Consider the following 72089-nt stretch of genomic DNA (forward strand, 5'->3'; position numbering starts at 1 on the left):
GTGAGGGATATGTGAGAGGTCAATCTGAAGCCAGCTGTTACATTGATCGTTTTTCAGTACAAACCAAGGAATGCAGTCAGTTGCCACATTGCCAGCTGATGTGGGATAAAGTTTAACATTACAGCTTGCCCTGTCACTTGTGAATATCCTGGACTATATTATACAAGTTACTTTGTGAGTTATTTTCCTATGACCTCAATGTAATTTCATCAAATTCCTGTGCTCGCCTATGCAACTAAGGAGTTAACAATTTAAGATAAGCATCCCTCTGGGTGGAGACAATGGCATAGTGGTAACACCAGTGGACTAATAATCCAGACGTCTGTACAAAGGCTCTGGGGGCTTGGGTTCAAATGGCAGCTGGTGGAATTTAATTTCAGTTAAATAAAAAATCTTGAATTGAAATTAGCCAGTGCTGACCATGAAAGTAAAAAACCTTCTGGTTCACTAATCCGCATTAGGGGAAGAAATCTGCTGTCCTTACCTTGTCTGGCTAACATGTCACTCCAGATCCACAGCAATGTGGCTGACTCTTAACTCCCCTTTGAAAGGGTCTAGCAGTCGACTCAGTTCAAGGACAATTAGGGATGGGCAACAAATGCTGGCTTTGAGAGTGACGCCTGCTTGCTATGAAAGGAACAAAAATGTTAATGCCTTTGCTAACAGACCCAGCCACAGGAATTCGATCTGAAAATGATAAAACCTCATTCGTAATTTCCAGACTTATGTTTACTGTCTTTTTTCTGAACTTTAAGTATCAGTCAAAAGTTTATCAGTCAAAGGGTAATGGAGTGTGAACTAAGTGTCCAGGAATAGGCATTGAAATGAGGAGTATAATTTTTTTCTATATTTTATTGTTTCTATGTTTGTGTATAAATAGATTCCAAAAATAGATTAGTATCTGGAGAGAGAATTCTAATGATGAAGTTGGTTCAAGAGATTGACCTATGCAGGAGGTCAGTCATCTCAGCTCCAGGACATCATTGCAGGAGTTCCTCAGGGTAGTGTCCTGGGCCCAACCATCTTCATCAATGACCTTCCTTCCATCATAAGGTCAGAAGTGAGGATGTTCGCTGATGATTGCACAATGTTCAGCACCATTCGCGATTCCTCAGTTACTGAAGCAGTCCATGTCCAAATGCAGCAAGACCTGGACAAGATCCAAGCTTGGGCTGACAAGTGGCAAGTAACATTTGCACCACACAAGTGTCAGGCAATGACCATCTCCAACAAGAGAGAATCTAACCATTGCCCTTTGATGTTCAATGGCATTACCATCACTGAATCCCCCACTATCAACATCCTGGTGGTTACCATTGACCAGAAACTGAACTGGACCAGGCATATAAATACTGTAGCTACAAGAGCAGGTCAGAGGTTAGGAATCCTGCGACAAGTAACTCACCTCCTGGCTCCCCAAAGCCTGTCGACCACTACCATCTAGAAGGGCAAGGGAAGTGGATAAATGGGAGCACCACCAGCTAGATGTTCCCCTTCAAGTCACTTACCATCCTGACTTGGAAATATATCACTGTTCCTTCATTGTCACTAGGTCAAAATCCTGGAATTCCCTTCCTAACAGCACTGTGGGTGCACCTACACCACATGGGCTGCAGCAGTTCAAGAATGAATCTCACCACCACCTTCTCAAGGGCAAGTAGGGATGGGCAATAAATGCTGGCCCAGCCAGTGAAGCCCACATCCCATGAATGGGAAAAAAAAGGGACCATGGGACAATAATTTGGTAATTCCACTGAGACAGTGTTTTACGAACATATTGGCCTTAAAATTGATACCAAAATAACAGTTTGTGTACGTAACAGGAGCTTCAGATGAGGGCAGATGTGTTATTTGATAAGAAATCAAATGATGCCTTTGGTGAAAGGCTGCTCCTCCACTTGCTTCACAAAAAATGGCTTCTCCTTGTCTATTCCCCATTTAAATCCCTTGAATTGTGTGAAATTCCTCTATATATATATTAGATATAAAGTTAAATTGCTACAGAAAGTTGTCATTTCTGTCAAAGTACCGCTTTAATGATTTGATAAGTTTATTACTGTCAGTATGGCATTGAAAATTAACCATTGTAAGTGTGGAGTCTCACTCCCTCAGATTTTAATTGTAAGAATTTTTTTTAAAGTTTCTGTTTTTCTTTCTGACACTTTTCTATTTTGTAATCTAATATTTATTTCCCTTAACTTTGCTATTTCTCTTTCTGAACCTGATTTGACATTGAATCTAATTTTTTAAATGATGCTCCCTTCTCAATCTTTACACTGTTTGGGCAGAATTTTACTTGTGGGTTTTCAGGCAGGAGGCCTGTAAAATTCTCCAGGTGGCCTTCCCATCACCTACCTGTTTTCCCTCGACCTGTCTGCAATTTTACGAGGACCATTGAGACCGAGGGTGGCCCACTCAGAGACCCCAACTGAGGGTGTATTGGCCACTTAAGGACGGCTTCCTGCCTTGAGGCTGGCTGGAGGAGGTGGGGGTGCCCATCAGGTAAGCCTGCTTGTTGCTTGGGTGGGAGTGGTGAGGGAACGTCTCCATCTCTGACCCACTTTCCAGATCAGATGCCATTCCCAGGGTCTGCCCCAACTTTGCATTGAACGATGAAGGAATGGGCTTAGCCAAGGCTCACCTGTGAACCAGGGCATTACCATCCCACCTCCAGGTTGCTCAACCAATCAGAGTGGGTGGACAGGATGGCAAGTCTATGCCATAAGTCTATGCTGTCAAAGAAAGGATTTCTAATTAAAGGGACCACAAAATGGGTATAATGGTTCACCAACATTTATATTATTAAGGCTGCAACAACCAAAGGAATATGGAGGACACCTGAGAAGGGTCCTGTCCAGGTCTAAACCAGATGTCCTACTGCAGGATCTGAGGCACTACATTGAGGTGAGACCTGCCAAAGATGGAAAGGAGGAGAACAGCCTTTCCAAGAGACAGGCACGGATGGAAGTGGCCAAGGAAGCGAGGCGTGTGGTTCCTCCAACATGGAGACAGATCACCAAGAGGATCCAGGACCTCAGTCGGTATTAGCAGATGAGTTGCCAAACACTGTCAGGAGCCAAGCCCCAGGCTCTGACTTTCCCAGCATTCTCCTATACAGCACACCTCTGGTCAACAGCCCTTGCAGTTCTATTCATTCTTCTCTCTGCAGGTAACTCCTCAAATCCCTGTCTAAACAGCCAACACTCAGACACATCCTCATCCTATTGCCCTCTCACACCCGTGCCTCACAATCACCCTCCACCAATGTTGTCCTTCCCTCCATACGAACCAATATGAACAGTTACACCTCTCTGTTTTCTCTCCACAACAGAGACACAGAGGAAAGGTGGGGGTGGGTCGTGTGGTGGGGGTGAGGGAACTGTATGATCCTCCAGTGACAGTCACCTTGACAGCCACTGGCAATGGTTACCCACCTGTTTCAATGGGAAGGAGCTCTTGGTCCAGGAGGCTGCAGATGTCAGTGACCTGCTGTGAGGGTCTGAGTCCCCTGAGGCACTGGTGCTGAGACATGTCAAGAAAGCTGATCCTCTGCCTGTAGACCCTGTGTTGGTTTCTCCTTTTTCTAGCTGGATCTCAGCGTCCATCCCCTCTATCCCAGCAGGGACATGTGGGTGACAGGAGGGCAGCTGGAGCTGCTGCTGTTGCTTCTGCTGTGGCTTCTCCTCTTTCCTCTCATCAAAGGTGCAAGGCGCAGTGGCATAAGCTGCCCCCACACTGTAGTGAAGGCTGGGGGCAGGGAAGTGCAGCTGAAGGTGAATGACGTCCTAGACAAAATGAAGCACCTTCCAAGAAGGTGGGAACCACCCAGCAAGTGCTGAAAGCACACCCTGAGAGAAGAAGTGCTTTGAACAGCAGCTTCTCGCCTGGCCATGCCTCGTTCACTGAGCAAAGCCTTCGCAGCCTGTCAGTTTTACTCTAAAAGCTCCTCCTGCTGTGTGCTTGTCTCAAGTTGCAGCCAGATCTTGAAATAGATGCAAGATCAGAACAGTTCTTAGCAGCTTTCTAAGTGCCTTAATTACTTCCTTAACAGATCAAATTTGCCCTCAATTCACCTCGATGTTGGGATCCTGACTGGCATCAACTTCAAATGATTTAACACCCTGCATGCAAACCTGCCTTTCCTTGCCCTGGAAAATTCCCCCCACTGTGTCCCGTGCTGGTCCTCTTACTCGTTAGGAAATATAGAGGGCGGAACTTTCCATAAGTGAAACTAAGTGGGGTGGCGGGCGGTTTTGGCAACGCCCACCCCGCCAACCGTAATGGCGGCTTGGAGCCTCATTAATTATGCAAAGGTGTGTATCACCTGGCGGGTTGGGAGTTGGTTCACGCGGCCGCCATCAGCTGGTGGGTTCGCAGGTCCAGGCGCCATTTTTAAAGGCCAGTCCGACAATAATCTCACTCTCTCCAGCCCACCAGAGATGTCTGGCAGCTGGAAGAGGAAGACTGAGAGGAAGAACTAGGCAGCACCCCACTTCACGCACCAGGCTCTTCGGGCCTTGATCAGAGGGCTGGAGGCACCCAGGCAAGTGCTCTATCCCAGGGTTGGCTGCAGGAATCGTAGCAGCCTCACGCCTCTGGCCTGGGAGACTGTAGCAGAGCAGGTCAGCATGGGTGGCACCCACGCCCAATGTGCCACCCAGTGAATCAAGAGAATGAAAGATCTCATCCACTCCACCATGGTAAGTCACCCTTCAACTCCCTCCAATATCAAACTCTCATCATGACATCATGCACTCAAATGGCTTACTCTCTTCAGTGATCCCACACAACCATTAGCAGGGGGCACATATCAACATCGTTCTCTCACTGAGACTTTCACATCACCACCATCCCATCTGCTGTGTTGCTCACACTCCATCCTCTGGCATTTCTGGGGAGGGCTCAGCACACACAGGGGACATGCATCTCACCCAACCTCTGCTCCATCCCTTCTCACACATGCCTTTCTTTCTTCTTCATAAAAGCCAACCTGGGGCACAACAGGCATGAGAGAGCGCAGACTGGGGGAGGAACATCCGACATCATTGCCCTCACTGAGTTTGAGGAGGCCGCAGCTGAGCTGGCTGGAGAGGACAGGGATCGCTCCTGTGGGGAATGGGGGATTGGCTTCTCCCACCCACTCAGTACGAATCACAGATCCATCACCTCATCAAATTCTGACAATCTCAGTGAGTCATATGCAGTCTTACCTAGCTCATGCTCATTAGCCGAAACTCTATTTCCCATTTTCTCTGCACCAGCAGATCGAGGACCCCAAGCCAGTCCAGCACCATCAGTGCAAGACCCCAGACTTCATCCGAGGAGGAAGCTGTGGAAGAACCGTTCACATACACCCCCACCGGCTCAGAGACACACAGGTCGATGAGGCACAGATGCAGATTAGACTCAGATTCACTTTCTGGGGAACACCTCACTGACACATCCCCACAGCCCTCAGAGGCAGGGACAGCCAAGGTCTCCAGCACTCGAAGGGCTGCTGGAGACCAGCCACCCGCTCAGTCTGAGTCAGATGATGAACCTGTCAGCAATTAACAGGCACGTCTCCCACATCTTCCTTCCTCCATGTGTAATCATGCTCATACTGACCCTCAGCAACCTCTTCAGATTCCTGGGCCTCTGGATCTTCATCCTCTGATGAGCTCTCACCCTCCTCCAGGTCATCCTCAGGCAGGGGCTCACCTCTTTGCATAGCCAGATTGTGAAGGGTGCAACACACTGCGATGATAACGGCAACCCTGTTGGGAGTATATTGGGGTGAGTTACCTGCATTGTCCAAGCATCTGAAACACATCTTCAGAAGCCTTATGGTCTGCTCTATAAGGGAGCTGTGGTAAAGTGGAGTGCTATGTACCTTTAAGAGAATGTAGTTAACTGACCATGTGACCGTATCGACCAATCGCTAAAAAGTATGGGCTACTTTGGTAATTGTAAATCTAGAGCTGGAGGTGATTGAAGAAGCACACATTGTGTTATTGCACTGTTCTTAGTTCCAACAAACTACCAGTGTTTGTTCAGTTAATCGGTCTCTCTGCCTATATTGTTTCAAGCACCAACTAATGTGGTAATATCAAGAGCGCAGCTAGCATTTGCCAGACAAAGCGAACTTGATAACCAAAAATTTAAAAGGAGCGTGTGGAGCATTGAGCAGCAATGTACCTCTCCTCAGAAAGACTCTCAGGGCGATGCACTGGTGTCATCAGTCAGCATTTCAGTGGGTTCCCCATATCCCCAAGCAGCCATCCCTGCAGCTGGAGTGGTCCCTCGAAAATCTCATGCACTTGGGGGTAACTGAGGATGTAGGAGCCATGGCAGCTCCCAGTTTACCATGAACAAACATGCAGCACGTGCTTCCGGTGATCACACACCAGTTGTACATTGATGGAACGATAGCCCTTGCGGTTTATAAATATTAGGGCCTGTTGCCATGGAACCCGTATAACCACATGGGTGCAGATTATTGCACTCTGGGCTCTTGGGAAGCCTGAGATGACGGCCAAGCCAGTGAATCTCACAGCCTGGCTACCTTCATCCAGAGCAAACCTGACATAATGATGGGCTTTCCTGTAAAGGGCATCTGTGACCTCCTTTATGCATCATTGTGTTGTGAACTGAGAGACAAAGCACAGGTCGCCTGCTCATCCTTGGAAAAAACCAGAGGCCAAGACATTGTGCGCTGCGGTCACCTTCAAAGCCACTGGCAGGCGATGGTCTCCAACTCCACATGGCATCAGGTCTTCAAGAAGAATGTGGCATATGTGATGTACCAGAGCTCAGGACAAGCACAGCTGTGCACGGCATTTCACTCATTTGTAAATAGGAGACCCTTAGACGATAAACCTTAGGTCTGGCTTGTCGTCCCCATTGTCTGGATCTCTCCCGATGAGCCTCCTGCTCTTGCTGTGGCTCCACTTGGCTATGTCCCTCCTTCTCCTCCACCATTGCATTAGGGCCCTGACAAAGGCAGCACTGAGCCCTGGGTCCAGATTGGCTTTTGCCTTCCTTCTGAAAGGAAGCATTGAAGACATTAATGATTCAAGGGCAAGAAAGCAAAACTCAGGATAATATGTTTGGAGATTGTAAGGGTCTGTACTTTTACCAGCCCTAATTGCTTGGTGGCTGATGCTGCCTTGTCTCTGAGACACGAGCACGCACATCAAGGTGACCAAGATGTTATCGCAGGTGTAACATCTTGAGCCCTGCGTGGGATGCTAAAGTTTCAGTGAGATGAACAACCCAACCTAGCTCTGTGCTTCATTCTGATGTGGCATATTAATGACCAATCAGTTGCTCATGGTCATTGAGTGGATGCCCTTTGGCCCATTAGGAGTGTGACATCTGGTGAACACGTGACAGGCCTCCATTGATGGAATGCCATATATGATACAGCTGTGCCTCCTTCACTGTTGCCTGCATTCCCAAATTCTACATCCCTGTGTGTTACTCCTGAGATGCAGTGACTGCGATGTGTAGCCGCTGAGCTCTGAGTAGCCCTTTAACAGGGTTAATGAAGCCATCGGCTTTAAGTGGCTTTCTTCGCATGGCCGGCAGCATGACAGAATCCATGAGGAAAGGCATCATCACCCTTATCTACAAGCACAAGGGGGAAAGGGAGGAAATTAGGAATTGGCAACCCATTTCACTGTTGAATGTGGACTATAAGATTCTGTCCAAAGTCATCACCAATAGGGTCAAGTCCACTCTGAAACTGGTGATCCATCCTGACCAGACCTGCGCTGTGCCGGGCAGAAAGATCTCTGACAGCCTTGCGCTACTCAGGGATACGATTGCCTATGTGCAGGACAGGGGTGTGGACACCTGCCTCAACAGCCTGGATCAGGAGAAGGCCTTTGACAGAATATCGCACACCTACATGGTGGATGTGCTCTCCAAAATGGGGTTTGGGAAGGGAATCTGCAACTGGATCCAAATGCTCTACACTAACATCAGTAGCACAGTCTCGATCAATGGGTTGGAATCAGATAGCTTTCCTATTAAATCTGGAGTCAGGCAGGGCTGCCCTCTCTCCCCTGTCCTGTTTGTGTGTTGCATAGAACCTTTTGCTGAGTTCATCAGGCAGGATCCAGGCATAAGAGGAGTGACGATCCCAGGCAGTGGAGGCACTCAGATCAAAGACTCCCTGTACATGGATGATGTCGCTGTCTTCTGCTCAGATCTGCTGTCGGTGCACAGACTGATCCCCATCTGTGACCAGTTCAGACTGACCTCGGGAGCCAAGGTAATTCATGGGAAGAGTGAGGCCATATTCTTTGGGAACTGGGCTGACCGCTGCTTTGTCCCCTTCACCGTCAGGGCTGACGGCCTGAAGGTGCTGGGGATATGGTTCAGAGGAACCGGGGCATGCGTTAGAAACTGGAAGGAGCGGGTGTCTATGATGCAAAGAAAATTGGGCATGTGGGAGCAATGCTCCCTCTCCATTGCAGGTAAGAACCTGGTCATCAGGTGTGAGGCACTCTTGCTGTTGCTGTACGTGGCGCAGGTCTGGCCCATTCCAGACTCCTGTGCGATGGCAATCACCCAAGCCATCTTTTGCTTTATCTGGAGGTCGAAAATGGATCGTGTCCACAGGGACGCGATGTACAAGCCTCTAGATAAGGGGGGGAAAAAGATGCCCAACATCGCCCTCATCCTGATGGCCATCTTTGTGTGTGGCTGCATCAAGCTGTGCGTAGACCCTCGGCACGCAAGCGGCAAGTATCACCACGTTCTGAGGTTCTACCTGTCTCCAGTGTTGCGAAGGATGGGTCTGGTCATGCTGCCGCAGAATGCTCCAAGTAGTTGGACAGTGCCATACCACCTATCCCTAATGGAAAAATTTATGCACAAATTGACCACAAGTCCATCAGGCAGTGGTCAGCATGTAACGTCTTGGAGGCCCTGTGGGAAAAGGAGATGGTGGATCCTGTCTGATGGTTCCCTGAGCAGACTGTCAAAGTCATGTGGCAAAATGCCTCATCACCAGAACTTTCCAACAAGCACCGAGATGTAGCTTGGCTGGTGGTGAGAAAGGCCCTCCCCATCAGATCCTTCCTACATGCCAGGAGTCTCACCCCCTCTGCATGTTGCCCTCGAGGTGGCTGTAGTGGGGATGAGACCATTTGTTTAACTCCTTGTGGAAGGTGCCTTTGCAAAGAAGGTCTGGAGAGGGATGCAGTGGTTTCTGTCGAGGTTCATCCCGAGCAGTTCTGTGACACAGGACTCTGTGCTCTACTGGCTGTTCCCAGGGACATACACTGAGACAAACATCAACTGCAGCAGGAGGATCATCAACTCAGTGAAATATGCTCTTTGGTCTGGCCAAAACTTGTTGGTCTTCCAGCACAAAGAGTTGTCCCCGACCAAGTGTTGCAGACTGGCACAGTCCACGGTCCAGGACTACGTGCTGAGGGACACACTAAAGTTTGGGGCAGCCGCCGCAAAGACACAATGGGGAATGGTAGCTGTCTAAGATCTTTCTGCCATAGGGCACCGAGGGGCTGGGAACTGTATAGAGCCCTTGGGCTGTACAGCTCACAATGAATGTATGCATTGAATACTAATTGTATTATAAATGTATTGAAGCACCTCAGAGTGCAGCATGATGTATGTTGATAACCCCAATACCATTGCACTGTCTGACTGACTGTAATGACCATATTGAAATGACTGTAATATTCATTGATTGTATTGACGCACCTCATGATCCATGTATAAAAGTTGAACCTGATTGCACTTTTTGTGATGGCGATTTAGAAATGTTTTGTTATGTCCTTCCAGATATTTTATGAATAAAGTATATTTTTCAACAAAAAAAAATTACTCCTTTCTTTCTAAGCAGACTCCTGTTCATTCCTGTGGCAACAAAAGGTTAGAGGGTGACCCCAGAAAGGCCCACCTCGTGTTTGCCCTTCCCTCTCACAGCCATTCCACTGCCTTCCCTCCCAGTTGCCCCCGTTGTGTTCGTCAACCTGACTCTCGCCTCACAGCCCACTCCTGGTTGAAGTGCTGGTCTCTGAAAGTGGATGAGTGCCACAGCACAGTGGTGTCCCCTGGGACAATGAAAGCAAAGAGAAGGAGCAGTTCAACCCTACAGTCCCAACAGAATGGCATTCGTTGTAACAATACCGGAGCAGCGCTATGGCAAGTATTTTCCACACATCTCAAACTTACAAGCGAACGGAGGTCCGACTTGCGCACACCATCTTTTCTCGAATGAGTTTCAGGCTGACGTAACTTCCCGCTGGTGTGACGGAAGATTGGAAGGCGTGGCAAGATTCTGGCAAGCAGCTGTTTCAATGAGCATCCATGACTTGCTAATGAATGCAAATGGCGATCGTGCCACTAGTCGGCAGGATAACCGATCCGTCAAGCCTGCCGCTGGATTCTTCTCTCCGGCCCACCACAAAACCTGTCATGGGCAGGATGAGAGAATTCCGGCCAGAGGATCTGAAAAAGGGTTCAGAAGAATGCCATTATATATTCACAGGCAATGAGCTACTTCTGAAGTGTGAAGTTAAAAATAGAAAATGTTAGAAAAACTCAGCAGGTCTGACAGCATCTGTGGAGAGAGAAACAGAGCTGACATTTCAAGCCCGTATGACTCTATTTCAGAGCTTCAGAGTTTCTCACTCCACAGATGCTGCCAGACCCGCTGAGCTTTTCCAGCTTTTTCTGATTTTAATTCAGATTTCCAGCATCCGCAGCAATTTGATTTTATCTTTTTACTTTTGAAGTGTAGTCACTGTTGCAATGCAGGAAAGACGGCAGCCAATTTACACACAGCAAGCTCCCACAAAACAGCAAAGCGATAACAAGCAGATAACCTGTTATTGCAATGTTGGTTGAAGGATAAATATTGGCCAGGACAGTATGGATAACTCCCCTGTTCTTCTTTGAAATAGTGTCATGGGATTGTTTACATCCCCCTGACAGAACAGTCAGGGCCTCAGTCTAATGTCCCATTTGAAAGGCATGACCTCTGACAGTGCAGCACTCCCTCAATGCTGCACTGCAGTTCAGCCTTGATTGTTGTGCTCAAGTTCTGGAGTTGGACTTGACCCCACTGAGAGGAACCCTCCTGACTTAGAAGTGAGTGCTACCAACTGAGTCATGGCTGACAAAGAGGAATTGAACCAATATCTGGAGGAAGCTGATATTGGGTGATGTTCCTCCTATTATCTCCTAGAACCTGTTTTTGAATGTTGGTGGAGTGTCAGAGAGGGATTTCCCCAGAGCTGTCTGCTCCCATGAATTGGTTAGCTTTTTAAAAACATTTGCATTTGTTTGCCTGTCCTGGGGAATGACTTGGTTCTTGTGGATGCTCAGCATGAAGGGCCATACTGCTTAACTGCAACTTGGCTGAATGGGACAAATTCCATGGGTAAGCGGGCCATGCTCTGTTCATCTGTTCATACGTTTGAACAATACAATTAAATATTAGAATGATGCATGCAGACTGAATTTCAAATGCAAACTCCATACAGTTTGATAAGCAAAATATTTTTATTTATAGAAGAGGATATTTTAATAATTACAAACATAAATGGAAAAACAATACATGTTTAGCATCTTTAAAATCTAAAAAAATAATGACAGTGCATAGACCATCAAAGCAGAGCATGACTTCACTCATCCTGTGTTATGGTCTACATGATGAACTTGTTAGTACCAATCAACATTGACAAAATCGTTCTCAAATCATGAATTCATCTCCTGTAATTTTATTAAAGCAGGAAGTTCATTGCACAATGTTTTCTTTAATAAGACAAACTGCATATTTAGCTCATTTCCCTGAGATAAGGGTCAATTTTCTGATGTGTGGGTAATCATAGGGATATCCTACATTCACTATTTTCAGCAAATGCTAAAAGCTTCTAAAAGGTGTAGAATAGGATATTGCTAGAAACTGTGATCAGATGTAACATTACTTTGAGGTTCACATTGTTGCTGACACCCTGGTTTTTAACTAACAGTGGGGGTAGCTGGTAGTGAGTCAGGGCGCTCACATGCTGCTGTGAAGACTGAGAACAATGAAGTGCAGATCAAGATAAGTAAGGTCCAAGGAAAGTGAAATGACTCCCAAAGAGCTGGAAATCACGTGTAAATCAGTGAAGGTGGACTCTCAGAAGAAGCCCTCAGAACACAAGCCTTTCACATAGACAGGCAAGCAGTTGTGCAGCTTCACTCTTCAAAGACTTTCCAACCTGTCAATTTCACCCACTAAGTTCCCATTGGGCCCTGGGCTTGTTGAACCTGGCGAGTTTCAGACAGGTTGGGAAACAGTTTTCCCAACTGGAATTTTCAGCAAAGTCTGAATTCATTCTACATTAGCATATTCAAGTTAGAGACTCAACATTTCCACGGGATTTTCTGCATGCCTCTGAACACACCCCGGTAAAAGCCAGAAACAAATGGGATAATGTCAGGTTTCCAACATGTCAGCATTTTTGGGAGAACCCTCTGCCCACATCCAAACCTGCCTCCCCTTTCCAGGTAAAATTCTGCCCATAGTGACCTGAGGGAACTTCCCAATCACTATTTTTTAAAGTGCAATGTGTTTTCACGATAGTCTTTTTCCAATTACAGTGGATATTTTTCCAGAATCAGTGCAAGAAATGCAGATCAAAACCATCCAAAGTGACATTTACATTCAATGGATACTCAAAAAACTGGACAGATACAAAATTAAACAAAACTCTAGACATGCTCCTCATTTGCAAAAATTCCTTCTGGTACAAACATCAAAAACATATAAATAATAAAACACTTGGCAAATGTTGACCAGTCCTCCAGAAGGACGTGAGACACCTGAGAATTTAAGCATTTTGCAGACTCAAGGCCCTAAAGCTTATTTTGTGCTTTAGCCCCATCTATTCCAGGAATCGTGGTATAATGCTATCTGTGAGCAGTGTATGAGGTATGATGGCATATTCAGGTGTGTAAATGTGGTATACCTGCTGGAATTAGCACAGTTCATAACCCATTTCCATCTTCTACACCACATAGTCTCTCAGAGTAACAAAATTCTTTAAGGTGATCAGTGCTCCAAAAGTAACAGAATTACATATGATAAATGACAAATGGTAAGAGAATGTCTCCAAGTACAATTTCCATAAACTGTTCCTTCACTAACATTAGGTTTGAAATCTTCCTTCAAATGTTTCAGGGCAGTAGGAAATGTAACACAAGGACAAGGCATTGGCCCATGCTAAAACCTATTTAAACTCCTTACATTGGGCTATCTGCAGATATCTTCAGTTAACATTCAGCATTGTAGTTGTTAAGATTTCTTCATTGTTGCTGAATGTTTGAATGCACAAAAGGGATAAACAAGAAGGTATGATTCTTGCAAGGATTGCACAGAACTACTGGATATTCATATCAATTGTGAAATTGTCCCCATTTTCATTATTGATACCATGAATAAAATCTGACATAGTATCCTATTCACAGATCAATCTGTTTAGAAACAAATATATGAAACTGAATGAGACCAGAAATCTATCATTTTTCTCCTTTAGTACATGTATTATATATATTAGATTTCTTTCCAGTATTATATCTCTTCTCTGAGCTTTTGATATTGCTAAAGTTTTCTTTCAAAAGCTGCATAACCCCTGAGGGAATGATTTGTCCATGGGGAAGGTTTTATGCAACGCACTATATGTTTTTATAGTTGAACTTCTGGCGCAAGTTCGAACCATCCATGAAATACTGCCCAGAATGTCTCTTCGTACAAAACATCGCCAGTCCTATTGCCAGGATTAAGAGCAGTCCCCCACCTAGTAAACATCCCAACACTATCACAGCAACTTTGAATCCAGAATTATCTGATGGAGTCTGCACCGTGGGAACAGTCTGAGACGTGCTTGGAGCCAGAGTCGTTACTTGTGCTGCACCTGAAACAGGATAAGGTGGGACGTGAAAAAAATACTGTAGTAATTCAGCTGAGCTGTCAATGTTATAAATACAAAATAAAAACTACAAGATGCAGTGACCATACGAGACCACAGTGTGTTAGAGACAAGTTAACATAGATGAGTACTATGTACTCTACAGGGTAACACATGCAATATCACATATGGATTAATTGTTCTGTAAAAAAAATGAATAGAGCGGAGATTGCTTTTACACATAAGATGACACAAAGATAAAAGAATGTTGCAGAGAGGGCAGAGAATGAGACTGTGCTACTGGAGAGAACACATTTTACACATAGATTTGCCAGGAGGTGAAATAACACTAACACTGATGCTAGGAGGGCCAATTTGCACCATATTTGAAATGAGAGGTTTCATATGATGCTGTGGTTCCCAAGTCCCATTTCTGTCCTGCTTGCTGGGCCCAAAAGAAATGTGCGGGAAAATAAAGAGCACAGTCATTTTCACCTTGTTCCTTGGTAAGTGCACATTTCTTCCTAAATGTCATAAAGCATTTATATGACATCTCTCCAAGACTCTGGGTAGAATTTAATGAGCGGGCCAATGGGGCAGGGAGCAGCTGATCCCAGGACTGGTGAGAACAGTGCAATTTATGTTTTGTGGGCATAAAGGCTCCTCCTGATCACACAAAAATCCTCACAAGGACACCAAAGTTTATGGCCAGAATATTGTGTTGGGCGTGCGGGCACACACCCGACACACCCAAGTGTGAAATGACGTGAAATGACGTAGGGCGTGCACCCCGATGTCATTGCGCACTCGCACGATATTTCATTCGCCAGAGTCAGCTGCGTGCCCGCCAATAATTCCAAGGCCATTAACAAGCTAATTAAAATCGGATTTACGTTGCCCGTCCAACCTAATGCTCCGTGCCTGAGGGAAATTGAAGGGCGCTTTCACACGCATGCGCGGACTGCGCCCTGGGCCCGCTCTCCCTCCTCCCCCAACGCCGCCCCCCCCGCCCCCCCACCACTCCCCACCCTCACAGGTAGCGCTGAGCGCTGCTGCTCGCGATCCATGCAGGGCGGGCCTTAATTGGCGTGAAATTGCGGCACAGAGCCGAGTGCGGGCAGCGGGCGGCTTCCCGACCACCCCCTCCCACTCCAACCGAGCCCGCCCGACAAGGGGAAAATTCTGGCCTATGTTTTCTGGTTGAGCAGCCACTCTTCAAGGCATGCTGGTACAGCTCAGTCTACTGTGCAAGGTGTCTGCTCTGCCCATACAAAAGTTAAAAATGGGCTCGGACCACCAGGTTAAGTTTAAATAGTCGGCTTGATTTAATGTTGGTGATGGGTCCTTCATGGGCCAATCACTTGGAGATCCGGGTTGTATATGTGGGAGAAGCCCAATCAAATTAGGCGCCTCTTAGGCACTTACCCAGAGTGAAGAACTGTAAAAGCTGGGAAATAAGAATACCGGTGCAAACTGGTCTTGTATACTTTAAGATGGAACACCAGCAAAAACTGGGAAATAACAGTACTGGTCTGAACTGTTTTTTTACTATTGGGTAACTGGCAAGCGCTGGGCCTCCCCTAAGATTTAGGACCCCAGTGGCAGAAATCCCTTTCCCTGAAACCTGCCAGCCAATCAGAGGCCAGCAGCTTTCCATTGCTGGCAGCGCCACTGGGAATTCTGGCTGATGCCAACAAAGCTCCAGTGAATTCACCAGGGATCGCCAGCGGATGCCTGGAAACAGGTGAGTGATGGTGGGTTGGGGGGTTGTGGGAGTGGGTTTGTGGGGCAGAGCTGGGAGCAAGGTGAAGGGGTGGGGGGTGGTATATTGTTCGCCTTGCCGTAAGAAAAGTTGGTCAGGAATCAACCAAATTTAAATTAGGCTGCTCAACCAAGATAGCATGCTGCGGGTGGTCTTATCTACCTGAAAGTGGAACTTCTGCCCCTCAGTGAAGGAAGCCCTTCCCTCGAGAGCTACCAGCCAATCTGTCGGGCCGGCAGCCTTTGCAGTCCCAGCAGGACCAGAGCACAATAATGAGCACTGCTGGGACTGTAAGGGGGCCGATGAAGAAGTGTCATGGACGCCAGGCAAGGTGAGACCGGGGTTTCTTGGGAGTGGGGGGGTTCAGTCATCATAGGGAGGGGAGATGAGGGGAGTGGCGTTGGGTTTTGGAGATCAGGCAGAGAGGCACAAAGTGGGGTATGATCGTAGGGATGAGCTGTCCACAATGCAACAGGGCACCACTGCCACCCCCAACACCCCAAATGAGGCACCTTCCCTTCCTTCCCACCCTTTCACCAACTTTGGTGAAAAGTCTGTCCACCCACTCTTGCCCACCTTCCACTGTCCAGCATATTATGGCATGGAGGTGGATTGAGGCCCATAATTACCACTTAAAGGCAGTTAAGGGCCTCAATAGGCTGAAGAGTGGACAGCCCTATGGGGGCTGGGTTGGGTTGGGTGGGAAGGCAGTGGGCTACACACCCGACTTATTTTATGTGCCCCCATTCCAAAAACATGCCCCCGGAGGGGACTGTAAAATTCCCCACCAGAATTTGCATGACACCAGGGAAAATTTAGTAAGCGCAAGAGTTGTTGAGTGGGATGGAGGTGGAGTGGAAGAGGGGGTTGGTTTCAGCTGCTGAGTTGGGGTGGGAGTGTGGGGTTGGATGTTAGCCTTTAGCTGTTGTGGTGCGGGCAGTGAGGTTGAGTGTGGCGGGAAGTGTTTCAACTCCAAGATTTTGTTTTTAACAATGTTTTTAGCACAGGAACCAAGCCTCAAAGATCTGTCTGATAGGCCACATCCACCATGAGAAAAAAAAACAAGGGGCAGAATTTTCTGCCTGTCGGGCGGGCGAGCTTGACCCAATCACCGGCAGGCGAGGAGACGATCCCAGCCATTGAAGCGGGACCCGTCGCCATTTTACATGGGCGGGCCAATTAAGGCCCACCCAGCGTGATGTCTGTTGGGAAGCCCTTTACGGGGGGGGGGGGGCGGGGGGGGGGTGGGTGGGGGCGGGGTGATTCCCCAAAAGAGAGAGTGCGCTCTTTTGCACATGCACACTAAAGAGCGCACATCTTCCTGAGGCTAAGTGCTGCCTCAGGGAGATCGCTGAAACTTTTGAAAACATTAAAAATAGAAGAAAAAATAAACCCTTAACATGTCCCCTCATGTGACAATGTCACATGAGATGGGACACATTCATTAATTACACTGAAACTTTATTAAACTTTATATCCCTACATGAAACCTCATCCCGCCCGTGGATGAGGTTTCATGCCTTTTCTAATGCCCGCCAGGGCTCCTGGCTGACCTGCCAACGTTAAGGTTGGACGGGCAGGTCCTTTAATTGTTTTAATGACCCTATCAATGGCCTCAATTGGCAGGTTGGTGGGTGCACAGTTGATTTTGCTTAGCCCCCGCCTTCATGAAAATTTAAATGGGGCGGGATGACATTGGAGGTTCCCCCTGACATTATCCCGCGTCATTTTAGGCGTCAACGAAGGAGCCCCGCCCCCCACTCACTGATGGCAAAATTCAGCCCAAGGATTTATGGGGGCTTCACAACTGTTAGCATTCAATCCGAGCTCAACAGCAGCAATTGTTGCCTCAGTGTGCGCAAGCCCAAACTCTCATCTTGTGACCCCACCAAGGGTCGTGTCCCACAGTTTAGTAAGCCCTGAACTATTGTCTACGATTCTGGTCCCCATAATATGAAAAATGTATCCAGGCATTACGATGGGTGCAGTGAAGGATAACTAAACTCTCAGCTGGACTTTGGGTGCATTATGGAAAGAGGCTGCAGAAACTATAATATTTATGTTGGAGAAGAGAAGGCTCAGAGATTAATCAGAAAAAAAGTGTTCAAATATTTAAAAGGCTGAGGTAAGGAAAATATTAATATGTTTAATATAATCAGTTTGTGCAATGGCATGCACGTCCTTAAATTTTGAAGAGGGAGAGTGAAAGGGCAGTTAACAATCAGTTATTACTTCATAACAGAATATAGTGAATGGTCTGCCATATGAGATAGTGAGGGATGACTCTATCAGTATGATCAAGAGTTGAATTAGTACCAAGAAGAAAAAGTGGCAAAGGGATATGACAAGTATTATGGAATTTCCTGAACACAAGCACCAGCCAAGTTGATTACAATGGTTCTTTCCTGCCCTATAGCACTACACTGTGGCACCAACGACATCACATAGATTCACAAGGATGATTCCAGGGTGAAGAACTGTAGCGATGAGGATAGATTGGAGAGGTTGGAGCTGTTTTCCTTGGGGTAAAGAAGGCTGAGAGGAGACTTGATAGAGGTACTCAAAATCCTGAGGGGGATGGACAGGGTAAAGAGTGAGAAGCTGTTCCCACTCAACGGAGCATCAAGAACAAGAGGGCACAGATTCAAAATAATTGATGTGAGGAAAATTTTTTTCACCCAGAGGGTGGTTGGAATCTGAGGCGAACTTGCTGAGAGGATGGTGGATCGAGGTGTTCAAAAGGGAATTGGATTGCTATCTGACAAGAAAGAATATGCAAAGTTACAGGGATAGGGCAGGGGAGTAAGACTAGGTTGAATGTTGTTTCAGAGAACCAGTGCAGACTTGATGGGCCAAATGGCCTCCTTCTGCACTATAGGGGAGAATTTTCAGGTCGGAATGTGTGGGCGGGCCCTGCACGCCGATGTGTAAAATGACACATGGTGACATTGGGCGTGCACCCTGACATCACCGTGCGTCATTCAGAAAAAACAATGGATGGAAATAAATTTTAAAATAATAATAGAAATAGGTGGGAAAAGAAAAATATATTAATATATTTTTAACATATATTAATTGTTTTTGCTCCACCTTTTAGCCTATTTCAATCCCTTCCCCCTACCCCACCCCCACTAGGGCCATTTGTCACTTGCTCATCCTGCTTTCTACCCTTAATGTCACCATTAGCACATTCTTTAGCTAATATCACCACCTTCAGCACCCCTTTGTCCTTTTGTCTATGACATCTTTGGCAATCTTTCCTTTGCCTTCACCTATCACTGGCCCTCTATTCAGCTCCACCTGTCCCACCCCGCTAAAACAGTTTATATTTCACCTCATTTTGATTTCTCTTCAGTTCTGATGAAGAGTCATATGGACTCGAAACACTAACTCTGTCTTCCTCTCCACAGATGCTGTCAGACCTGCTGAGTTTTTCCAGCTATTTTTGTTTTAGTTTCAGATTTCCAGCATCCGCAGTATTTTGCTTTTATATTATTATGGTTATAATTAGTTTTGGGTGACAGCAAGTCAATGCTAAAGAAAATCAAATGGAGTCAAGACAGGGAAGAATAGCCAAAGGGGATAAGAGAATTTCATTTATGCAGTGAGTGGTTATTATCTAGATAGCAGTACCTAAATGAGAGGAGGGAAGCACATCCAATAGTAACTTGCAAAAAGGATTTGGACATGTACTTGAATAGAAAACAAAATTCAGGGCAATGCAGAAAGAACAGGGCAGTGAGACCTTTTTTTATTCATTTATGGCATGTGGCGGCACTGGCTAGGCCAGCGTTTATTGCCCGTCCCCAATTGCCCTTGAGACGGTGGAGGTAATTGAAAAACTCTTTCAAACAGCCAGCACAAATGATGGGCCAAATGGACTCACTCCGTGCTCTATCATTCTATCATTCACTATCGCTTGTTTTGTTCTGATGCCTAAGACAAATCTTTATCCCAGGATCCCTGTTTGCAATAGTTGTTCAAATAAAATTAGCAATACAACCACTCGCTTTAATTTACCGCTGTTCATGTTAAAAGGGGGTCATCAGTACTTTTGGGATAGAAAGGACCCTGGAGTATTCTGTTCCTCAGGGCGATGCGCCCCTCAGGGTCTCAACGATATTCCAGGATGTAACAATGGGAGTTATATGAATGAATTTAGTTGATATTCATATCAGCAAAATTGCTCTCCTGACAATGTTTTAACGATAAAGGCATCCCACAATGTCTAAGTTGGTTACAAATAAAAACTCTGCCAGTGTGACACTCTGTGGTATTTGTTATCTACTGTCTTGTGCTTGAGAGCAAAATTAACAATTTGTGAGGGGTTATCTCACATTAGAACCATTTTGGCATCGTTAATAACCAATCAAATTATAATTCTTCACATGAACATAGAGAAAGGAATGTCAAGCAAACATTTAAAACATTTACACTTTACTTTCACCAAGAGTTATTTTGAGCCTGTGCTCTTTTAATATTCCATACTGTCTCATCATTCTTGGTTTAAACAGCTCAGGTTTTTACCTTTGCACTGTGTTCCCGGGTTTGCCGGATTAATATCTTCAGTTCCTTGGAAACAGCTACAAGAGAAATTTCCTGGCGTGTTTGTGCAGTTAGCTAAATCAGAGCATGTGTTGTTCCCAGTCTGACACTCGTCGATGTCTAAAACAAGAATTAGATCAAACCAATCAATAGGAATAAAAGTTAAGTTAACCCAATGATTTCAAGTCATGTTAAGCCCAGGCAATATCCTACCTTCACATATCCTTCCAGGTACATTAGGGCTGTTATCTCTGAACCCAGCATTACACTGACAGGTGTAAGTTGCATTTTGTCTTATACAAGTTCCATTACCTGAACAGTCATTCAGCCCAGGCTGGCAGCTGTTTCTGTCTGTAACGAGACATACACAAGAAAAATGATTGAAATATCGTTAAGTGCTGAATTGTCAAACCATTATCTCATCATTTTCAGCCTCCCTTTTTCATCCAGTTTTTAAGTTTTCCCTGCACTCTCTTGAGGTTACAAAATCCACATGAAAATGAGTCTGGGTAGTTAGAAAGCAGTTTGCAGTAGATCCAAGCCCAGATTGAAAAATCTCCCTACAGGAGACTGTCATTAAATTGGACATTTCCTTCAGAGAGTCAACAACTTACATTTACATCGTGTCTTTGGTGTAATAAGACATCCCTAGGTACTTTACAGGAGCATTATCAAACACAATTTGGTACTGAGCCACATTTTTAAAATTTTGTAGCAGGAGACCAAATGCTTGGTCCAAAGGTAGGTTATAAGCAGCATCTTAAAGAAGGAGATAGAGGTAGAGAGACAAAAAGGTCCAAGAGGGATTCCAGAGGTTAAGACCTAGGCAGCTAAAGGCATGGCTGCCATTAGGTACACAACTAAAATTGGAAATGTGCAAGCCTCCATGATGGGAGGAGCACTGAGACCTCAAAGGGTTGTAACCCTGGAGGAGGTTATAGAGCCACAAAGGGTCTGAAATAAGAAATGTTTCCCATATCTCAGTTTTGATGATGATAAAACTCTGCAAAGATTTGGGCGTCCAAAATGCGAGCTGGCAACTGCAACTGCAGCAGACTTCGAACAGCTAGGAAGTGAAAACCTTTGGAAGAAGTCTGGAATTTAAAAAAAAACACCCAAAGCAGTGTCCAGAAACTGGAATCACTGGCGGAAAGGGAGCCTTCAGTGGGAATGCAGTCTGTGCTAAATAAGAAATTAAGTCATAATTATGACTTTTTGCTCTGTGCTGGAGGCCTTATAAACCTGGCAAGTATATCTTCACTGCTTTTTATTTCCAACAGGACCATGAGTGTGTTAGGATGGTTTGGCCAATGCATTTCAGAAAGCAAGCAGAGTTTATGGCCTTCAGCCATTTTATATCAACATTAATGCTGTAATACATAAAAACAGAGCCAGTTTTCAAATCTGATCTCATCAACCATGGATCATGTGTGTTTTCCTTACATCCTTTGTAATTCATGGCATGGGGATTTACTTCATTGAGAAATAATTCTTTCAGGGTCTTTCACTGAAGTGGGCACATATTGGCAATAAACATTATTATTTTTTGAACAGCGTTCTAGATCTCCTCGCAAAAATTTACATTCAACATTTTTAAAACATATTTCTAACTGCATTTCTGACCCTTGTTTTCCATTGACCATCCATTCTAGCCAAAAGCAAGCCTTGGAGTTGGTCAGTGTGATACCGCTGAATTGTGATGGCTTTAATCAAAGATTTTCACTTTACAGAATCAGATTTCTTTCAATTAAACTATATCAAATTTGGCCACAAAAACTAAACGTCTATCAGGCCCTACGCATTTTCTCCTCCAAGCTGCAAACTCATTGTGTTGGCTCAAGCCTCGATGGATTATTTCTTGCTTGAGTTCATTCTTTGTCAAAGCTTCAGGCTTCATTCAGTTCCTCACAAGAAGTTTAGGTTCTTAAAACCCAAGCTTAGGGTCAGTTAACCAGGACTGAACCTTACATCTTTTTACTCCTTTTTAAGGCTGGACAAAAGGTGCATCCTTTCACTTAGCTTTTACTATCTAAAAAATACATTATTCACGATATTTATAAAGGCTGCGAAACCCATGGATGAAATGCCTATGTTAGAATTCCTTACCTACGATGCTTGTGTTTTGAAGATCTGCAACGAATTGTTTACTGTTGTTTAAAGACTCAGTGAGCGCTACTTCCACACTGCCTGTAGTGATAGTCACATTTGTTGACACTGCAACCGTAAAATCCACGAGCACACTCCCTTCTCGAATGGATGAAATAACAATTGTAACTTTTCTGTTTTTGTATAATTCCTGCAAATCTTCGCTGAATCCACTCACAAGCTGAAAGAGAAAACAGATATCCATTCCTTGTGAGACTTTGGAATTCTCTTCCTCAAAAGGTATTTGAGGCAAAGTCCTTGAATACCTTTAAAGCAGAGGTAGATAGATTCTTGATAAGCAAGGGGTAAAAGGTTATCAGGGGTAGGCAGGAATATGAGGTTAAAATCAGATCAGCCATGATCTTATTGAATGGCTTGGGCCGAGTGGCCTAGTCCTGCTCCTAATTCACAATGTTTGTACTTCCAACATCTGTCTCTTTCACCAGAGAACATGAGGAATGCTAAAAGCTTCTTAACAGTTGAAGTTTCATAAAGTCAAGACTCTCCACCGTCAGCCTGTATTTTAATACCCACAATTGGTGGGGATCCCAGCTTTGTTTCAGCTGAGTGCACCTTTGAGAGTTGAAATGTTGTTGGTTCGAACCCAACTCCAGGTTTGAGCAGACATTACTGAAACTTCAGGACAGCAATAACGGGGCATTATGTCACAGGAAGTTTTGCTAGAGGTTTAATTGTCATTTACCAGTGATCTACATGAATGCCAATGATCTCATGACACTGTCTGATTAAGAACAAGGAATTGTCATATCAACATTTGTCTCTCCTTAAATTATTACTTGGCCCATTGTTGCTTTGTGGATGTGATTTCTTGCTGGACCTGAAAGAGCAAACATTTGAACATTCGTCCATGAGCACAGTCCCATGTGTACAAAACACTTTGCAGAATTTCTGAGTTGTGGGGGTATTTTTTCATCCTTAATCCCTTGGAGGGGCCACCTGGAGGGTTAAATCTGGTGTAGTGAATCCATCATCTGCACAGTATTTATTTTCCTTTTTTAACATAAACTATTTTTAACATAAATAGAAAACAGAACCATTAATCTATTTGCTATAGCGGCAGTGGCTTAGTGATATCGCTGTTGTCACCAAGTCAGAAGGTTGCGAGTTTAAGCCCCACACCAGAGACCTGAGTACACAATCCAGACTTACACTTGGGTGCAGCTGGGGAGTGCTGTACTGTTGGAGGTGCTGTCATTAGGTAGCTAAGGGAAGTGGGGGTCCCGATAGCAAAAGGGCTTGATATAATCTTCCAATCTTCCCTATATAGTGCGGAGTTGCCAGATGATTAGAGAGTGGTAAATGTGATCTTGAAGATTGACCCCATGTGACCAGGAACATTCTGCCCAAGGTTTTCAAGGAGGGGACTGTGAAAATGTTCTCAAACAGAGCAAAATGTCACTCAGTGGCCAGGTTGGTTATTACAGTGTATAGTAACTGAAGGTATAGCCTCTCCTGCTGTCTATCAGGGGCCACGTGATGTTCTTGGAGGCTCCAACCAATAAGCCCTAAGCGTGGGTATCAGGGGGTGGGGCTTCCTGACAAGAGTCCTGATCGAGCATGTAGCATCTAAAAAGCTCTCTGCAATAAAATTTATCTGTTTCTTGTCGAAACTTGTCTGCTCCGTCAAGTTATTACACAGTATGACCATACTTTGCAGGTAAAACCCATTAAAATGATGGGCTAACAATTTATCATGAGTAAAAGTTGACACAAAAATGTGGCATCAGGGAGTCGAGTGGGTCTCCTGCCACACATAAGAAATGACTTACATCATCAGTGAAATTCTTTTCAAATTCTTTGTACTTCTTGCTGTTTTTGTTTTCAAGTTCTGTTGTAAATGCCACATTTGTAATTCTTGTTGACACTTGCAGCACAGTAGCAGCTATGAAGAGAAATTAGTTATGTGAATCATTATAAATGTCATTCATGTTGCCGTAGCTATAGTTTTGAATGACATTGTAGACACTGTGACTCAGTCTGTGGCTATTTGTGCCAGTGTCAGTATTATAACCTCTGAGATAAGCCTCTGGTGTGCTCGCCAGAGGCTGGGATTTGTCCATTTTGACTCTGAACACCCTAGACCGGGAAATCTGCTGTACTGTAACTTGGCTTGGACTTGGGAACGGGTTTGGTGGACTTGGGACCAGAAGCAAACACAGAACTAAACTTACATCAAATTATTCTTCATGTTGTTGGGGTACATTGTTTTTTCCTGTGTGCGGTGGGAATTTAAGATCCAGGAGGGTTGTTGTTCGAGGGCTATAGGTGCCATTCAGTGTCCAAAGCGGTGCCGGCAGAACATGCACAGACCTTTGGGGCCGCAGTAGGTGGAGCGAGCCAGTTTTGACATCAGTAAGTTCAGAAAGCTGATCTGACGCCAGCAGTGCCTTTTTGGAGTTCCATGCTCCAGACAGTGCCCTGTTTTAACAAGGATCCATTATGGTCCACTGTGTGCTGCCAAATTCGCCAGCATGATGGCACACCAGCTATATGACGAGTCGTTCAGGAACAGAAGGGGGAACTGGAGCAGGAGAATGAAGAGGAAGAGACAGCCCCTTTCTGGTTGACCGTTCACGAAGAACTCATCTGACTGCAATCGCTGGGGTACAGTCTCAGGGTATGGGGTTCGATTGTTTAGGGCTGAGATGGGGAAAAATGAGTTCACTGAAAGGGTTGTGAATTTTTTGGAATTCGCTACCCCAGGAGGTAGTAGATGCTCCATCGTTGAATATGTTTAAGACTGGTGTAGACAGATTTTTGATCTCTCAGGGAATCAAGGGGTATAGGGAAAGTGGAGTTGAACCTGAAGTTCAACAATGATCGCATTGAATGGTACGGCAGCCTCGTTGAGTCATACGGTCTATTCCTGCTCCTGTTTCTTATGCTTTTATCTACAGTAAGCCCTACCCGAATTTCCCAGTCTGCTACAGTCTTATATATTTTTCATTTGTTCATGGGAGCATCTTTTGCAGTGCCAACATTTGTTGCTTATTCCTCATTGCCTTTGTGAAAGTGGTGGTGAGCCACCTTCTTGAACTGCTGCAGTCCTTATAGTGTACATGCATCCACAGTGCTCTTAGGTAGCACCTTGCAGAATTTTCACCCAGCAATGATGAAGATAAATTTCGAAGTCAGTGTGTCTGATTTGGAGGGGAACTTGCAGGTGATGATTTTCCCATGTGCCTACTGCCCTTGCCAGTCTAGGTGGTAGCAGTCGAGGGGTTGGAAGTTGCTGCCAAAGGATGCTTTGCAAGTTGCTGCAGTGCATCTTGCAGATGGTACATATAGCATCCACAGTGCACCACTAGTGGAAGGAGCGAATTTTTAAGGTGGTGGATGGGGTGCCAATCAAGCAGGCTGCTTTGCCCTGAATAGTGCCGAGCTTCCCGAATGCTGTAGATGCCATGTTCACCCAGGTAATTGCAGAATGTTCCATCACACTCATGACTTGTGCCCTGTAGAAGGTGGACAAGCTTTGGGGAGTCAGGAGGTGAGTTTGCTCACTGCAGAACTCTGAACCTCTGAGCTGCTCTTGCAGCCATAGTATTTATATGGCTAGTCCAGTTCAGTTATGGTCAATCGTAACCCCAAGGATGTTGATAATTGAAGTTTCACAGAATCACAGAATTTTAACGGCACAGAAGGAGGTCATTCATCCCATCATGTCTGCACCGGCTCTCCAAATGGGCATTATGACCTAGTGCCATTGCCCTGCCTTTCCCCGGACCCTGCACGTTGCTTCTATTCAAATAATCATCCAAATCCCTCTTGAATGTCTCAATTGAACTTGCCTCCGCCACACTTCCAGGCAGTGCATTCCAGACCTGAACCACTCATTGTGTGAAAAAGTTTTTTCTCACGTCACAATGGCGATGTCATTGAATGTCAAGGGGAGGCAGCTAGGCGCTCTCTCATTGGAGATGGTCAATGTCTGGTGCTTGTCCAGCATGAATGGTAATTTCCACTTATCAGCCCAAGCCTGAATGTTGTCCAGGTCTTGATACATGTAGACACAGACTGCTACATTATCTGAGGAGTTGCAAATGGTACTGAATACAGTGCGATCATCCACGAACATCCTTATAATGGAGGGATCATGGTCATCGATGAAGCAGCTGAAGATGGTTGGGCCTAGGAGCACCACCTTGAGGAACTCCTGCAGCAATGTCCTAGGGCTGAGATGATTGACCCCTAACAATCACAACCATCTTCTTTTGAGCTTGCCAGCCAGCAGAGACTTTTCCCCTGATTCCTATTGGCTTCAGCTTTGTCGCTGACAGAGATTAGTTTATTATTCCAGGTTTATTTAACAATGTGAATTTAAATTCTCCTGCTGTTGCTGGCATTTGAATTTGTGTCTCTGGGTCATTAGTCCGGGTCTCTAGATTACTTGTCCGCTAACATAATCACTCAATTCTCATCTTTCAACTTTTCCAAACTGACTGGGACCATTCATAAAATGTGGGGAAACTGCCTCAGCCTTAGAGGTTTCAGAAGCCACTTCCTAGAGGGAAAATTTAGAGGCTATTCATTAAAAGAAAGGTTGACATGATTTGATCCGATTTTTGCATCATGCTGATCCCAGGGGCAAAGTAAATCCACACACCCACTCGCTCTGCTTGCACCCTCAACTTCTCCAAAAAAAAATTCCTTTCATCTTGAAGGATCCGCCCTCTCACCAGTCAGTTCTGGCTGAGACAACTGCATCCCTAAAGGTTAAACCTAACCCACGTGTCCCACCTACGGGGGACATTGAGGGACATTTGCCCTGGCAAATGAACGCCATGGTCTGATTCATCTAGTAAACCTGAGTCTTGCTGAAGATTAACATTTCAGCTCTCTCCCAGGTTGTGCCAATCTTCTGTTGTTCCGTGTTCAGATTCAGCCCCACAAAAAGCTCCCAACACCTGCTCCAGCTACAATGCGCCCATCCTTCTAAAGGTGCATGCTAGCTGCATAGGCTTTTAACTGGTGTTAGCCACTTACAATATTGGCCCCCTTCTCAGGCATCCAGCCAACCAAAGGTAGTGTTAGCACTGGCTTGATGCTGCAATCAGGTAAAGCAGCAGACAGCACGAAGCAGGAGTCAACAGCACAGCTTCATAGCAAGATCCCTGGACCTGGATCTTGGCGGCGAGGGAAGGTGGCATGGGGGATGGAGGGGTGGTAGATGCTATCAAATTTCTCCCTGTGTTTTCCAGGTAAAGCCATCATGGTGATGTGAGAATGATCCACATTCATGATTTAACCAGTGTTAAGAATTATAAAACATTCAGAATGAGAAAATGATCAGCCCTCCGGAACCCCTTCGATCATGGATCCCCTCCCTTTCCACATCCAATGTAATGTACATTATCCCATATGTTCGATATATCTCCAATGCTGCAGAAATATACATCCAGTTTGAAGGATCCTTACTGCGCTTCAAGCATTATCAGTTCTTCATTGGCTCGTCTAACTGTAAGCAATGTTAACCCCTATTTAAAATGATGAATCAAGATGGATCACACCTGCCCCAGCACTGGGGCATTATTACAGCTAATGATCGTCCAGGGGGAGCTACAGGAAGAGCAGCAGCAACATTACGCTCGAGAAACATACCTGTCCTGACGTTCCTGCTAATTGCCTGCTGCTGACCGCATGTTGTTGTGGAAATCGTAATCTCATATTCAACATCGGGCAGGAGGCCTCTCAAAACGGCTGCTTCTGACTCACTTTGAATACTCTCCACTCCATTAAAGCTGGCGATTGTGACATTGAAGTGAGTCTGCTTGACTGCATTGTTTGTATCCCAGGTAATGGAAATGGTCTCACTTTCCACCGATATCAGCTTAATACGATTGAACTTCAATGGAACTGTAAAAAAAACATGCTTCTTCGTAATCAAGCATCAGCATTTTAATCATTTTCATCTTAAACAGTATATTTTTCTTAATTACATTGACAAAAATTAGATGGCACCCTGCTGGGAAATAGAACTGAAGATGAATAACTAATGGCGTCTTCAGCAATCAATGGGTTGAATTTAATAATTCAGAGTGTACACTGTAATGGATTTTCTTCTTATTGTGTTAAAAAAGACATGCTACAGAAAGCACAAGAAGGTATGACACGTCACTCCGAACTGATCCACCAACTCCATTCATTCTGCTTTATTATAGACTTCACCCAACTCCACTTTAATCACAAGAGTACTGCAAGTAGAATTCCAGAGTACCATCCAATCTTGCAACCTATAGCAAATAATCATAGATCGCTTTTCTTCCCAGGAAATTCCATGGTCCCAGCAGTTTACCTTTTCAAACAGTTAACCAAATATGTCTGCTTCTCATTTGTAACTCACAATCTTGCAGCTAGCTGGCTCTTTGAAAGGACCTTGTATTGTTGAGTTTGTATTGTTGGCAGCAAATTCCACCCACTGATAGCAGATATCAGACATCCAGGTGTCTGTTAGCCATGATTTATCAACCAGCAGGCCAGCCATTAAAATTGGCCATGCTGTGCTTTGTTTCTGTGACTTCGTTACAGTAACCTACAATAAGATCCTGATATAAATATATTTTTTCAACATTCAATCAAAGGATGGGCAATAAATGCTGGCCCAGCCAGCGAAGCCCACATTCCGTGAATGAATAAAAAAAGAGTTTGCCTTGTAATTAATGGACAGCCACGATATACTGGCTTTCCATTAATTGCAGAGCAAACATATAATGGCTCTGTTACACTAAATAATCAAGCAACTTACCACAGGGTGCAGCAGCAGTAGATGTGGTGGTACCGGTGGTGGTTACTGTTGTAGTGGTGGTTGTGGGAGTCATTGTGTTAACAGCAGTGGAGGTTTTTGTCACTGTTGTGGTAAGAGAACTGGTAGCAGCAGAGGTTACTTTAATGGTGCTAGGAACGGTAGTTGAATTCACTAATGTTACGCCTGCAGAACTGGTTGTTGCAGGTGGAATGAGGGTTGTTGCGGAGATAGCAGTGGTGGTGATGGTAGGAGCTGGTGATGAAATGGGCACACTTGATGGACTAGATGTTGGAGCTGGTGATGAAGTGGGCACACCTGATGGACTAGATGCTGGAGGTGGTGATGAAGTGGGCACACTTGATGGACTAGATGTTGGGGCAGGTGATGAAGCGGGCACACCTGATGGACTAGATGCTGGAGCTGGTGATGAAGTGGGCACACTTGATGGACTAGATGTTGGGGCAGGTGATGAAGCGGGCACACCTGATGGACTAGATGCTGGAGCTGGTGATGAAGTGGGCACACTTGACGAATGAGATGTTGGAGCTGGTGATGAAGCAGGCTCACGTGATGGGCTAGATGTTGGGGCTGGCAATGCAGACGTGGGCAGACTTAATGCACTTGATGTTGCGGCTGGTGATGTAGAAGCGGGCACACTTGCTGGACTAGATGTTAGAGCTGGTGATGAAGTGGGCACACGTGATGGGCTAGATGCTGAGGCTGGTGATGAAGCAGGCACACTTGATAGACTAGATGTTTGGGCTGGTGAAGTAGACATGGGCAAACTTGATGGGCTAGATGTTGGGCCTGGTGAGGAAGGGGACACACCTGGACTAGGTGTTGGGGCTGGTGAAGTAGACATGGGTACACTTGATGGGCTAGATGTTGGGCCTGGTGAGGAAGTGGGCACACCTGGACTAAATGTTGGGTCTTGTGATGAAGTGGGCACACTTGATAGGCTAGATGTTGGGGCTGATGATACAGATATGGGCACACTTGATGGGCTAGATGTTGGAGCTGGTGAAGTAGACATGGGCACACTTGGGCTAGATGTTGGAGCTGGTGAAGTAGACATGGGCACACTTGATGGGCTAGATGTTGGAGCTGGTGAAGTAGACATGGGCACACTTGGGCTAGATGTTGGAGCTGGTGAAGTAGACATGGGCACACTTGGGCTAGATGTTGGAGCTGGTGAAGTAGACATGGGCACACTTGGGCTAGATGTTGGAGCTGGTGAAGTAGACATGGGCACACTTGGGCTAGATGTTGGAGCTGGTGAAGTAGACATGGGCACACTTGATGGGCTAGATGTTGCAGCTGGTGATGAAGCGGGCACACTTGATGGACTAGATGTTGGGGCTGGTAAAGTAGTAGCAGGTATACTTAATGCACTGGATGTTGTAGCTGCTGATGAAGCGGGCACACTTGATGGACTAGATGTTAGAGCTGGTGATGAAGTGGGCACACTTGATGGAGTAGATGTTGGGCCTGGTAAAGTAGAGGTCAGCACACTTGATGGGCTAGACGTTGGGCCTGGTGAGGAAGGGGGCACACCTGGACTAGATGTTGGGGCATGTGATGAACCAGGCACAATTGATGGGTTGGATGTAGGGGCAAGTGATGAAGTGTGCACACTTAATGGGCTAGATGTCAGAGCTGGTGATGAAGCAAGCACACTCGATGTGCTAGATGTTGGGGCAGGTGAGGAAGTGGGCATACTTGATGGGCTAGGTGTTGGAGCTGGTGAAGTAGAAGTGGACACACTTGATGTGCTAGGTGTTGGGGCATGTGATGAAGCTGGCACACTTGATGTGCTAGGTGTTGGGGCATGTGATGAAGCAGGTACACTTGATGGGCTAGATGTTGGGGCATAGGATGAAGCGGGCACACTTGATGGGCTAGATGTTGGGGTATGTGATGAAGTGGGCACACTTGGACTAGATGTTAGAGCTGGTGATGAAGCAGGCACACTCGATCTGCTAGATGTTGGGGCAGGTAAGAAAGTGGGCACACTTGATGGGCTAGGTGTTGGAGCTGGTGAAGTAGAAGTGGGCACACTTGATGGGCTAGATGTTGGGGCATGGGATGAAGCGGGACCACTTGATGGACTAGATGTTTGGACAGATGATGAAGTGGGCACATTTGATGGAGTAGATGTTGGGCCTGGTAAAGTAGAGGTTAGCACACTTGATGGGCTAGATGTTGGGCCTGGTGAGGAAGGGGGCACACCTGGACTAGATGTTGGGGCATGTGATGAACCAGGCACAATTGATGGGTTGGATGTAGGGGCAAGTGATGAAGTGTGCACACTTAATGGGCTAGATGTCAGAGCTGGTGATGAAGCAAGCACACTTGATGTGCTAGATGTTGGGGCAGGTGAGGAAGTGGGCACCCTTGATGGGCTAGGTGTTGGAGCTGGTGAAGTAGAAGTGGGCACACTTGATGTGCTAGGTGTTGGGGCATGTGATGAAGCTGGCACACTTGATGTGCTAGGTGTTGGGGCATGTGATGAAGCGGGTACACTTGATGGGCTAGATGTTGGGGCATAGGATGAAGCGGGCACACTTGATGGGCTAGATGTTGGGGTATGTGATGAAGTGGGCACACTTGGACTAGATGTTAGAGCTGGTGATGAAGCAGGCACACTTGATGTGCTAGATGTTGGGGCAGGTGAGAAAGTGGGCACACTTGATGGGCTAGGTGTTGGAGCTGGTGAAGTAGAAGTGGGCACACTTGATGGGCTAGATGTTGGGGCATGGGATGAAGCGGGACCACTTGATGGGCTAGGTGTTGGGGTATGTGATGAAGCGGGCACACTTGGGCTAGATGATGGGGCTGGTGATGAATCTGGCAAACTTGATGGACTAGATGTTGGAGCTGGTGATGAAGCAGGCACACTTGATGGGTTGGATGTTGGGGCAGGTGATGAAGCAGGCACACTTGATGGAGTAGATGTTAGGGCTGGTGATGAAGCGGGCACACTTGATGGACTAGATGTTGATGCTGGTGATGAAGCGGGCACACTTGGGCTGGATGTTGGGGCTGGTGATGAAGCGGGCACACTTGATGGACTAGATGTTGGAGCTGATGATGAGGCGGGCACACTTGATGGACTAGATGTTGGGGATGGTGATGAGGCAGGCAAACTTGACGGGCTAGATGTTGGGGATGGTGATGAAGCAGGCACACTTGACAGATTGGATGTTGGGGCAGGTGATGAAGCGGGCAAACTTGAGGGCCTAGATGTTGGTGCTGGTGATGAAGTGGGCACACTTGATGGACTAGATGTTGGGGCTGGTGATGAAGCGGGTAAACTTGAGGGGCTAGATGTTGAGGCATGTGATGAAGCAGGCACACTTGACGGGTTGGATGTTGGGGCAGGTGATGAAGTGGGCATACTTGGACTAGATGTTGGGGCTGGTGATGAAGTGGGCACACTTGATGGGCTAGATGTTGGGGCATGGGATGAAGCGGGACCACTTGATGGACTAGATGTTTGGACAGATGATGAAGTGGGCACATTTGATGGAGTAGATGTTGGGCCTGGTAAAGTAGAGGTTAGCACACTTGATGGGCTAGATGTTGGGCCTGGTGAGGAAGGGGGCACACCTGGACTAGATGTTGGGGCATGTGATGAACCAGGCACAATTGATGGGTTGGATGTAGGGGCAAGTGATGAAGTGTGCACACTTAATGGGCTAGATGTCAGAGCTGGTGATGAAGCAAGCACACTTGATGTGCTAGATGTTGGGGCAGGTGAGGAAGTGGGCACCCTTGATGGGCTAGGTGTTGGAGCTGGTGAAGTAGAAGTGGGCACACTTGATGTGCTAGGTGTTGGGGCATGTGATGAAGCTGGCACACTTGATGTGCTAGGTGTTGGGGCATGTGATGAAGCGGGTACACTTGATGGGCTAGATGTTGGGGCATAGGATGAAGCGGGCACACTTGATGGGCTAGATGTTGGGGTATGTGATGAAGTGGGCACACTTGGACTAGATGTTAGAGCTGGTGATGAAGCAGGCACACTTGATGTGCTAGATGTTGGGGCAGGTGAGAAAGTGGGCACACTTGATGGGCTAGGTGTTGGAGCTGGTGAAGTAGAAGTGGGCACACTTGATGGGCTAGATGTTGGGGCATGGGATGAAGCGGGACCACTTGATGGGCTAGGTGTTGGGGTATGTGATGAAGCGGGCACACTTGGGCTAGATGATGGGGCTGGTGATGAATCTGGCAAACTTGATGGACTAGATGTTGGAGCTGGTGATGAAGCAGGCACACTTGATGGGTTGGATGTTGGGGCAGGTGATGAAGCAGGCACACTTGATGGAGTAGATGTTAGGGCTGGTGATGAAGCGGGCACACTTGATGGACTAGATGTTGATGCTGGTGATGAAGCGGGCACACTTGGGCTGGATGTTGGGGCTGGTGATGAAGCGGGCACACTTGATGGACTAGATGTTGGAGCTGATGATGAGGCGGGCACACTTGATGGACTAGATGTTGGGGATGGTGATGAGGCAGGCAAACTTGACGGGCTAGATGTTGGGGATGGTGATGAAGCAGGCACACTTGACAGATTGGATGTTGGGGCAGGTGATGAAGCGGGCAAACTTGAGGGCCTAGATGTTGGTGCTGGTGATGAAGCGGGTAAACTTGAGGGGCTAGATGTTGAGGCATGTGATGAAGCAGGCACACTTGACGGGTTGGATGTTGGGGCAGGTGATGAAGTGGGCATACTTGGACTAGATGTTGGGGCTGGTGATGAAGTGGGCACACTTTGGCTAGATGTTGGGGCTGATGATGAAGCGGGCACACTTGTTGGACTAGATGTTGAAGCTGGTGATGAAGTGGGCACACTTGCCGGGCTAGATGTTGGGGCTGGTGATGAAGCGGGCACACTTGATGAACTAGATGTTGTGGCTGGTGATGAAGCGGGCACACTTGATGGGCTAGAAGTTGGGGCATGTGATGAAGCAGGCACACTTGATGGGCTAGATGTTGGACCTGGTGATGAAAAAGTGGGCACACTTTCTGGGCTAGATGTTGGACCTGGTGATGAAGCGGGCACACTTGATGGACTAGATGTTGAAGCTGGTGATGAAGTGGGCACACTTGACGGGCTAGATGTTGGGGCTGGTGATGAAGCGGGCACACTTGATGGACTAGATGTTGTGGCTGGTGATGAAGCGGGCACACTTGACGGGCTAGAAGTTGGGGCATGTGATGAAGCAGGTGCATTTGATGGGCTTGACTTTGGACCTGGTGATGAAGAAGTGGGCACAGTTTCTGGGCTAGATGTTGGACCTGGTGATGAAGCGGGCACACTTGATGGACTAGATATTGTGGCTGGTGATGAAGCGGGAACACTTGATGGGCTAGATTTTGGGGCTGGTGATGAAGCGGGCACACTTGGACTAGATGTTGAAGCTGGTGATGAAGCGGGCAAACTTGATGGGTTGGATGTTGGGGCTGGTGATGAAGCAGGCACACTTGAAGGGCTAGATTTTGGACCTGGTGACGAAGAAGTGGGCACAGTTTCTGGGCTAGATGTTGGACCTGGTGATGAAGCGGGCACACTTGATGGGCTAGATGTTGGAGCTGGTGATGAAACAGGCACACTTGATGGACTAGATGTTGGAGCTGGTGATGAAGCGGGTACACTTGATGGGCTAGATGTTAGGGTAGGTGATGAAGTGGGCACACTTGATGGGCTAGATGTTTGAGCTGATGATGAAGTGGGTATACTTGCTGGACTAGATGTTGGGGCTGGTGATGAAGAAGTGGGCACACTTGATGGACTAGAGGTTAGAGCTGGTGATGAAGTGGGCACACTTGATGGACTAGATGCTGGACCTGGTGATGAAGAAGTTGGCTCACTTGATGGAACGGAGGTTAGAACTGGTGATGAAGCGGGCACACTTGATGTGCTAGATGTTGGAGCTGATGATGAAGAAGTGGGCACAATTGATGGGCTAGATGTTGGACCTGGTGATGAAGAAGTGGGCACAATTGATGGGCTAGATGTTGGACCTGGTGATGAAGAAGTGGGCACACGTGATGGACTAGATGTTGGACCTGGTGATGAAGAAGTGGGCACAATTGATGGACTAGAGGTTAGAGCTGTTGATGAAGCAGGCACACTTGATGGACTAGATGTTGGGGCTGGTGATGAAGCGGGCACAATTGATGGACTAGATGTTGGAGTTGGTGATGAAGAAGTGGGCACACTTGATGGACTAGAGGTTAGAGCTGTTGATGAAGCAGGCACACTTGATGGACTAGATGTTGGGGCTGGTGATGAAGCGGGCACAATTGATGGACTAGATGTTGGAGTTGGTGATGAAGAAGTGGGCACACTTGATGGACTAGAGGTTAGAGCTGTTGATGAAGCAGGCACACTTGATGGACTAGATGTTGGGGCTGGTGATGAAGCGGGCACAATTGATGGACTAGATGTTGGAGTTGGTGATGAAGTGGGCACACTTGATGGGCTAGATGTTGGACCTGGTGATGAAGAAGTGGGCACACTTTCTGGGCTAGATGTTGGAGCTGGTGATGAAGCGGGCAAACTTGAGGGGCTAGATGTTGGTGCTGGTGATGAAGTGGGCACAATTGATGGACTAGATGTTGGGGCTGGTGATGAAGCGGGTAAACTTGAGGGGCTAGATGTTGAGGCATGTGATGAAGCAGGCACACTTGATGGGTTGGATGTTGGGGCAGGTGATGAAGTGGGCACACTTGGACTAGATGTTGGGGCTGGTGATGAAGTGGGCACACTTTGGCTAGATGTTGGGGCTGATGATGAAGTGGGCACACTTGATCGTCTAGATGTTGAAGCTGGTGATGAAGCGGGCAAACTTGATGGGTTGGATGTTGGGGCAGGTGATGAAGCGGGCACACTTGATGGGCTAGAAGTTGGAGCATGAGATGAAGCAGGCACACTTGATGGGCTAGATGTTGGACCTGGTGATGAAAAAGTGGGCACACTTGATGGGCTAGATGTTGGACCTGGTGATGAAGCGGGCACACTTGATGGACTAGATGTTGAAGCTGGTGATGAAGAGGGCAAACTTGATGGGTTGGATGTTGGGGCAGGTGATGAAGCGGGCACACTTGATGGACTAGATAATGTGGCTGGTGATGAAGCGGGCACACTTGGGCTAGATGTTGGGGCTGGTGATGAAGCGGGCAAACTTGATGGACTAGATGTTGAAGCTGGTGATGAAGCGGGCAGACTTGATGGGTTGGATGTTGGGGCAGGTGATGAAGCGGGCACACTTGATGGACTAGATGTTGAAGCTGGTGATGAAGCGGGCAGACTTGATGGGCTAGAAGTTGGGGCATGTGATGAAGCAGGCGCACTTGATGGGCTAGATGTTTGACCTGGTGATGAAGCGGGCACACTTGATGGGCTAGATGTTGGAGCTGGTGATGAAACAGGCACACTTGATGGACTAGATGTAGGAGCTGGTGATGAAGCGGGTACACTTGATGGGCTAGATGTTAGGGTAGGTGATGAAGTGGGCACACTTGATGGGCTAGATGTTTGAGCTGATGATGAAGTGGGTATACTTGCTGGACTAGATGTTGGGGCTGGTGATGAAGAAGTGGGCACACCTTTTGGGCTAGATGTTGGAACTGGTGATGAAGAAGTGGGCACACTTGATGGACTAGAGGTTAGAGCTGGTGATGAAGTGGGCACACTTGATGGACTAGATGCTGGACCTGGTGATGAAGAAGTGGGCTCACTTGATGGACTAGAGGTTAGAGCTGGTGATGAAGCGGGCACACCTGATGGGCTAGATGTTGGAGCTGGTGATGAAGCGGGCACACTTGATGGGCTAGATGCTGGGGCTGGTGATGTAGATGTAGGCACACTTGATGGACTAGATGTTTGAGCTGCTGATGTGGAATTGGACACACTTGATGGACTAGTTGTTGAGTCTCTTGATGTGGAAGTGCGCAGGCTTGATGGGGTAGATGTTGGGGCAGTTGAAGTAGAAGTGGGCACACTTGCTGGACCAGATGATGGGGCTGGTGATGACAAATTTGGCATACTTGTTGGACTAGATGTTGGTGCTTGTGATGTAGACCCAGGCAAACTTGATGGACTAGGCGTTGGAATCGTTGATGGAGAAGTGGGAACACTTAATGGGCTAGTTGTTGTGCCCAATGATGTATAGTCCTGCACACTTGACGGACTAGTTGTTAGGGCCGGTGATGGAGAAGCAGGCATGTTTGATTGACTTGATGTTGAAGCTGCGGATGTAGAACTGGGCACAACTGATGGGCTAGATGTTTCAGCTGGTGATATAGAGGTGGGCACACTCGATGGACTAGATGTTGAGGTTTGTGATGTAATGGTGAGCACATCTGATGGATTAAGTATTGAGGTTTGTGATGTAGTACTAGGCATACTTGATGGACTAGATGTTGGGGCAAGTAACGTAGAAGTGGATACACTTGATGAACTAGTTATTGGAGTTGTTATTGTAGAAATTGGCACACTCAATATACTGGATGTCAGAGCTGAAGTTGTGGAAGTGGGCGCACTTGAATGACTAAATGTTGAAGCTGGTGATGTAGACATGGGCACACTGGATTGACTAGATGCTGGAGCAGAAGATGAGGAAGTGGGCCCACTTAATGTTGCAGCTGGTGACAGCGATGTGGGCACAATTGATGCTTCAGATGTAGTTGTTGGTGATGTAACGGTATTCAGACTTGATATGCCAGATGTAGTTTCTTCTGAACTAGAAACCAGCACACTTGATGTACTTGCAGCTGATATGCTTGTCATAGTTTGTGTTGAAGTATTTGAGGGCGATGTAGTAACCGTTGAAGATGGACGTGTGACTGTTCCTGTGGATGTTGATGCACTTGCTGAAGAAGTACTTTTTCCAGGTGCTGATGATGACAAATCTCCTGTTCTGTTTGTTGAAGTAACTGCTGTAAGAGTGGATGTTGATGACCCACCTGTACTTGCACTGACAGCCTGGATCGTTGTTGAAGCAACTGGTGTGCTCATCTGATTAGTGATACCTGAAAATAGAAAGTAAAAGCTTAATTATCACAAACCTCTGCCTTTTATGGAAAGAAAGGGCAAATGTTATTGTTTTAAATTCTTGCCTCATAATTGTCTATTGAAATTAAGAGAAATCTTGTGTTTAACACCATATTTTCACTTGGTTCATGAACATAGTTTTGATTGATGCTGGTCCCAGTCCTACTCACCTTTGAACACGGAGAATAAAATCATTTATTCCTTTCCAGCTGCTGATAAATTAGTTTGCACTTCCTTGAGTCAGCTGGGTGCACTTAAAGCAATGCATGAACATGAATGCAGAATTGGCCCAGTGTCTTACAATCTGCCCATAGTTTAAAGGAGACACTTTCAGGAGCAAGGGAAATGCTACATATTACAAGGTAAGAAGAATTGCTGTCAACTGGAAATAATCCCTGGTCACTGAAAGCCATGAATCATTAAAGAAAACATTCTTCTATTTAATGAAGCTGTGGGGTTAAAGGGGAGATGGCAGTGTGCATACTACATTGGCTAAGGGACAAAGATCAGGGAGCAAAAGTGAGTGGTTCTTTTACAGACTGGATGGGAGTAGAGAGCTGTGATCCCTGGGGATTGTCATTCTGACCAATGCTCATTTATATATAATATACATAATTGACACAAAACTAGGAAGTGCAGTAGACAATGAGGAGGGTAGTAACAGAGTTCAGAAGGAGAGAGAGACAGGCTGATGAAATGGACAGACATGTGTCAGATAAAATTTAACTCAGAAAAATGTGAAGTTGTTTGTTTTGTTATGAAGAATGAGGAGAGGCAATATAACCTAAAGGCCACAAGTTTAATAGTGGTGCAGGAAATGAGAGCTGGAGCTGGAATGTATGCACACGAAACTTTCAAGGTAGCAAGACAGGTTGATGAGGCTGTTCAGGAAGCTAATGGGGCCCTTGGCTTTATATATAATACAAAAACAAAGAAGTCAAATAAATCTTTGTAAAACACTGGCTTGACCTCAGGTGGGATAGTGTGTTCCCTTCTATAGTCACCACAATTTGGGGACATAGTAACAAAGAGATTTACTAGAAGGGTACCAGGGATGAAAGAATGCCCAGCCAACCCTGCAAAGTCCTCCTCGCTAACATTTGGGGATTTCTGTCAAAATTGGGAGACCTGTCCCAGGGACTAGTCAAGCGACAGCCTGACAAAACCATACTCATGGAATCATACCTTACAGACAATGTCCCAGGCACCACCATTCGAATATGTCCTGTTCCCCTAGTAGTACAGACCCACCAAAGGCTGGTTCACAGTAACAAACGAGAGGCCCTAGGAGTCCTTAACATTGACTCCTGATCCCATGAAATCTCAATGCAACAGGCTGATTACCACCTACTGCCTCCCTCAGCTCATAATTCAGTACTCCTTCAGGTTGAACACCAACTAGTAGGACCACTGATGGTAGCAAGGACACAGAATGTACTCTAAATGGGGGTTTTCAATGTCCATCACCAAGCTCAGTGACATCATCACTGATCAAACTGGCCAAGTTCTGGAGGGCATATCTGCCAGACTGGGCCTGCGGGAGGTGATGAGGGATGAACAAGAGGGATATTTGACCTGACCCTCAGCAATCTGCCTGTCACAGGTGAATCTGTCCATGACAGTATTAATAAGAGTGACAACCGGTCAGTCCTTTTTTAAAAGTCTTTCACAGAATGTGGGCAAGGGTGGATTTGCAATGAAATGCACCGTGCCGTGAAATGGGGTCCCCAAAAAAAAGTGGTGGGGGGGGCCCCAAAACGAATGAATTTCAAAACATTCAAACTGGGTGCGTGAACTCGTGCTGCATTTGAAAAGTTAAAAAAGGAAGTGCCAAGTAAAGGTTTGGCACTGGGTCCCACGTGTGGCGGGAATGACAGGCACCCGGGGTGGTCTCGGCCATACCTCTGCCTCTGATCAGCTACAAAAACATACCCGAAGAAAACACCTTTCACATGCGCACGCTTTACTGACAAATGATCATTTCGCAAAGCGGATCTGTCTCCGTCTCTGTCAAACCTTCACAAAGTAACTAAGAAGACTCCGCTATTCCAGCAGGAAAGCGATACTTAGAAAAGAAAGTTTGAAAGGAGCTTGAACTGTTCAGAAATGATATTAACAGATAGTTAGAAATTGCTCCTTTTCCAACCAGGTTGCTGCATCAATTGTATTTTCCCCTTATTTTTGATAAAACCCTCTCCTCCCACATACAAGGCATGGCACTTGTTAACAAGCCTAGAGCAGACCGCTAGGGGCACAGAGTGAGCCAACTCGTTTCACCGAACAACAGTGAAGTCCGCCCACTCACTTCAGCTCATGGTCACCAGGGTAAATAGGGAGCTCATTCACTGGTTGTTTGAATGAATAGCCAGGGCCACAGGTTAAAGGTATCAACACTGGCTCCAGCGCTAGCAGTCTGGCCTCTGGGTCAAATGGTTGTGGGTTCAAGTCCCACTCCCATCCAGACAGACACTGGAGGGAAGTGGTGACCTATCAGTGTTGAGTTATCCTTGGAGTCCTGACTAATATATAACCCTTAATTAAAATTGCACAAAGCCAATTCTAGTTATTATCACCTTATTTGTGGAAACTTACTGGTTGCAAACTGGCTGTGGCATTTCTCACATTCCCATTTCTAAAGTACGTCATTGGCTGCACAGCTTTGGGACTCCTGGTGGTTGTGAAAGGTGCTACATAATTATTGCAAGTCTTTAAATTTTAGTTTGGCTATGGCTTTGATTTTCAAAGTACCAGCCCACCATGCTGGGGTGGGAGGAATCGTAGTCCACGCACACACTTACGGCTGGCTTCTTACCTCATCAATGCCAAGTTAAACTCAATGGCAGGAAATAAGTAGAGAAAGATTCACCTGGCACTGCTCTGGGCTACATCCTATCAGCTGGTTTCATAGTCACATCTTCAGAATCATTCCTTGTCTCTCACTCCAGGCATCGCATCCAGCACGGAGAGACACCAGAAACTGGATTGGAAAATGGACCGTGGTCGAATGGTGGAGGGGAGATGCTGGGCAGTCCCAGAGCTTCACTCCACACATTCCCATTCTCTCTTAAAAATCAGCAAGCTTCATGGGGAGAGTAGTTTCAGCAAAACCTTGGCCATTTTGATCAGAAGTTGAAACATTGATCGCGAGCCGAGTTTTAATTTAATTTTAATGTAAGTGATTGTAATGTGGGCTGACCCGAAACCATAACTGCAGCTCATGCTCTTCCGCTGAGCAAACTAGTTCTGAGATTTTCCAATGAGTGATAAGATCTCAGTAAAGTGCAATGTTTCTCGGGTCTCCTAGATAACAAATGTGTTGTCAGTGCTGTTTTGCCTCAGTAAACTGTTGGCACAGAGCAGGGGCTCTTGCTGGAAAAGCTCAGCAGGTCTGACAGCATTTGTGGAGAGAAAGACAGGGCTAATGCTTTGAGTCCGTATGACCCTTCTTCAGAAACACTCAGTTTCTTAAGAAGAGCCATACGGACTCGAAAAGTTAACTCTGTCTTTCTCTCCACAGATACCGCCAGACCTGCTGAGTTTTTCCAGCAATTTTTGTTTTTGCTTCAGATTTCCAGCATCTGCAGTATTTTGCTTTTATTTTAGGGTTTTGGTCTGCTGTCTCCATCTCTGAACAAAGTTATCCCAACAGACAGACATATCGATGTTCAAGTGAGAGTCTAGTCAGCTCCCCTCTCCTACCTGCAGGCACTCTCTCTCCCTCTCACTCTCTATGCATAATCTGTCTTTTTGGCTCTTCTTGACAGCAAGCTCCATGTTTGCTCACTTCGCGTCGCAATATTTACCATCTTTACCATCGGTCAGACAAGAGGTAAGCTTGGATTTCAACAAGGCAATTATTCATGTAGGCATGTTTTTGCAAATGAAGAGCCACTGGTCACTTTGAGGATTTTCTTGGTTTTGCCTTTCAGGTCCCAGGAGATGGGGTGCGAGGTGTGGCCCCAAAAATGAAGCTGAGCACAGGGCCCCACTAACTTTAAATCCACCACTAGATGTGGGCATTGCTATAGGCCAGCATTTGTGGCCCATCCCTAATGCAGCGTTACCACCATGCTAAATGGAATATATTCAGAACAGATCTAGCAGCTCAAAGCTGAGCTTGAGGTGCTGTGGGCCATCAGCAGCAGCAGAATTGTATTCAACCATTATCTCATGGCCTGGCATATCCCTCATTCTACCAAATCTCCTTCTTCTCTCCAAGGAAAACAGTCCTAATTTATTTTTTCATTTGTTCATGGGATGTGGGTGCCGATGACTAGGCCAGCATTTATTGCCCATCCCTAATTGCCCTTGAGAAGGTGGTAGTGAACTGCCTTCTTGAACTGCTGCAGTCCAACTACTCCAATCTATCTTCATAACTGAAGTTCCTCATCCCTGGAACACTTCTCATAAACCTCTTCTGCAATCTCTCCAATGTCTTCATGTCCTTCCTAAAATGCGATGCCCAGAACTGTCCACAATACTCCAGCTGAGGTCTAACAAGTGTCTTATACAAGTTCAAATAACCTCCTTGCTCTTGTACTCTATGCCCCTATTAATAAAGCCTAGAATACTGCAAGCTTCATTAACTACTCTCTCAACCTGTCCTTCCACCTTTAATGACTTATACACATATACATTCAGGTCCCTCGGCACCTGCTTTAGAGCAGTGCCCTTTATTTTATATTGTCTCTGCATGTCCTTCCTACCAAAATGTATCACCTCACGTTTCCCCACTTTGAACTTCATCTGCTACCTATCCACCCTTCCACGAACATTTCAATGTCCTTTTGAAGGATACAAATGTATTTGTCATATTGAGTTCATATCATGAGACGGATATTTCTCCTATGTGATTACCAGATCTGGTCACTTTTCTGGTGTATCAATGTTAAACACCAGGAATGTCACACAACTATCTAAAAGGCCTGGCTTTGCAATATCAGATCAACTGTCTGTGATAAGCAAGGGAGCACTGAAAAGAATATCCCGGAAGAAAGGACAACGTTAAAGTAGTGCAAAGCGCTGTTTCTGAAGTGTTTGAAAATGCAGGCTGTATACTTGGGTTTTCCAAATTAATTTACTTTGTTTGCTGTAGCAAAGATTCCTAACAACCAAATATCACTAAATCCACTGGAACTGTATAGCACAGTATAACACTGTGGAACAGATATTAAAATTGATATTAAAAGATCTAGCAGTGATTATATTGTTTTACTAATATACTGAATTTTTTTCAGTTATGTTTCTATTTCCACCATTTAATTATTTTCACTCTTTGTCTGTTTGCCTGCCCATATCATTCTTTCAACTTCCATTTTACTCCTTTCCGTTTTGTGGCTGTTTCACCTCTTTTGGCTTCCTAATTCCCTTTCCATTGCTGACTAACAGAACTATCAAATGTTACAGTGTAGAAACCAGTCCACCAATTTGTTGGGTGAATATCTCTGCATGAGCTATCTCATCTAATCACATTCTTCGAGGGGATTTTCCAGTCCCGCCAAGGTCAATGGGCTCTTGAACGTCTCGCTGCATTTTACGACCCCACCCCTGCTCCCACCATGACAGGGCAGTGAAATTCTGCTTCATGGACTCTGCTTCCACCAGAATTTGTGGCCAAAACAACTTCACAGTCTAACCATCCTTTAGCTAAGAACCCTCCCCTTTAACTTTTTGCTGAATATCTTAAATTTGTGTTTTTAATTGCCATCTCACCATCCAGCTGTGTCAGTCTATAACCACCCATTTGATCAGAATCCTTCCTAAACTTGCAGATGTTGAGCAGGTCAAGGCTGAACCTTCTCATTTCGAGCGAAAAAACATCATCACTCCTTCAGTCTCTCTTAAAGCTTCATCTGACCTGACAATTTTCCACATCTTTCCAAGCTCATATTGTCGTTTTATGACACTGCTAAGTTTCTCTTGTTCCCTCTCAGCCTTTCCTTTTATATTAATGTTTGAGGATTTTCCAGCACTTATTCACATTCTAACATTTTTTTAAAAATCCAGCTCATAGACTATTAAATTCAGTAAAGGCTTCCCATGACTGCTGACTGTCAGTTCCCTCTCCCAATTTGTTCAGCCCTGTGAAGGGGCTTATTTATCTTGTGCTTTTTCCTTCTATTATTTGACATCTCATCCATAAACATTACAAGAGCACATAAAAAGGATATAAGCACAAAATTGGAAGCTCAGTGTAACATTGGCAGACTCACCTAAGCTTGTAAATATTAAAATTAAGTTCAAAATCTTTCCTGACTTCATGTTGGTACTGGAACAAGTTACCTCTCGCAGTAAGTGAATGCTTGATGCACAAAATCCTATTTAAGGCTTCCAGAGATGTTTCACAGACGTAATTTCTTACTCATGTAAAATGTTAAAGAATTACAATGATCCATGGTGAGGCTCATAACAAAACCTTTTCATTCTATGCAGGTGAGGCAAGGGGAGTGGCAATAGAAAGCTGGTGTCACTTACATACCTATTTTAACAATGTGTTTTCCAGAGTTCAACTATGCAGTTTAGCCCTTGCCTAATGAAAGGCATCTGTACACAGATGAACAATAGCAAGAGGTGGCTTTGTAAAACTAAAATCCTTTTAGGCATCTGGATTCTTTTTTTTAACCCTTTATGTCTTTGGTGTTCAGAAACCATTCACTAATGGAAACGGAAGGGACAGCCACAACCTGCCCCTTGACCCCTAGCACTGTCTCTTCCGGGTACCCTGTGGGATCAGGGTAACTGCCCTTGTCAGTGCTTCCAACTGATGGCTGGGATTTTTGGGCCCCGATGTGGTGGATGCGGTGGGCCATCCAAACTTCCATTCTCTTCGGCAGAACCAGAAGACCCTGCCGGCAGGAAGAGCAGGAAAATTCTGGCCTTTGTGTAAAGGGTTAATATTAAATATGTAAATGGACAATCTACATCATCAGACGACATCAGAGCATGCTGATAATACTACATGAAGGCTCATACTAAGCCTTGCCCTGCACATGGCTAGAAAAATGTTTAATAAAGGTTAAAGTTTACCAACAGCCTTGCCTCCAGCAGTCTCTATCAATCTTAACCAAGGGCAATTGAAGATAAGACCCATAATGATGATAACAGCCTTTAACTCCCTGTGGAGAGCCCCTTGGCAACACAAACACACACAGCTGACGGTGGCAACCCTCTGTCCCATGTCCTGGGGCTGATTGTTGCTGTGGCAGCGCACTACAGTGCATGGTCATTTTTCATTGGAGCGTTGACTTGGGGAATACAGTTTAATGCCTAGTTTTGGCTTTACTAATATTTATCCTTGTTTGAAAATATTTCTGCATTATGCATTAACTGAAGGATTGCCAACCATCATCAACAGCAAACTTATAGTTAACTTCATTAATGAAGAAAGGAATACATATAAAGATATTTCTGGGCAGGATATACTACTGGGGCATTGCAGGGAACGTATGCATAGGTGTAGGAGGGAAAAGTGTATGAAATGATGTAGATTCATTTCTCTCTCTCCAAATGTTTACCCATCAGATTATGGATTGATTTATGGCCATTCTGGAAGTTTTCTGGATGTTCCTGAACATGGATTCATGAAATTTACTTCAAAGGTGACTGGAATATCCCAATAGCAGAAAAATTGAAATTTGCTGTGACTTTTTAGTTACCACAAAGAGATCAGTCTAAGTGTTTTTTTACAGGTTCTTTCTAAGATGATATTTTACAGATATTTCCACACCTCCCATTTCTCTATTTTCTTCCAATGCTAGCCAACTTGGAAACAAATGGCATCTTCTATCTTCTTTCACATCTTATTTCTCCAATCTAGTCCAATGCTGAGGAATTTCACACTTCTGTATCCACGTATCTTAATGATCCAGCAAATTCAAGGCACTTGCAATTAATTTGATTTATCTAGTTGCCCTCTATTGACTAAGTTCAAAAGTTAGCTGTTGTCACAGCTTGGAAAATGGCAAATAGCAAGTGCACCACACAAAAGTAATATCAGATCTAGCGTCACATCCTGCGCAAAGATTGGTATCAAAATTATAAACATGCAGGGATTCACCCCTCCCTCCAACTACTGTCGTCACCAAACATTTCCAAATCAGATGTAGATGTTAGTGCTGCGTTAAGCCCTATCTATTCACTCCTAACAATGATCCTGTGGGTCCAACCTAAAAAAAGCCATTATGCTTTGCAGTAGTGCCACTCTTTCCATTTTCCACACTACCCATTCTTGTAGCCGTGCCCTTGAGGTGGTGAGCTGCCCTCTTGAGCCGCTGCAGTCCATGTGGTGTAGGTACACCCACAGCGCTGTTAGGGAGGGAGTTCCAGGATTTTAACCCAGCGACAGTGAAGAAATGGTGATATATTTCCAAGTCAGGATGGGGAGTGATTTGGAGGGGAACTTGCAGGTGGTGGTGTTCCCATCTATCTGCTGCCCTTGTCCTTCTAGATGGTAGTGGTCGTGAGTTTGGAAGGTGCTGTTGAAGGAGCCTTGGTGAAGGTAACAATGAAGGGCTTTGACAGGGTAGACACTGAAGTTGTTTCCCCTGGTCGGGGAATCTAGAACATGAATGCATGGTCTCAGAATAAGGGGTCAATCATTTGGGATTGCAATAAAGAGAATTTCTTCACTCAGTGCATTGTGAATCTTTGGAATTGTCTCTCCCAGAGGGTCGTGGATGCTTCCTTGTTGAATATAATTAAGGGATAAATTTTTGATCTCTCAGGGAATCAAGAGCTAAGGGGACTAGTGCGAAAGTGGAGTTAAGACAGAAGATCAGCCGTGATCATAGGCTCGAGGGACCGTACAGTACACTCCCCTCCTATTTCTTATGTTCTTATTTTCTCCTTATTTATCTTTCATAATTTGGAATATCTTTACCTAAACCTCCCTTTAACTTGGGGTCTGCTTGAAGTAGAACAATTCCAGCTTCTTTAGACCAAAGATCAATATAAAGCTGATAGGTAATGAAAGACCCTCTCCACAGAATGGCCTGTGGGTGCAGCTATGACTCTCGGGGGAATCATGGAAAACCTACGGCACAGAAGGAGGCCATTTGGCCCATTGTGAGAGCCAACAAAGAGCTATCCAGCCCTGGCTCTGTGGTAGATGTAGCTCCAGGGGAGGAGGGATGCAGGTGCGGTGTGGGGATAGATAAAGGGGGTTTTGTTGCAACCCCTCACCCACCCCTACTATTGCTTACTTGCACGAGAAGGTCATCTCCAGGAACTTGTCAGTCTTCAGCCACAGCATAGGGCCCATCTGCCGCTGGTAAAATTCTGGCAGTGTCCTCAGTGTGGCCCCAAGTGGTCAGTTCATTGGCTGCTTCCATTGCTTGCCAGCCTCCAGCAAGATCCGCTGGAGGCAGGAACATGTCAGGTGGCTGACCCGATATGCCATTTTCAAAACTATGCTCCCCGTCTTGTACCCCCACCCTTCCACCTCCCTCCCCCCAACATCAAACCCCAACCAAAGCCTCCTCTGTGCAGGTGGTAGGATTCTGTCCATAATGTACTGAAACAAAGAAGTCATGCAAAACCCCTATAAAATACTAGAGGGCAGATGAGATCATGGGTGGAAAACCTCGGTTAAGGAAGAAGGAGGACATGTCAGAGGTACTGCTTTCGAAGGTAGCATCATCGGAACAGATGCGACGGAGGCGAAGGAACTGAAAGAATGGGATGGAGTCCTTACAGGAAGCGGGGTGTGAGGAGCTGTAGTCGAGGTAGCTGTGGGAGTCGATAGGCTTGTAATGGATATTGGTGGACAGTCTATCACCAGAGATTGAGACAGAGAGGTCAAGGAAGGGAAGGGAAGTATCAGAGATGGACCACGTGAAAATGATGGAGGGGTGGAGATTGGAAGCAAAATTAATAAATTTTTCCAAGAAGTAACCTGAAATCTGCATCCCACCTACTGCTGATAACCTATCACCCCCTTGTTTACCAAAAATCTATTCACTTACACCTTAAAAATATTCAAAGATTCTGCTTCCACCACCTTTTAAGGAAGAGAGTCCCAAAGAACAAAGAACAAAGAACAAAGAAAAGTACAGCACAGGAACAGACATTTCAACCCTCCAAGCCTGCGCTGATCATATTGCCTGTCAACTAAAACATTTTGCACTTCCGGGGTCCGTATCCCTCTATTCCCATCCTATTCATGTATTTGTCAAGCTGCCTCTTAAACACCACTATCATACCTGCTTCCACCACCTCCTCTGGCAGCAAATTCCAGACACTCACTACCCTCTGCATAAAAAAATTGCCTTGCACATCTCCTCTATAGTTTTCTCCTCTCACCTTAAATCTATGTCCCCTAGTAGTTGACTCTTCCACCCTGGGAAAAAAGCTTCCGACTATCTACTCTGTTCATGCCACTCATAATTTTGTAAACTTCTAACAAGTTGCCCCTTAATCTCCATCGCTCTAGTGAGAACAATCTGAGTTTCTCCAACCTCTCCTCATAGCTAATAACCTCCAGACCAGGCAGCATCCTGGTAAACCTCCTCTGCACCCTCTCCAATGCCTCCATATCCTTCTGATAATGTGGCGACCAGAATTGCACGCAATATTCCAAGTGTGGCCTAACCAAGGTTCTATACAGCTGCAGCATGACTTCCCAGCTTTTATACTCAATGCCCCTGCCAATGAAGGCAAGCATGCCATATGCCTTCCTGACTACCTTATCCACCTGCGTTGCCACTTTCAGTGACCTGTGGACCTGTACACCTAGATCCCTCTGCCTGTCAATGCACTTAAGGGTTCTGCCATTTACTGTATAATTCCTGCTTGTATTAGACCTTCCAAAATGCATTACCTCGCATTTGTCCGTTTTAAACTCCATCTGCCATTTCTCCGCCCAAGTCTCCAACTGATCTATATCTCGTTGTAACCTTTGACAATCCTCTTCACTATCTGCAACTCCTCCAACCTTACTGTCGTCTGCAAACTTACTAATTAGCCCAGTTACATTTTTCTCCAAATCATTTATGTATACTACAAACAGCAAAGGTCCCACCACAGATCCCTGCGGAACTCCACTAGTCACAGCTCTCCATTCAGAAAAGCACCCTTCCACTACTACCCTCTGTCTTCTATGAACAAGCCAATTCTGTATCCATCCTGCCAGCTCACCTCTGATCCTGTGCGACTTTACCTTCTGTACCAGTCTACCATGAGGGACCTTGAAACCCATGTATATAACATCCACTGCCCTTCCATCGCCAATCATCTTTGTCACTTCCTCGAAAAACTCGATCAAGTTAGTGAGACACGACCTCCCCTTCACAAAACCATGCTGCCTCTCACTAATATGCCAATTTGCTTCCAAATGGTAGTAAATCCTGTCACGAAGAATCTTCTCCAATAATTTCCCTACCACTGACATAAGGCTCACCGGCCTATAATTTTCTGGATTATCCCTGCTACCTTTCTTAAACAATGGAACAACATTGGCCATTCTCCAGTCCTCTGGGACCTCACCTGTAGCCAGTGAGGATACAAAGATTTCTGTCAAGACCCCAGCAATCTCCTCCCTTGCCTTCCTCAGTATTCTGGGGTAGATCCCATCTGGCCCTGGGGACTTATCCACCTTAATATTCTTCAAGACGCCAACACCTCCTCTTTTTTGATCTCAACATGATCCAGGCTATCTACACACTCTTCCCTAGACAAATTGACCACTAAGTCCTTCTCTTTGGTGAATACTGATGAGAAGTATTCATTTAGTATCTCTCTCATTTCTTCTGGCTCCACACACAGATTCCCACCTCTGTCCCTGAGTGGGCCTACCCTTTCCCTGGCTACCCTCTTACTTTTTCCACATGTATAAAAGGCCTTGGGATTTTCCTTAATCCTGGTTGCCAGTGACTTTTCATGACCCCTTGTAGCCCTCCTGACTCCTTGCTTAAGTTTCTTCCTACTTTCTTTATATTATCCACAGGCTTCATCTGTTCCCAGTCTTCTAGCCCTTACGAATGCTTCCCTTTTCTTTTTGACTAATCTCACAATATCCTTCGTTATCCAAGGTCCCTGAAACTTGCCATACTTCATCCTAGCAGGAACATGCCGGTCCTGAATCCTTATCAACTGACGTTTGAAAGCCCCCCACATGTCAGTTGTTGATTTGCCCTCAAACATCCGCCTCCTGTCTAGATTCCTCAGTTCCTGCCTAATATTGTTACAATTAAGCCTTCCCCCAATTAAGCACCTTAACCCAAGGACTCCTGTTATCCTTGTCCACCAGTATCTTGAAATTTACTGAATTATGGTTACTTTTCCCAAAATGCTCCCCTACTGAAACTTCAACCACCTGGCCGGGTTCATTCCCTAATACCTGGTCCAGTATTGCCCCTTCCCTAGTTGGACTATCTACATATTGTCTCAGGAAGCCCTCCTGGATGCACCTTACAAATTCTGCACCATCCAAACCCCTAGCACTAAGTGATTTCCAGTCAATATAGGGAAAGTTAAATTCACCCACCACAACAACCCTATTGCTTTTACATCTTTCCAAAATCTGCCTACATAACTGTTCCTCAATCTCCCATCGGCAAGTGGGAGGCCAAAGTAAACCCCCAACATTGTGACTGCTCCCTTCCTATTCTGGAGCTCTAACCATATTGCCTCGCTGCATGAGCCCACCGAGGTGTCCTCCTGTCGTACAGCTGTGATATTCCCTTTAACCAGCAGTGGAACTCCCCCACGTCTTCTATATCCCTCTCTATCCTGCCTGAAACATCTAAATCCTGGAACATTTATCTGCCAATCCTGCCCATCCTTCAACCAATTCTCTGTAATAGCAATAACATCATATTCCCAAGTACTAATCCAAGCTCTTAGCTCATCTGCCTTGCCTGTTATACTTCTCGCATTGAAATAAATGCATTTTAGACCCCCAGTCCCACTGTGTTCAGTAATTTCTCCCTGCCTGCCCTTCCTCTTAGTCCTACTGGCCATATTCACTGGTTCCCAGTCCTTTATTTCACCTGCTGACTATTGCTCTGGTTCCCAACCCCCGGCCATACTAGATTAAACCCTCCCGAGTGACACTAGCAAACCTCGCAGCCAGGATATTGGTGCCCCTCCAGTTTAGATGCAACCCGTCCTTCTTGTACAGGTCCCACCTGCCCCGGGAGAGATCCCAATGATCCAGATATCGGAAACCCTCCCTCCGACACCATCTGTTCAGCCACGTGTTCAGCTGCACTATCTTCCTATTTCTAGCCTCACTAGCACATGGCACAGGGAGTAATCCTGAGATTACAACCCTAGAGGTCCTGTTTTTTAACTTTCTGCCCAACTCCCTGAACTCCTGCTGCAGGACCTCGTCACTCTTGTTGCCTATGTTGTTGGTACCAATGTGTACCACGACCTCTGGCTGTTCTTCCTCCCCCTTCAAATGTCCCATACCCGATCAGAGACATCCTGGACCCCGGCACCAGGGAGGCAACATACCATCCTGGTGTCTCTTTCAGGACCACAGAAGCACCTATCTGAGCCCCTGATTATAGAGTCCCCTATGACAATTGCTCTTCTGTGCTTTGACCCCCCGCTGAACAACAGAGACAGCCGTGGTGCCACTACTCTAGCTACTGCTGTTGTTTTCCCCTGATAGGCCATCCCCCCCAACAGTATCCAAAATGGTATACCTGTTAGAGAGGGGGACAGCCACAGGAGATTTCTGCACTAACTGCCTGCCCCTTCTAGCGGTCACCCATCTATCTGTCTGTACCTTGGGTGTAACATGTCTGTAAAACTCCTGTCCATGACGCTTTCCGCCACCTGAATGCTCCTAAGTGCATCCGACTGCTGCTCCAACCGATCCATGCGGTCTGTGAGAAGCTGCAATTGGATACACTTCTTGCAGATGTAGTTGTCCTGGACACTTGAAGCGTCACAGATTTCCCACATCCCACAGGTGAAGCACTTCACCCCAGAAACTGCCATTTCTAGAACTATTTAATAAATTAATTTATATCTAATAATTGCTTATTGACTCCTTATTAACTATACGTTCCCTAGGGCTAGATTTCTACTATAAATGCTAAATTCTAAGAACAGTAATCCCCTGATTATGGTCTAGATACCCTCTACTTATTAATTAAGTGATTAATTTATTCGGTTTAATTAGTTTAACAATGTTTTAGTTTCAAATTCAGTGTAGATTCTCTACCAGACAATCAGGTCACAGATTTACCGTGATGCCACATTTTTTTTTAAGACTCCTCGCGCCCTTTTATCCTGTTTCTCTGCTGCTCTCCTGGCGCTCTTTTATCCTCTGTCTCCGCTCACCTCGTGCTCTTTTATCCTGTGTCTCCGCTGCTCTCCTCACGCTCTTTTATCCTGTGTCTCTGCCGTTCTCCTCACGCTCTTTTATCCTGTGTCTCTGCTCTCCTCGTGCTCTTTTATCCTGTTTCACCGCTGCTCTCCTTGCGCTCTTTCATCCTGTGTCCCCGCCGCTCTCCTCGTTTACTTTTATCCTGTGTCTCCGCTGCTCTACTCGTTCACTTTTATCCTGTGCCTCCTTACTCTTGTACTCAATGCCCCTATTAATAAAACCTAGGACACCATATGCTTTACTGCTCTCTCAGCATGCCCTGCCACATTCAATGACTTATGAACATGTATAATTTTGTTCCTTTGTTCCTGCACCTCCTTTAGAGTTTCTCCTTTTGTTTTATACTGTCTCTCCACATTCTTCCTGCCAAAATGAATCACCTCACACTTTTCTGCATTGAACTTCATCTGCCACTTGTCTGCCCAATCCGCCAATATGCCTATGTCCTTTTGAAGTTCAAACTATCCTCATCACAGTTGACAATGCTTCCAAACTTCGTATAATCCACAAGTTTTGAAATTATACCCTGCACACCACAGTCAAGGTCATTAATATATATCAAGAAGAGCAACGGTCCCAACACTGGCCTCTGGGGAACTCCATTACAGACCTCCCTCCAATCTGAAAAATGACCATTTATCACTACTCTCTGTTTCCTGGCACTCAACCAATTTCTTATCCAAGTGCCTAGTTTCCCTTTTATTCCATGAGCTAGGATTTTGCTCACATAGTGTGGCACCATATCAAATGCCTTTTGAAAATCCATATACACCACATCCACAGCATTGCCCTTGTCAACCTTCTCTGTTACCTCCTCAAAAAAACTCCAGCAAATTAGTTAAACATAATTTTCTCTTGATGAATCCATGCTGGCTTTCCTTACTTATCCCACATCTGTCTAAGTGACTATTGATTTTGTCTCGAAATATAGTTTCCAGAAGTTTCCCTACCACTGAAGTCAAACTGACTGGCCTATAGTTGCCGGCATTATCCTTGCACACTTTTTGAACACGGGTGTAACATTCACAATTCTCCAATCCTCTGGCACCACCCCCGTGCCTAAGGAAGACTGGAAAATTATCATCAGTGCCTCTGAAATTTCCACTCTCACCTCTCTCAGCATTCTCAGATGCATCTCATCCAGTCCTGGTACCTTATCAATTTTAAGTAAAGATAGCCTTTCTAATACCTCCTCCTATCTAATGCTTCCTCATTCTCGATTGTAAATTCCTCGAGAGTAACAGTTACCTCCTCTCTCACCTCAGCCTGGATGGCATGCTCTTCCTTTGTAAAGACAGAAGCAAGGTACTCATTTAATAACTCCACTACTTCTCCTGCCTCCACATGCAAGTCTTCTCTTTGATCTCTAATTGGCCCTACCCTTTCTTTTACCATCCTTTTATTATTTACATGCTTATAGAAGACCTTGGGATTCCCTCTTATGTTAGCTGCTAGTCTCTTTCCATGCTACCTCCTTGTTTTCCTGATTAGTTTTTTCACTTCTCCTCTGGTCCTTCTTTAATCAGTCTGATTCTCCATTGTATTTTCTACCTGACATCTGTCATACGTGTACCTCTTCCTTTTCATCTTCACCTATTTCTCTCATCATCCAGGGTGTTCTAGATTTATTTATCTTACCTTTCCCCTTCAAGGGAATACACCTTGACATTGCTTGCAATGTTCTGTCTTTGAAGGTGGCCCATTGTTCAGCCAGCATCTTTTCCACCAACATTTGATTCCAACTCACTTGACCCAGATACATTCTCATCCCATCGAAGTTGGCTTTCCCCCAATTAATTATCCCTGTTCTTGATTGGTCCTTATCCTTCTCCATGGCCAACCTAAACCTTATGACACAATGGGCATTCTCCCCTAAATGTTCTCCATTGTTATTTGATCGACTTGGGCCAACTCATTCCCCAGAACCAGGTCCAACAGTGTCGCCCTCTTGTTAGGCCAGAAAGATACTGCTGCAGAAAATTATCTTGAACAAACTCCAGGAACTCTTTCCCTTCTTGTCCCTTTGCACTATCCCTATCGCAGTCTATATTTGGGTAATTTGAAGACCCCATTATAATTGTTCTGTAATTCTTGCACCTCCCTGTAATTTCTTTGCAAATTTGTTTCTCCACACCCCTTCCATTAGTTGGTGGTCCACATGCTACAACAATCAATGTTGTTGTATCTTTTTCATTCCTTACCTCTAGCCAGAGAGATTCCATCCTTGACCCCTTTGGAACATCTTCTCTCTCCAGAGCTGTAATACCATCCTTAATCAATACTGCCACTTCCAACCCCCATTCCCACCTTTTCTACTTTTCTTGTCTCTCCTACACACCTCGTACTCAGGACTATTTAATGCCCAGTCCTGCCCTTCTTTGAGCCAGATCTCTGTTATAGCAATAATATAATTGTTCCATTTGTCAAACTGTTCACCAATCTTAATAACTACATTTTGTGCATTCACACACAGGCATGTTAATCCTTATTTAGGTTTTTTAACTTTCCCTCTTGCTCTGACCCTATCTAATGGCTTACTATTGCCTACTCTAGTTCTATCAAAATCTCCAAGTATTCTATTTACCTTGATACTACTCTTTGATATATCCTCCTTATCAGTCAATACTCTTCCACTTCCCACTGCCAGTTTTTCTCCTCCCCACTATAAATTTGCCCTTAGGTTTCCATCCCCCTGCCAATCTGAGTCTCGGACTCAGGAAATTCCAGGCGATTTTCAGTGGCTCAATACTGTTATCCTCACAATCAACCTTGATGTGGTGTGCTGCAAATAGCGGGGAGACCAACATGGCTGAGACAACCTGCGGGATTTTCTGCACCCGCCTGTTGCCACAATCTCTCGGTCCCACTGCAAGTCAATGGACTTCTGGCTGAGGTGCCCCCTCACCTGCAGTGGGCCCTGCCCATGACAGGGCCAGAAAATCCCGGCCAATGTTATTGGCTGTCAGCCATGACAGCCAAGAGCTTTGAACATGTGGGCATGCTCATAAAAAGACCATTTCTCCTGTAACTCCAGCAGCAGTGCCCATTCTGGTGGACCCTGTGCCACATTTCTATTCTGCATATAACAAAGATGAGAACATAAGAAATATAGAAGTAGGCCACTTGGCCCTTCAAATTGCTGCACCATTCATTAAGATCAAGGCTGATCCACATCAACTCCACCTTCCAGCCTGCCCCTATATAACTTGATTCCCTATAGAATCCAAAATACTCTCAGTCTCTTTCTTGAGTATATGCAATGACACAGCATCCTTGCTCAGTAGAGTGGAGAATTCCGAAGATCCACAGCCCTTTGAATGAAGAACTTTCTCATCTCAGTCCTAACCAGTCTGCATCTCTCTTCCCTGCACCCAACTCTTCTGTTCTACATTTATTCTTTCAAATACCCAATTGCTACCACCTGGCCAGCCATGCCAACCTCATGAGGAATAGCAACAGCTACCCCTCACCTCTATTGAAAAAGCACTGTTAGTTGGTCAGACAATTGCAGGCAGCAATTCAGATAGTGCCACAGTACACATCTTAAAGCATAGTTTAGAGTTGGGATTGCAACATAATGCATCACCGGTAATGAGTGAATTGCAATTATATAACAGCAAAATACTGCGGATGCTGGAAATCTGAAATAAAGGCAGAAAGTGCCAGAAAATCTCAGTAGGCCTGGCAGCACCTGTGGAAAGAGAAACAGAGTTAATGCTTTGACTCCCTCCAATTTGACTCTTTCAATGAAATGTCATACTGGACTCGAAACGTTTAACTCTGTTTCTGTCTCCACAGGTGCTGCCAGCCCTGCTGAGTTTTTCCAGCACTATCTGTTTTCAATATTATATGAGTGAACTGCAGCTAGGTCAAAGGGTGTACCAGCTCACTGGAGAGAGAGATCGTAAATCAATTCTCCGTAAGAACTCAGATGAAGATCTCGATGAGGCAACTTCAGCCTATCAGAGTCAACTTCTCAACCAATCAGCACTCTTTTCTCCTGTAGAATATATTGTTGTGATTCTTTGAAATTTTGCATTCTTGGGTTTGTCCTGATGAGTGCAAGATGAAAAGCTTCAGCAAGGTGGTCCAGATTTTCTGTTCCCCAGGGCGTTATACTCCAGAAGGTGAAATAGGGGACCACCCCACCCCTAAAAGTCTCCGTGCAAGGTCGCATGGGAATTGTCCGGGAAGTTTAAACTTCTGTTAGGGAGTTATCCTGCACCAGGAACTATCCGAAACTCTGACTTGAATCGGAGACGTCAGATGGTTCCAACTCTTTTAGCAGAATAGTTACCAGGAAAAGTTAGAAGGATTAAAACCACTTCTAATTCCTGGGTAATTATGGTACTGACACCTCTGATGCTACCCGCACCCTCCCCCCACCCCGCTGTACTTCCCACCCCCTTCAACTATCCCCACCTCTCCATCTTCCCGACCCCCCTGACTAACCCCAAACCCCCTGACCACTTGACCCCCACATCCCTCAACTACCCCTCCGACCCCATCCCAGACTACCAACCAACAACCTCCACACTCCCCCACTACCCTCAACTAATCCCCACACCTATTACAACTCAATTACCTCCCACCCCTGACTACCACTCCACCCCACTAGCCACTCCATCCCCTAACCAAACCGACCACCCCTTACAACCCAAACACCCCCTGACCACCCAGCTACCCCATCCACCCTGACCACCCCACCCCACTGACTTAACCCCGCCACACAACAAGCACCACCAGGCACCCCCACCACAACACCCCCCCCCCCCCCCGCCCCCCCCCCCAACCCCACCCCCCTGACTGCTCCCTAGGTCCTCTCTGGAACTTTAAACTTACCGGTTTGCAGCAGGCTAGTGTGTAAAAAAAGGGCTGTGGCTTCACTCCCCCACTGACACTGCTGTCCTGCACAGAAGGGACTCCCAAAGCTGCCACGCTGCACATTTCCCAGCAGGCCAGGGTTGGAAGTCCGGGTGAGGAATGTGCAGCTCCGGTGTGGGGAAAGTAAAAAGGAGCAGAATGGCAATCCAACGGTGATTACCGCTCCACAGAGGACTTGCCCCCATGGCTCTCTTTCCAGCACTGTTCAAGTTGTGTTCTACTAAGGGACTGTGTGTATGTTGGCTTCCAAGTGCCATCTAACAATCTTGCCAGAAAAGTTGAAGCCCATGGAATAAAAGAGACAGTGGCAGAATGGAAACGAAACTGAGAGTAGTGGTGAAGCGGTGTTTTTCGGCTTGGAGGAAGATATTCAGTGGGGCTCCCTAGGGGTTGGCCCAGTGCTTTTCATAATATATTTTAATGACATGCATTTGGGTGCAGAATGCACAATTTCAAAATTTGGCACAAAACATTGGAATTATTGTAAACTGTGAGGCGGAGCATTGATGGACTTAAAGAGGACATAGACAGGCTGATGGAATGGCTAGACACGTAGCTTATAAAATTTAATACAAAAAAGTGTGAAGTGATACATGTTTGCAGGAAGAATGGGGAGAGGCAATAGAAACTAAAGGGCATGATTCTAATGGAGGTGCAGGAACAGAGACCTCGTGGTATGAATGCACAAATTAGTGACAAAGTCAGGGACAGGTTGAGAAAGCAGTTAAAAAGGCATTTGGGATTCTGGGCTTTATAAATAGGGACATAGCAAGGAAGTTATGATGAAGAAGAAAAGGTTGAGAAGAATTTTGATAGAGGTGTTCAAAATAATTAGAGGTTTAGACAGGGTAGAGGGAGAAACAAACTGTTCCTATTGTGGAGGCGTTGAGAACAGGAGGTCACTGGTTTAGAATAATGGAATCATAGAAAGTTTACGACACAGAAGGAGGCCACTTAGCCCATCGTGTCTGCACCGGCTGAGAATCGAGCCTCCCAGCCTAATCCCACTTTCCAGCGTTTGGTCCGTAGCCCTGCAGGTTACAGCACTTGAGGTGCATCTCCAGAGACCTTTGAAGTAAGTTGAGGGTGTCGGCCTCTAATACCCTTTCAGGCAGTGAGTTCCACACCCCCACAAGCTGACTTAAGCCGATTGGCAAACGAACCAAAAGTGTGGAGAAGGAGGAAAACCTTTTTTTTACGCAGCGAGCGGTTAGGATCTGGGATGCACTGCCTGAAAGGGGCAGTGAAGGCACATTCAATTTTCAAATGGGAATTAGATAAGTATACGAAGGTGAAAAAAATATTTCCAGGGCTATGGAGAAAGGGCAGGCGAATGGGCCGAATGATCTGCTTCTGTGCTGTAGCCATCCTATGATTCTACATTTCTGTGGACATGTGTCACCCATAGTACCACGTGTATGAATTGATTGCCTCCCCTGCACAACTGCAGATACTGACAGCCTGGCAAAGCCACGTACCTTTCCTGCTCCTCTCCGGTCAGCGAAGAGATGATGTAATCCCATCTCCTTCTATACAGGGAATGGGTGAACTGCCTGATTCAGCAATGGACAGTGAACTGTGAGGCGTTGCTGATTTCACCTGCTCCCACGTGGAAGAATCCACTGGCATAAAAATTGAGGGTAACGATGACCTTGCTGACCACTTTGCGGATCATTTGGCCATTTGCCTTAGGTTGCAATTCTGGCCACAGGATATGGCACAGTTCAGTGAATATCGCCTTGTGAAAATGCAGGTGCCTCACACACTGCTTCCGGCTGAGGTGGAGATAGGAGAAGTTCCCTGTAAAGACCATAGGCTGGTATGGTCTTCTATTGAGAGCCCTCCCCTCCCTCTGCGCACTGATTCCCCTCTCTGCTGCCCCGTGCTCAATTTCTATATCATGCTGGGGCTGTATGTTCAGCTGGGAGTGACCATGAACTAGTGTTAACTGGGCCTGCACCTTGCAAATTGACAAAACATGCATCAAATCAGCCTTAATGGCTGATTGACATTACAATCCACCCACTCTGCATGCATCTGGTGCAAAAAGCACATGGCATGGTGTACTTGTGCTCCTACGAGCATGGTGCAGCACATGGGCCACACCCAAAGTGGACAAAAGCTGTTCAACCACCACTTTAAGACATTCTGCTTTTGTAGACCTGGGACCAACAATACCACGGAGCCAAATTTCGGGGCTCCAATGTTTTTCCCACTCAGGTCACCTCTAAAATTTCAGTCATAACCCGAAGATCATCATCAGACCCAGATCTGCCATATTTAATGGATGGTCCATCTGTCTTTATTCCTATTGTACTCATCATAGAAGCCTGGTACAAATGTGTGGCTTCCTATGGGCCATTTCTGATGTCATGTGATCAGACATCATCATCAAAACAGCCATCAAGCAATCAGGCGTCATGTGAACAGACGTTATGTGATCAGACTGTCAAAGACTTGAACCCATTAGCCAGGCTGACACTTCAGTGGTAGTGAGGGAGTGCTGCATGGCCGTGATAATGCGTCAAAAAAAACACTTTACCAAGATCTGCTTCCTTCCCTACAGGGAAGAATGTCCCCTCGGCAGGCCCGGGAGTGAGCGCTCTGCACGCGGGGTCGCGCGCGGTGAAAGCTCCCTGAAGGCACAGAGCTGCCTCAGGGAGCTGAAGATCTTTCACATTATAAAAATAAAGCTTTGAACAAAAAAAAGGAAAACAATCTCCTCATGCGATTCTGTCACATGAGCAGAGCCATGTTAAAAATAAGTTTTTAATGGGAAAAATGTTCCCCCATTGGTGGGGTGGGGGGGTTGTCCGAGCACAGGCGGGGGCCAGGCGTGAACCCAATCAGCGCCCCCGCCATTTCAGGGCCACGCCGCCATTTTACGTGATGCTTGCCTGGAAACGCTGAGCGCTCCTTGTGCGAGTGAGGGGGGTGGTGGGATTCCCTGAGTCGAGGCCTGTCCTCCTTCGCGCCTACACTCAAAAGAGTGCAGAAATCTCCCTGAGGCACAGAGGTGCATCAGGGAGGTCAGTTTGACGTTTAAAAACTGAAATAAAGTAATTAAAAACCTTTAAAACATGTCCCCTCATGTGACACTGTCACATGAGCTGGGTCATGTCAAAGATTTTTTTTTAAATTTTATTGAATTTTAAAACACTTCATGAAACCTCATCCCGCCCGTGGATGAGGTTTCATAAAGAATATGAAGGCCGCCTGGACTCGTCGCCTGCACCCCCCACCGCCCCCACCCCGCCCTGACCCCCACCAACCTTAAGGATGGACGGGCAGCTCACTTAATTGCCTATATTAGTTCTTAACAGGCCTCACTAGGCCTTTGATAGTTAAGCGGGCACGCAGCTGAGCTGGAAATCTAAATTACACGTGGTGATGTCGGGACACCCGCCCAACGTCACCAAGCAGTATTTTACGCATCAGCCAGCGGGCCCCAGTCCCCCCCCCACCCCACCCTCCCACCGCCCCGCTCGCTGACCGGAGAATTCAGCCATATCTTTTTTAATCATTCGTCGAAATCTCATCCCGCCTGTGGATGAGGTTTTGTTAAAAAAAATGCAAAGGCCGCTTGGCCCATTCACTCGCCGGTCAACCGTCAGAGGTTGGACGGGCGGGGAAAATTCAAATTTAATAATGGGCTTCATGGCCCGACTCCTGGGTGCACCCACTGACCGAAATATCACAGGAGTATGTGACGACATCGGGGCACTCGCCCGACGCCATCATGCACTGTACTCCTCCCGTTCGGGTGGGGTACATGCCCGCCCAACAAGGGAAAATTCTGCCCCATGAGTTTCCATCTGTCAAAAACTTCTACTGTGTGTGATTATCGTCATGGGGAAAAATTTTCCCTCAGTCAGGGGGGTCGTGCTGGGGAGGGCGGGTGGGGGCGAGCATGAACCTGATCGGCGCCCCCCCCCCACCCCCCCCACAATTTTACATGGGGCGGGCCAATCACATATGCCACATTCTTCTTGAAGATCGGATGCCACAAGGAGTTGGAGGGTATCCCCTGCCAGTGGCCTTGAAGGTGACCGTAGTGCACAACTCCTTGGCCTCTGGTTCTTTCCTGAAAAGGGATGTAGCATCTCTCAGTCTGCAACACAATGATGCATAAAGGAAGTCACAGATGCCCTTTACAGGAAGGCCCATCATTATGTCAGGTTTGTGCTGGATGAAGATAGCCAGGCTGCAAGACTCATCGGCTTTGCCGCCATCTCAGGCTTCCCAAGAGCCCAGAGTACAATAGTCTGCACCCATGTGGCTATATGGGCTCCATGGCAGCAGGCCCTAATGTTTATAAACCGCAAGGGCTATCATTCCATCAATATACAACTGGTGTGTGATCATCAGAAGCACATACTGCATGTTTGTCCACCGTGCCCTGGGTGTTGCCATGGCTCCTACACCCTGATTCACTCCCAGGTGCCTAAGATGTTTGAGGGGCCACTATACCTGCAGGGATGGCTGCTTGGAGATAAGGGGTACCTTAGTGTGTCGTCCTCAGATTCATTCCGAGGAGAGGTACAACACTGCTCACAGCTCCACACACTCCCTTATAGACCAGACCATAGGGCTTCTGAAGATGCATTTCTGGTGCTTGGACTGCTCAGGTGGCTGACTCCAATGTACCCCCGATAGGGTTTCCCAAATCATTGCAGTGTGTTGCACCCTTCACAATCTGGCTTTCCAAAGAGGTTACCCCATGCCAGAGGATGACCTGGAGGAGTAGGAAAGCTCATCGGAGGATGAAGATCTGAAGGCCCTGGATGTTCAGGAGACTGATGAGGGTCAGGATGAATGCGATCACGCCATGGAGGGAGCAAAACGTGGGTGACATGCCCCTGATATGCTAATCGCTGACAGATTCCATGGAGAGTAAAGTTGTGAGGGAATATGGCCCTCAGCGCCATTTACTATCATCTCAGGGGATGTCCAACCACCTGCAGAGAGAACGAGTCCCGCATTCACAGTTGCACGTTCTTACCTCATGAATTGCCAGGCCATGCTCTCTGCTTTGGTCCATGGGACTCTGTGAATGCACTCACTCTAGGAACTGAGAGTCCACTAAGGAACACGAGTGATATGAGAGAAGACTTGAAGCCTTCGCCACCATCTAATGATGCAAACACTGCTGCGACTGAGGTGTGGACATGTCTAGGGATCTCCTCCTCCTGTGCATGTCTTCCATGCCACTACCACTGAGGAGACACAAGTGCTGCTAGATTATCACTGCTGATGAGCTGCCGTCAATCAATGGTGTTGCTTGAGGAAGAAGGGTTAGAAATGCTTACATCACACACTTCCAATAAAGTTTTAAGCTCATTTCCCTGACATCACACGAGGGGTGTGGATACTAGTTCAACTGAAGTTAACATCACAGGATTGTGAATCTCACAGCGGGACACTATCACTGAGTGGGAAGATGGCTAAATCTCGACATAAGAGGATTCCAATGTACAAACTCACAACACCTTCAGTTGACCAAAACATTCACATATCCATCAAACGTAATTACAAAAGTGCAATTTCTCTACATATATAACACACCCAAGACCCAAAGGTGACATCAAAATTTCCTAACTTTCCTAACCCTACCGAGCCCTGACACCCGCAGCAGAGGTGGAGGCAGCCTGCTGACTGCTACTTTCTGATGTGTGATGACCTTGATAGATGTCCTCTGGTGGCCCAAGGCCTGGAGGACCCATACCAGATAAGGGTCATCAGCTCAGGGGCAGAATCACACTCAGCGGTCCGAGCAACAGGAGTGGATGGGGTCACAGGCGGAAAGGGTTGTGAGTACCTGCACACACTTGGAGTGCCCTGAGAGGAGGCCCCTGGAGTGTCCAAATGATACTCATCCCCATGTTGCCTACGTCTTGGTGGGTGCCATGGAGTGTGTGGCCATGGAGTGCAGGGCTGAGCACAAGTCCGGCAACATTTGCTGGACCAAAGTCTCCATGGTGGTCACCAGCCTTCCCATGGTAACCTCAAGGCGCTCACATGTCAGAGCCACAAAATCAGACAGAATGCGGACAGACCCTCCAATCATTTGCTTTAGCCTGCTGAGCGACTGCCGAATCTTTGCCTGACATTCCGCCACCTGTCGTTGTGTCTCCAACATTGAGTTGGCGGCTGACTTGGGCTGAGCGGGTGGCTGGTCTCCAGCAGCCCTCCGAGTGCCGGAGACCTGGGCTGTCCCTGCCCCTGACTGCTGCGGGACATGTCCATAAGGTGTTCCCCAGAAAGTGAGCGCGGGCCTAATCAAGAGCTGTAACCCATCGTGGTGTCTGTCTCTGAGATGGTGGAGGGTGTGTGTGGGTGCCGTGACAGTTCTTCCAGATCTTTCTCCCTGGATGAAGTCTGGGGGCTCGCACTGGTGCTCAACTGGCTTGAGGGCCTCAATCATCTGGTGGCTAGATAATAAAAAATAGAGTTTCAGTTAATGAGCGTGAGCTATATAAGACTACATGTGACTCACTGAGATTGTCAGAATTTGATGAAGTGATGGAACCGTGATTCATACTGGGTGGGTGGGAGAAGCCAATCCCCCCTTCCCCACAGGAGCGATCCCTGCCCTCTCCAGCCAGCTCAGCTGCAGCCTCCTCAAACTCAATGAGGATGATGACGTTGGCTGTCCCTCCTCCGATCTGCGCTCTCTCGTGCCTGTTGTGCACCGGTTCGGCCTGCCTGAAGAAGAAAGAAAGGCATGTGTGAGAAGGGATGGAGCAAAGGTTGGGTGAGATGCATGTTCCCTGTGTGTGGTGAGCCCTCCCCAGAAAGGCTGGAGGATGGAATGTGAGCAACACAACAGATGGGATGGGCCGGTGTGGCCTGCTGATGGCTGCAACTTTGGTGAGAGGGTTAAAATAGGAGGCCTTATGGTCTGCTGCCAGCAAACCACCTTCAAGTATCTGTTGGGTTTGGCCCTCTGGGAGGGTGCCCAATGCTGCCTGGAAGACCCCAGGGCCTCTGCCAGTGCTGACCCAGCTTTGGGAAGGCTGCCCAAAAACATGAACGCATCAGACTGCTAACCTGAGAAAATCCTCCTGGTCCAGGCTTAGAGCCCACACCATTGTACCTTCTACCGGAGAAAAGCAATTTAATTCAGTTCTGATGAAGAGTCATTCGGATTCGGAACGTTAGCTGTATTCCTCTCCGCAGATGCTGAGTTTTTCCAGGTATTTTTGTTTTTGTAAAGCAATTTAATTGTTTGTCCACAGTTGTTTGTTGTTGCATATTCTGTATAAAGCCAAGGATTACATAAGCCTCTATAACAGCCTACTCAACTTGTCCTGCCACCTTGAAAGACTTGTGGATGTAAATTCCCAGATCTGCCTGTTCCAGCGCAAAATTTATAACTTTACTATTTAGTTTATTTGGCTGTCCTCATTCTTCCTTACAGAATAAATTATTTCACACTTGTCGCCATTAAATATCATCTGCCACGTGGCTGCCTATTTCACCAGTCTGTCTATGTCCTCCGAAACTCTGTTGCAATCTCCTTCATTGTTTCGAAGTTTTCTGCTATCTGTAAACGTTGAAATTAAGCCCTTCATCCCCAAATCCAGGTCATTAATATACATCAGAACCACAGTGGCCCTTATCCTGGGGACACCGACTGTCTCCACTTTGAAAAAGAACCGTTCAGTATAACTCTGTTCTCTGTTCCTTTGCCTATTTCATACCCATAAAGTCATTGCCCGTTTAATCCCATGGGCCTCAATTAATAAGCCTATTATGCGGTACTTTACCAAACCTTTTGGAACATCTGCATCACCATCAGGTGCATTACCGTCATCAACCCCCTTCGTTATTTCATCAAAGACTCAATCATATCAGGCCAACATGATTTGCTTTTAACGAATCCATGCTGGCTTTCGTTTACTAGTCTACATTCTTCCAAATGCTGATTCATTTTGCTCTGGATTCATAGCTCTGAGAGTTTCTCCGTTTCGGAAATGTTGAGCTTGAATTTGGGTAACTGCAGCCACTCCGTGTACAGTTATCTGGGGGACATGTAGCACCTAGGAGTTCACATATCACAAGAAATCCTGGAAATAGGTCTCAGCTGCTCTATCATATATTACACAAATGTATATATAAAAATATAATGGACAGAATTTTCCCCCCGGTGGGGGGGACGTTCAAGAGCGGGCGCGTCTCTGATCGGCGCTGCCATTTTATGTGGGCAGGCCAATTAAGGCCTGCCCAGCGTGACATCTACAAGGAAGCACTATGCATTCCCTGTGCTGGAGGGGGAGGGGATTCCCTGAGCCAAGAGTGTGCTTTTTCACGCATGTGCACTAAGGAGCACACTCATCTCCCTGAGGCAAAGTGCTGCCTCAGGGAGATGGGCTACACCTTAAAAAATATTGAAAACAGAGAAAAAAATAAATTCCCGGACATGTCACCTCAGGTGACACTGTCACATGGGTTGGGACATGTCCATCACTTTCAGTTTCACTTTTATTAAAAATTTACAAACTTACATGAAAGCTCATCCCGCCCGTGGATGAGGTTTCATGCTTTTTCCAATGCCCGCCAGGGTTCCCGGTCTGCCCACTAACCTTAAGGTTGGATGGGTAGGTCCACTAATTACATTAATTACTTTGTCAATGGCCTCAGTTGGCCATCGACATGTCGGCGGGCACACAGTTGATTCGGCTGAGCCCCCACCGACCTGAAAATTGAAATGGGGCGGGGTGACATCGTCAGTTCTGCCCGACAACATCCCGTGCTATTTTACAGTTCGGCGAGCTGGCCCTGCCCCCCCAGCCATATATATAGAATCCTCTAATTCTTATTTATTGTTTAATTAATAATAAATGCCAGATTTTTCTTTAATGAAGTTTAGACCACTTTAATATGGGTATCCTCTACTTAGTTAATTCAAATGTTATGCTCTCAGATCTAATTAATTACTCTGCTTATTTGCATATCTAATGATGCCTCTTGGTTTAAATTATTTATTACCTCCTTTCCTCTCTGCAACAAATGGGTACAATAGGCCAACTGGTACTTAATTTTTTTTAATGTTTCCATGGACGGGATCTTCCCCCCATCAGGGGGGTTGTGCAGAAGCAGGCGGATCCCTTTGGGGTGGGGGGGGGCGCGCCGCCATTTTATGTGGACGGGTCAATTAAGGTCCGCCCAGCGAGGCATCTACCAGGAAGCGCCACGTGCTCCCTGTGCAGGTGGGGAGGTTTCCCTGAGCCTGGAGTGCACTCTTTCGTGCGTGCACACGAGAGAGCGCACAGATTTCCCTGAGGCAAAGTGCTGCCTCAGGGAGATCGGCTCAGGTTTGAAAGCTTCAAGAAAGAAGGGGAAAAAGATTACTGACATGTCCATTCATGTGCTACTGTCATATGAGCTGGGACATGTCAATTTCTTTTATTTAAACATTTTATAAAAGTTTTAATACCCTCATGAGTCTCATCCTGCCCGTGGATGAGGTTTCATGCGTTTTCAGAAGCCCGCCTGGGCTCCCGGCCTGCCCACCAACGTTAAGGTTGGATGGGCAGGTCCATTAATCATGTTAATTGCTTTTCTAATGGCCTTAATAGGCCTTTGACAGTTCAGCGGGCCCACAGCTGAATCAGCTGCGCGCCTGCCGAACTGTAAGCCTAAATGGCGCGGGGTGACTTCGGGAGTTCCGCCCACAACATCCCATGTCATTTTACACATCGGCGAGTGGGCCCTACCCACCCCCCCACCCCCACCCCCCCCCACCCCCCTCTCCCCCCACCCCCAACTCGCCAAACAGAAGATTCTGCCCCATGATTTCCCACTCTCACCGAATTTCAGCCACCACACCATTGAGCAAGGTACTGCCTTTAATATATTCACCCAACTCTTTTTTTTATCAGCTTGTGTTTGGAACTGTTGTTGCAGAATTTTTCACCCCGCCACCTGACCTGAACGGGAGAAAAATAGTTCCCGATGGCATCAGGTGAGCGCCCCGATGTCATCGCGCACTCACGCTCGGTGGGCATGCACGGGTGCTGGAGCATCAGCCACCATTAATTAAGCAGCCACTTACTGCCCTTAACAGTCAAATTGACTGTGATTTTACCTTGCCAGTGCAATTTTCTGCTCATTGCACAGGCAAAGCGGGTAGGCAGCCAGCTGACATCTTCACAAACCTCATCCAAGGCTAGGATAAAAAGAGTCAGCAGCCATTGCCAGTGTGAGCAGTGAGGAGTTTTGGAGATAGTTTGCAGCTGGTTGCTTATTGGTACTTGGCAGCTTCATCTCTGTTCAGGGCTTCATTCTTAGCATTTCTTGGCTTTATTTCAGGATTCATTGCTGTCTGCCAGGCTCCCGAAGGGTTCGGATTGTGTGGAGCCTTCCAGGTATCAAACAGCCTTCCCTTACCCTGATAATGGAATCTGTGGTCTCCGCTGGTGACACCTCCTCTGAGGAGGAAGAGAGGGGCAGAAGGGAGATGAGGCCCCGTGTCCCTCTGCAGCTTTCAGGGGAGGGATCTGTGGGAGGAGAGGCACAGGAGCGCAGGGCCAGCAAGTAGTCCAAGTAGTGGCCGCAGAAGACGCCACTATCCTGCTGCCAGGGTTTACAGGCGGCAATGCAGCTACCTCAATATGTCCGAGGTGCAGTGCCAAAGGAGGCTCTGCCTCTCAAGGGAGATCGTGACCTCCAATTGCCAAAATGATTGGGCGTTACAGTACGAGTCATACCTCCACAAGGGCGGTGATAGAGAGGACTATCGGTATTCTCAAGATGCACTTCCAATGCCTGGACCATTCAGGGGGAGCACTACAATACCCCCCAGGGTGGGTGTCACTGATCGTGGTTGCATGCTGCATTCTCCACAATCTGGCACTGGCAAGGGGGGACCCACTGGAGAAAGAGGATCTTGAACCTGCTGCACAGGCCACAGATGATGAGTCCAGTAGTGAGCCAGAAGAGGAGCACAGTGAGGAGAATGCTGAGGGAGTGCAGCCAGACCTCGGTAATCTCCAGGGAGGCAGGGACACCAAGGATGCTTTGATCAAACGCTCCTTCAGCTAGGCTACCAAAGACCAGCTTCAACTGTATGCTGGGGCTGCCGCCTCCATCCCAGATGTCTGAAAGGACCCTTTCATTTGAACACTAAGAACACTCAGTACCTGTGCAATAAAATTCAGAGCCACTTATGTCCAACATTACATACTGGCGTACCCTGCACCAATAAAATAAAGGGGTGAAGCATACTCAGGCCATGACAACAAAAACAAAATTTATAGCATTTTGACAAATCCAAACTACTTACAGAAGCTTCTCTGGTCTTCATTCCCAGACCAGTATATATAAAGTAAATATAAAATCACCCGTTGGTCTAACAGCATCTGTGGAGAGAAAGACAGAGTTAACATTTTGAGCCTGTATGACTCTTCTTCAGAGCTAAAGAGAAGTAAAAATGTGATGGAATTTATACTGTTTCAGAGGGGGGGTGGAGCAGTTGAAGCTGGATAGAAGGCCAGCGATGGGTGGGGGCAAAGGAGAGATTGACAAAGATGTCATGGACAAAAGGACAAAGGGGTGTTAATGGTCATGATACTGACTAAAGGAGGGGCTGATGGTGGCATTAAGGATAGAAAGCAGAATGTGAAGATGTTGTAGAGTTTGACACAATTGGTGCACTGAATGTTAATGGAGATGTTGAAGAGTTTGACACAGTTGATGCACTGGATGTTAATGAAGATGCTGCAGTGTTTGACACAGTTGGTGCATTGGGGGTTGCTAAAGGTCCTGTAGAGTTTGAGCCAGTTGGCTCACTGGCTGTTAATGGAGGCATTGTAGAGTTGACACAATTGGCGCATTAGATGTTGGTGAAAATGGTGTAGAGTTTGACACGGTTGGTGCAACGTGCCTTGGTGAAGATGTTGTAGAGTTTGACACAGTTGGTGCACTGGATGTTAATGAAGATGCTGTAGAGTTTGACACATATGATGCACTGGGTGTTGGTGAAGATGTAGAGTTTGACACGGTTAGTTAAGGTGTTAGTGAAGGTGTCATAGAGTTTGACACAGTTGGTGCACTGGTTGTTGGTGGAAACATTGTAGAGTTTGACACAGTTGGTGCACTAGGTGTTAGTGAAGACGTTGTAGAGTTTGACACAATTGGTGCACTGGCTGTTAATAAAGTTGCTGCAGTGTTTGACACAGTTGGTGCACTAGGTGTTGGTGAAGGTGTCGTAGAGTTTGACACAGTTGGTGCACTGGGTGGTAATGAAGATGATGGAGAGTTTGACACAGTTGGTGCACCAGGTGTTGGTGAAGACATTGTAGATTTTGACACAATTGGTGCACTGGATGTTAATGTTGAAGAGTTTGATGCAGTTGGTGCACTGGGTGTTGGTGTAGAAGTTGTTGAGTTTGACACAGTTGGTGCACTGGATATGAATGAAAATGTTGTAGAGTTTGATACAGTTGGTGTACTGGGTGTTGGTGAAGATGTTGCAGAGTTTGACACAGTTTGTGCACTGGGTTTCGGTGAAGATGTTGTAGAGTTTGACACAGTTGCTGCACTGGATGTTGAATGATGTAGAATTTTTAACTTTTGATGCACTCAGTGTCAGTGCTGATGTTATAGTGCTTGATAGGGTTGTCACAGATGGTGTTGGCAGAGAAGTTGTAGAGTTTTCGATACTTGTTGCAAAAGAAGTCTCTACAGATTTTATAGACTTTGTCATAGTTGACGCACTTGGCATTAGTGCAGATGTTGCAGAGTTTGATACAGTTGATGCGGAGGTTGTAAGCGCAGATGTTGTAGAGTTTGACACTGTTGAAGCACTGAATGTTGGTACAGATGATATAAGGTTTGAAACAGTTGATGGATATTTTGTCAGTGCTGATGTAGCAGTTGGCAGAGTTGACACGGAAGATTTTGATGCTGATGTTGTAGTGTTTGACACAATTGATGCACCAGGTGCAGGTGAAAATGTTGTAGTGTCTGACTGGGTATCACAGCATCTCTGTTGACGTGGTTTATGGCTTGACACATTTGATGCAGGAGACATGGGTGAAGATAATGTAGAGTTTGATACAGTTGATGTAGTAGATGCCAATGCAGATGATGATGAACTTGACTCACTGGATGCTCCATTTGTAACTGAAAGAGAGAGACTGAGGTCAGGTGAAAGAATTCTTGAGACACTTTTGGAGAGTCTCTAATGTAAGGTAGTAAGTGAGAGAATATTCACCCCCTAGTCCTCCAGTTTGGTAGGAAAGAGATGATTACTCATTATGAGCCAAAGTATCACCACCATAGTGTTTGTAAAGACCAAAATAATTCAGGCATGTGCCTGAAATTGGTGTTAGACATTTTGCACATGCAAATAATGAGTGTAATGTTTGTTTGATGCCAATATTAGTTTGTCCTGAGGCAGCCAGTTCTAGTGCCAGCTATGTTCAAGAATATCCAGTTTACCTGCAATTTAACAGATTGTCCTGAAAGAGACTGTGCCTAAGAGTGCAACGAACAAGTTAAGATTTAAAAGTATAATTACCTGAATATCAATATAGATGGAGTCAAGCTCTTTCTTCTGGCTGCATATTCAAAAGACTTGGGCAACTGCCACCCTCTTATTGCCAATGCTCCCCACCACCACCTGCCCTCCAAACTTACTAAGGCTGCCCTCTCTGTTTGTGTCCTGATCCTGACAGTGCTGAGGCACGAGGTCCAATATTGAGTATGCCTCTCTCACCAGTGCCCAAAATAAATCTGTCCAGAATTTCTAGCCCATTTAATTTCACATCTTCATTTAATGTCACTTTATTCCACAATAAACAAGATAATGACCAGGATTTTACAGCCCTACCGCAGCATGTGTCCCTCCCCCCCACCTCCCCCCAGCAGACTGCAGTGAGCCATTTAAACCTCCGTTCAGTTCAGCAGGACTGTAATACCCCGCTGGGTGGGAGGGGGCTGTAAAATCCTGGCCAGCCTAACTTGCTACCTCACCAGTTCATTAACAGTTAAAAACTGTTGCTGCTAATTGTGTAAAGCAGGTGTGCTAGGAGCAACAGCAAAGTCCTGTCAACTACTGGAAGATCAAATAATGCTGATTTAACCAGAAATATTATACTGAGTAATGATGTGTCAAGGATATATAGTGCCACAGACAAGGTTTATGTGTTTTCTTATTGTCTGTGATCACAGTATTTTTATGTTTTTTTTTCCCTTGTTCTTTCATAGTTGGTGGGTATCAAGACCAGCATTTGTTGCCCATCGCTAATTGCCCTCGAACCCAGTGGCTTGCTAAACCATTTCAGTGGGCGGTTAAGAGTCAACCACATTGCTGTGGCTCTGGAGTCACATGTAGGCCAGACCGGGTACAGACAGCAGATTTCCTTCCTTAGTGAACCAGATGGGTTTTTATGGCAATTGATGATAGTTGTCATGGTCACCATCACTGAGGCTAACTTTCAATTCCAGATTTAATAATTGAATATAAATTCCAACAATTGCTATGGTGGGATGTGAATCGATGTCCCCAGTGCATTAGCCTGGGCCTTTGGATTACCAGTCCAGTGATATTAACACTAAACCACCAACATGTGAGGTTACTGTTGTTACTTAACCTCAGAGTGGCTTGTCCCAATTTTTAAAATTTCCAGCAGCAAGCATTTGTGAATTTTAAAATAAAGAAGAATGTT

General features: G+C 46.2%; 1 protein-coding gene across 1 annotated transcript; it reads right to left on the reverse strand.

Moving 5' to 3' along the window:
- Positions 1-11539: 11539 nt before the first annotated feature.
- Positions 11540-44461, reverse strand: LOC121290607 (transmembrane cell adhesion receptor mua-3-like). Its single transcript, XM_041211271.1, has 8 exons — positions 44405-44461; positions 38105-38170; positions 27985-28239; positions 24153-24265; positions 22324-22543; positions 20431-20568; positions 20200-20337; positions 11540-13916 (listed from the first exon to the last, which is right to left on the reverse strand). Exons 1-8 carry the CDS (start codon positions 44451-44453, stop codon positions 13678-13680), a joined length of 1218 nt encoding a protein of 405 aa, XP_041067205.1. The 5' UTR covers positions 44454-44461; the 3' UTR covers positions 11540-13677.
- Between the last annotated feature and the right edge of the window lie 27628 nt (positions 44462-72089).

The sequence above is a fragment of the Carcharodon carcharias genome, chromosome 18 (assembly GCF_017639515.1).
Source record: "Carcharodon carcharias isolate sCarCar2 chromosome 18, sCarCar2.pri, whole genome shotgun sequence".
Lineage (NCBI taxonomy): Eukaryota > Metazoa > Chordata > Chondrichthyes > Lamniformes > Lamnidae > Carcharodon > Carcharodon carcharias.

Excerpts from the sequence above, each read along its gene's own strand:
- LOC121290607 (XM_041211271.1), bottom strand. The coding sequence starts at position 44,453 with ATGAAGTCAGGAAAGATTTTGAACTTAATTTTAATATTTACAAGCTTA. Across the intron at positions 28,240-38,104 it reads GGCTGTCAGTGCAAGTACAG|TTCCATTGAAGTTCAATCGT; the intron begins GTGGGTCATCAA and ends TTTTTTTTACAG. Across the intron at positions 22,544-24,152 it reads AAAAGAATTTCACTGATGAT|CTTGTGAGTGGATTCAGCGA; the intron begins GTAAGTCATTTC and ends TTTCTCTTTCAG.